This window comes from Arachis ipaensis, chromosome B7 (assembly GCF_059453495.1).
Source record: "Arachis ipaensis isolate K30076 ecotype BB chromosome B7, ASM5945349v1, whole genome shotgun sequence".
In the NCBI taxonomy this organism is placed as follows: Eukaryota; Viridiplantae; Streptophyta; class Magnoliopsida; order Fabales; family Fabaceae; genus Arachis; species Arachis ipaensis.
In genome coordinates, this window is record NC_142442.1 from 82441948 (window position 1) to 82514036 (window position 72089).

General features: G+C 36.8%; 4 protein-coding genes and 2 non-coding genes across 7 annotated transcripts; 2 read left to right on the plus strand and 4 right to left on the minus strand.

The window, feature by feature from the left end:
• Window positions 1-10773: 10773 nt before the first annotated feature.
• LOC148553174 (small nucleolar RNA R71) lies at window positions 10774-10877 on the plus strand. Its single transcript, XR_015893466.1, has one exon. It is a non-coding gene; the product is annotated as a small nucleolar RNA R71 (small nucleolar RNA).
• A 19811-nt stretch (window positions 10878-30688) lies between these two features.
• Window positions 30689-38114, minus strand: LOC148553175 (uncharacterized). Of its 2 annotated transcripts, XM_088493883.1 has the most exons (7): window positions 38049-38114; window positions 33274-34130; window positions 32917-33164; window positions 32120-32837; window positions 31922-32029; window positions 31445-31834; window positions 30689-30939 (listed from the first exon to the last, which is right to left on the minus strand). In XM_088493883.1, the coding sequence occupies exons 2-4, from the start codon at window positions 34025-34027 to the stop codon at window positions 32625-32627; spliced, it is 1215 nt and encodes a 404-aa protein (XP_088350009.1). In that variant the 5' UTR covers window positions 34028-34130; window positions 38049-38114; the 3' UTR covers window positions 30689-30939; window positions 31445-31834; window positions 31922-32029; window positions 32120-32624. The 2 variants fall into 2 exon arrangements, 1 of the variants encoding a protein (XP_088350009.1); XR_015892287.1 differs by lacking the exons at window positions 30689-30939; window positions 31922-32029; window positions 32917-33164; window positions 33274-34130; window positions 38049-38114 and having other exon boundaries at window positions 31701-31834; window positions 32634-32764.
• Window positions 35994-37697, minus strand: LOC110263745 (uncharacterized). The gene has a single exon (XM_021105514.2). It carries the CDS (start codon window positions 37689-37691, stop codon window positions 35994-35996), a length of 1698 nt encoding a protein of 565 aa, XP_020961173.2. The 5' UTR covers window positions 37692-37697.
• A 6427-nt stretch (window positions 38115-44541) lies between the features above and the next one.
• LOC148553176 (uncharacterized) lies at window positions 44542-46013 on the minus strand. Its single transcript, XM_088494779.1, has 5 exons — window positions 45999-46013; window positions 45408-45650; window positions 45050-45142; window positions 44752-44853; window positions 44542-44649 (listed from the first exon to the last, which is right to left on the minus strand). Exons 1-5 carry the CDS (start codon window positions 46011-46013, stop codon window positions 44542-44544), a joined length of 561 nt encoding a protein of 186 aa, XP_088350905.1.
• A 1206-nt stretch (window positions 46014-47219) lies between these two features.
• LOC107622923 (uncharacterized) lies at window positions 47220-50863 on the minus strand. Its single transcript, XM_088493926.1, has 4 exons — window positions 48580-50863; window positions 48175-48486; window positions 47984-48089; window positions 47220-47900 (listed from the first exon to the last, which is right to left on the minus strand). Exons 1-4 carry the CDS (start codon window positions 50019-50021, stop codon window positions 47220-47222), a joined length of 2541 nt encoding a protein of 846 aa, XP_088350052.1. The 5' UTR covers window positions 50022-50863.
• Window positions 50864-66294: 15431 nt separating this feature from the next.
• On the plus strand, window positions 66295-66398 carry LOC148553177 (small nucleolar RNA R71). The gene has a single exon (XR_015892755.1). It is a non-coding gene; the product is annotated as a small nucleolar RNA R71 (small nucleolar RNA).
• The last annotated feature ends 5691 nt before the right edge of the window (window positions 66399-72089 follow it).

Consider the following 72089-nt stretch of genomic DNA (forward strand, 5'->3'; position numbering starts at 1 on the left):
GTTAGATGAACTCCAACCATCCTCTAGCTACAGGCTTGAGGTCAAGCCTACCTAGTTAGTAGGGCTTGCCTTGTGCATCTCTCCTCCATTGAGCTCCTTCCATACATATGTTCGTAAGCACTTGCTTTAGCCTTTTGTAAGAGTTGACCCTTCGAGTGTAAGAGTGTGGGTTGCTTTGTAATTGAGGCAGCTGCAGTGCCAATCTCACACTTTTCGGGATAAAATCTAGGATTTTCTCTCTAACCATGGTGTGCCAGTTTTTGGGCTCTGGGTTCACACTAGTGTCGTGCTTTTTGGTGACCTAGGCATTGGCAAAGAACTCTTGCACCATTAGCATTCCAACTTCTGAAATAGGATGGGCCAGAAATTCCCAATCTCTTCTCTAGATTTCTTGTAAGATCTCCGGATACTCATCTTCCTTGAGCCTAAAGGGGACCTCGAAATTCACCTTTTTATGCCTCACCACGCTACAGAAGTGGTCTAGATGAGCCTTGGTGAGGAATCTCCATGTTTCCCAAGGTTTGAAAGCAAAATGGGGGCATTTCCTTTTCTCTTCCTTGAGGATTCTCTAGTTTTATGTATGATGTAGAGTAGGAATAGAAAGCAAAAAATAGAGCTTTTCTAACTCCAAACTTAAGGACTTTGCTCATCCTTGAGCAAATAGTAACAAATGAAAAAGAAAATAGTAGAAGAAAGAAGAAAAAGATAGATAGGAGAGGGAAGAGAGGCTTCAGCCAAGTTGGGGAAAGAAGGGAAGAAAAGAAGTGTAGGAAGAGTGATATGGAATAAGGGAAGAGGATTATGAAAGTGTGAGTGTGAATGAAGGGATGAAGGGATATTTATAGGGGTGGAGAGGGGTATGGCTCGGTCACATGGGAGGGAAAATGGGTGGAAAAGATTTGAATTTGAAGTGGGTGGGTTGGTGGGAAAAGGAAATGATAGGATTTATGAATGGGTTTTAATGAGTGTATATTGGGAAGATGGAAAGTTGATTGGGATGTAATGGATGAATGTGGATGGGATATAGGGTGTAAGAGGAGAGAGAAGGAAGGAAGTGAATGATAGGTGGGGTAGGTGGGAATTAGATGGGACCCACTAACTTTTGAAGCTTCAAACTCGGTGAATGATAGGTGGGGTAGGAAGGACAACTCGCATGCCAGGTGAAAAGTCTTCAGTCGGAATCTTCTTGTTACTCCAGCCCTTAGGTACCTTCTTCTTGGTGCCTCCTTCCTCAGTAGCTGCCGATGGATGTCCAACACCAAACTTAGGTTTGATGTCTGGGAGCTCTGTAAGGCTCTACACTGAGAGAGAGGGCTGAAACACTAAGCGTTGTATAGTGGTATCTCCTCTATCTGATGGAGAGTTAGGGTTGGGGATCTTGAACAGGATGTGATCCTCATGCAACCTCAGGACTAGCTCTTCTTTTTTCACATCAATCAAGGCCTTCGCAGTAGCTAGGAAAGGCCTTCCAAGGATGATGGAGTCGTCTCTACCCTCCCTAGTGTCTAATATTATGAAGTCCACCGTGAGGTAAAGGTTCTCAACCTTTACAAGGACGTTTTCTACCATGCCATATGCCCGTTTCAGGGACTTGTCTGCCATCTCTAGTGAGATCTTGGCAGATTGCACCTCTTGAATCCCCAGCTTCTTCATCACAGAGAGAAGCATAAGATTAATGCTTGAGCCAAGGTCGCACAATGCCTTCTCAAATGTGATGGTCCCTATAGTATAGGGAATAAGGAAGCTTCCGGGGTCTGGCAGCTTCTGAGGCAGCTTCTTCTGAACTAAGGCACTTCACTCTTTGGTCAGTACCACAGTCTCATCTCCCCTTAAGGCCTTTTTGTCCGTAATTAAACTTCTTAGACATGCCATAGAAGGGGGATTCTTTTCCAACACCTCTGAAAAAGAGATGTTAATTTGCAGTTTCCTGAGAACTGCTAAGAACTGAGCAAGTTGCTCATCCTCAGGCTCCTATTGCACGTTTGGAGATGGTTGGTCTTCAGGCTCCTCCATCTTCATGGGGTCGTGCATGGTGACTGATAAACCACTATTTTATGGTTTATCTTGTGCTTAATTGAGTGGATTTTATCAACTCTTTACCTACTTATTCATACTATTTGCATGGTTTTACATTTGCCTTCCTAATTATGTGCTTTGATTGAAAACATGCTTCTTTGGCCTTTATATTGCTAATATTAATCCTCTCTTATTACCATTAGAAGCCTTGATATGTGTGTTAAGTGATTTCAGAGATTACAGGGCAGGAATGGCTCAGAGGATGGAAAGGAAGTATGCAAAAGTGGAAGGAATACAAGAAGTTGGAGAAATTGCTAAGCTATCCAGCCTGACCTCTTCGCACTCAAATGGCTATAACTTTAGCTACAGAGGTCCAAACGACGCGGTTCTAGTTGCGTTGGAAAGCTAATGTCCGGAACTTCGATTTGATATTTAATATCCATAGTTTCCCCGACGCAAGGTGATGCGACCGCGTGACCCATGCGGCCGCGTCGCAGTGACGAAAATCAGCGTGTTTGAATTCGCAACCAGCGAATTCTGGGCTATTTCTGATCCAGTTTGTGGCCCAAAAAACACAAATTAGATGCTATAAAGTGGGAGAATGCATCCATTTATAAACGTTCTCTCATATTCACAATTTTAGGAGTAGATGTAGTTTTTAGAGAGAGAGATTCTCTCATCTCTCTTCGGATTAGGATTTAGGATTTCTCTTAGTTTTAGGAGTGGCTCTCAATCCCAGGTTCTTTATTTTTATTTATTTTCCCAATTTAATTTATGAACCCTTCCATGTTACATATAATTTTCTTAATTAATGTTATTTGAAGTATTTCAGATTTAAGATTGCCTTGCTCTGTTTAAGATTGCTTTCAATTTAATTTAGATATTTTTTTCTCCCTTTTGGCTTTGGTCAAATGATTGGTAATACTTGAGTTATCAAACTCAGCAAGTGATTGAAATTGGTAGATTCTGCTTGAGCTAGGATTGCTCTAAGGCTAGTCTCTCCACAGGAGTTGACTAGGACTTGAGAATCAAGCCAATTAGTCCACTCAACCTTCCTTTGCTTAGTAAAGGCTGACCAAGTGGATTAAAACCCAATTCTCTTCACACCTGATAAGGATAACTAGGATAGGACCTCCAATTTTTCATACCTTGCCAAGAGTTTATTTTATAGTTATTTATTTATTTTATTCTTCTTATGCAACATACTACTCCCTAATTTCTAAAACCCCTAATTGACAAACTCATAACCAATAATAAGAACATACTTCCCTGCAGTTCCTTGAGAAGACGACCCGATGTTTGAATACTCGGTTATCAATTTCAAAGGGGTTTGTTACTTGTGACAACCAAAACGTTTGTATGAAAGGACTTTTGATGGTTTAGAAACTATACTTGCAACGAGGATTTATCCGCAAATTTCTAGACCACGCAAAAGTTCTCTCATCAAAATGGCGCCGTTGCCGGGGAATTGCAAACGTGTGCCTTATTATTGGTTATTGTAAATATTTGCTTTTTACTTGTTTATTTGTTTTTATTTTTGTTTTTATTTTTGCTTTTTCATAAATTAAGAGGTTATTGGTTTTTATTTAGTTATAAAAAAATTTTCAAAAATTTTTTTTCTTCGTGTTCATCTTGATCTTCAAGTTGTTCTTCGTGTTCATCTTGACCTTCAAGTTGTTCTTAGTTGTTTACTTTATTTTGATCTAAAAATTTTAAGTTTGGTGTCATTTTATTATTTTTCTCTTCCCTCATTAAATTCAAAAATTCAAAATTTAAAACCCAAATTTCAAATTTCAAATTTTAATTTTCAAAATTCAAATTTAAAAAAAAATTTAAATTCAAATTTCAAATTTCAAAATTTAAATTTAAAAATTTTAAAAATCAAACCTTTTCAAAATTTAAATCTTTTTCAAAACCTTATCTTGTTGAATTTTACAAAAGTTCAAATTTTAAAATTCAAAATTCAAAATTCAAAATTCAAAATTCAAATTTCGAAAATTTAAAATTCAAAATTTAATTTTCAAATTCAAAATTTAAATAACCTTTTAATTTAAATTTAAATTTATTTTTGTTTTTAATTTTTATTTGCTACTATGAACTCTCACCCCTTTAGCTATGAGTCTGGTTACAATTATATTGCAGGAAGAAGAAATTACAATGAGAACAGGCATTAAGGTTGGAACAATCAAAGATGGGAGGAGCCACAAGGATTTGATCAACCCTCTTGGCGACAACCACCTCCAATGGACTATCAACAACCACCACCATATGCCTATGAACCCTTTCCTCAACATGACTTTGGACCACCATATTCACAAGCCCCTTTCTACCATTCACCTCCAATGACCCTAACCCGTATCCACCATACCAACCACCTTATGAACCAAATGAACCATACACAGAACCACCACCTTTCCAACACAACTACTCTCATGAACCACCACCTCAATATTCACCATCCCCATATCATTATCAAGATGAACCACCTTCTTATTATGAACCCTCTCTCCTAACCAATGAATCCTCATATCCACCCCAACCTCCAATGGATGACAGACTTCGTGTTATTCTTCAAAGGCAAAAAAGGATGACTAAGAGTGTGCTAAATTTCACGGCCGCCTTAGGCGAGTTAGTAAATATAATAGCTTCCCAATATTTGAGCACTCAAAGAACTCCCATGGCTACATGTGGAAAATCAAAAGAAGAGCAAAGCATGAAGGAGACACTAGAAACTTCGGTGGACAATGAGGAACATGGCTTTGTATTAGAACAAGTGGAGGAAGCCATAATAGTTGCAGAGGAAGAAGTGGTTGAAGACTTAGGAGATGCTGAACCTCCATGGGAAAGTCAGGTTATAAAACCTCCTTCCAAGGCGATTGAAATTGATGCTGAGGAGGGTGTACAACCTCCAATGCATATCATGACTAAGGACTTGAAAGAGGTCGATCAATAGATGGAGATTAAAGAAGAAGAAGCACAGCCTCCCATGCCCTCGGTAAGCAATAAAGAAGAGATTGAATTGGAGAAAAGCTACCAAGAGGAAGAGGTTGAAATTAAAGAAGTTTGCAAAGAGGTGGAAGTTGTCAAAGAGCACAAGGGAGTGGAGCTTGAAATCACCTTGCCAAAGTTATTGGAGACCCCTCCCCCTAAGTTTCCATCATCCTTCACAACATTCAAGTGGATAAAATTCATATCCCTTAGCTTTCTAATTCCACTTGAATATGGGCTACTGGAGACGGATGGTCAACTTAGAGCTCTTTGTGGCATTAAGAGTAAGAGGAAGATGGTCAGTGGTAAGAATTGTCCTGCAAGGTTCATTATGGTTGGAAGCCTTAAGTTTAAACGCAAAGGTTGGTGTAGAGCTCAATTGAATGGGTCTAGGAAGCTGTTTGGTAGCTGCATTGAGAATTCAAATTACTTATCACCCAGCTGGAAAAATACAAATCCCAATAAAAATAGGTGTAAAAGCAAGATTTGGGATGCTGGAATCTGCTCTGACATTTGTCACCCCGGGAGCCTAAGAATCTGTTTGAAGCTTCTTAAGGGCTTTACATGCCTAGTTTGGGACCCCAGAGGTTACTGGAGATACAAACATTGGTGGAGATTCCTGGATGAATACAAGCATAAGCCACCATAATAGGGAACTCACCAAATGTCCAACTTAAGGACTCTAACTAAAAGTGCTAGGTGGGAGACAACCCACCATGGTATGATCGTTCCTTTTTCATTTTTATTTTAGTTTTATTTGTTTTCAAGTTTTATTTTATTTTATTATATTGAACCTGCAGTTTTGCATAACATTCATATTAACACTACATTCTGCATTTTTTTCAGATTTAAAAAAAAAAAAGCATGCACGCGACGCGGCAGCGTCGCTGACGCGTCCGCGTTACCAGTGCAATGGGAAGAAAAGAAAACGAACAGAAAGGCACGCGAAAGCGTGGCTGGAGGCGCGCCTTTAGCATAATTTGACCCCACGTGAACGCGTCGCTGGTGCGTCCACGTCATGTGGGAAAAGAACCTCCCACGCGATCGCGTCACCCACGCGGCCGCGTGACCTGAAAATCGACGTAAAAGGGGTGCATGGCCGAAAGTTGTGCTGGAGTAGGGCTGAACTTGTGCTAGAAGCCCAATTCCTCCCACGCGAACGCGTGCCCCACGCGTCCACGTCATATCCCAATATTGGTCAACCACGCGATCGCGTCAACCACGCGACGGCGTCACCCCAAATTTTGGCAATAAGCAAACTGAACAGACACTCGCGCCAATCGCACAAATCAGGCCACGCGATCGCGTGACCCACGCGTCCGCGTCACCTGACCTTATCGCGCACCACGCGATCGCGTCACTCACGCGTCCGCGTCACATGTGGCGCACAGATTATCCCAATTAGCCAAAATATCTTATCTTTTCTTCACCAAATCCTTATTTTTGTTTCCCTTATTATTATTTCTTTCTTTTCTCTTCTTTCCCTTCTCATTCTTCTTATCTTTTATTTTATTTTACCTAATTTATTTACATATTTCATTCATTACATTTTAATTCTGTGTATATTTTTATTTTCTTTTCTAAATTAATTATTTTTTCTTTGGTGTTAAAATTTTCTTATTTAACTGTTGCATCTTCTCTTGAATTATTTTAGGTGCTTAGTGACTTGTTTTATTCTGGTTAGATAATATTATTTAAATCAATGCCAATCTTTTATACCTGTATTAATTTTGCATTGACATGAATTTATATTATCTCTCCTTACCCACACTCTCTTCCCCATTGTTGCAGATTTTTGCACTCTTGATTTGTTATGTACTTCTACTGTTTTCTCATTTGCATGTTGTAGCTACAATGTAATTGAGACCTTTATTATTTGGCATTAAAACCCATATTTTATTTATGTTCTTATCTTTATTTTTGGGTTACTATTCTTCTTTTTCTCTTCTTTCAGGCTGGCCACCGAAGACGGAAAAAGGGAAAAACTTCTAAAAAGGGAAACAAACAAGTCCATCTGCAAAATCTTTGAAGAAAAGCATCAGTTGGAACAACCCGTCCACCTGCACATCTCAGCATGCACCGAGGACGGTGCAATCTTTAAGTGTGAGGAGGTCGATACCGATCTCCATGGGTTAGTTATTTCCTAATTCAACACCAATATGTTACTCTATTTGTTAGTTCATTGTCGCATTTGCATGTTTGATTGCATATTTATTTGATTTTGTGCATATTTTACCACTTGGTTGAAGTAATATTTTCTTTTTCAAGAAACCTTTTAGAGCATTTCACTAATTTGAATAAAAATTTAATGTTACACTTGTTTGAAGAAATATTATACTGGAACATGGTTTAGAGCTCGAACACACAAAACCTGTGAGATTTTTGAGCCTATGTGAATTGGTTCTATTTTACCAACCAATATTTTATTTTTTTGGTGTGTGTTTTTCTCTCTAAAATTGTGATCTTTGTCTTGCTTAATTCTATATTTCCATGGTTTGATGTATGCATGCACTTACATGATTGAGGCCTTTGTTTCACTAAGCTTACATACCCATATGGCCTTACCTTTCATTATCCTTTGCAAACCAATTTGAGCCTATTTTACCCCTTTGTTCTTTACTTTAGCACATCATTAACTCTAAGAAAAAAACAATAACATCCTTAATTTGAATCCTTGGTTAGCTTAGACTAGTGAAAGTGCTCATGAATTAAGTGTGGGGAAAAGTGGATTTGGAAACAATTGGTTTAGGAATTAGGTATTATATATCTTTATGAAAATGTGAAAGAAATGTTTAGAACATGATTCATGCATTCAATATCTTAATCATATGCATTGAGAAAAAATAATAATAATAAATATATATATATAAAAAAGAAGAGCAAATAATAAAAAGGGGACAAAATGCCCCAAAGTAAGTGGTGAAAGCAATGCATATGTACTGTACTTGAAATTAGAATGCATGAATATATGAAAAACTTGGTTAATGGATAGCTAGATGTGGTATTATGATTACATGGATTGTCTAAAGTTAGGTGGAAAGTTTAAGTTAATTAAGGATTCAGATTTTAGTCCACTTGACCAAATACAATCCTACCTTGACCCTAACCCCATTACAACCCTTAAAAGACCTCTTGATTTGTGTATTTGTGTATTAAATTTATGTTGATTGTTAGATGAAGAGCAAGCGTTAGAAAGCAAGGTTAGTAGAGAATTGAAAGAATCGAACCTAAAAACACTTGAGTGATTAGAGTGTATACACTACCAGTGAGGGTTCGATGCTCAATTCCTTGTTCCCTGCTTTCATGAGCTATTTTCTTCTTGCAAGTCTATTTGTACTTCATTTTCATGATTTGAATTAGTGAAATCCAGTTCATATTTCCTCTTGAAAGATTTGTTTACTTTTAACCAAGTAGGTAGAAACATTTTGCATGTAGTTGCATTCATACAGATAGGTTGCATTTCATATTAATCTACCATTCCTCTTCACCTTTATAGCTTCTCTTGAGCTTAGCATGAGGACATGCTAATGTTTAAGTGTGGAAAGGTTGATAAACCACTATTTTATGGTTTATCTTGTGCTTAATTGAGTGGATTTTATCAACTCTTTACCTACTTATTCATACTATTTGCCTTCCTAATTATGTGCTTTGATTGAAAACATGCTTCTTTGGCCTTTATATTGCTAATATTAATCCTCTCTTATTACCATTATATGCCTTGATATGTGTGTTAAGTGATTTCAGAGATTACAGGGCAGGAATGGCTCAGAGGATGGAAAGGAAGTATGCAAAAGTGGAAGGAATACAAGAAGTTGGAAAAATTGCTAAGCTGTCCAGCCTGACCTCTTCGCACTCAAACGGCTATAACTTTAGCTACAAAGGTCCAAACGACATGGTTCTAGTTGTGTTGGAAAGCTAACGTCCGGGGCTTCAATTTAATATATAATATGCCATAGTTGCCCTGACGCTAGATGACGCGACCGCGTGACCCATGCGGCCGCGTCGCAGTAACAAAAATCAGCGTGTTTGAATTCGCAACCAGCGAATTCTGGGCTATTTGTGACCCAGTTTGCGGCCCAGAAAACACAGATTAGATGCTATAAAGTGGGAAAATGCATCCATTCATAAACGTGCTCTCATATTCACAATTTTAGGAGTAGATGTAGTTTTTAGAGAGAGAGGTTCTCTCCTCTCTCTTAGGATTAGGATTTAGGATTTCTCTTAGTTTTAAGAGTGGCTCTCAATCCCAGATTCTTTATTTTTATTTATTTTTCCAATTTAATTTATGAACCCTTCCATGTTACATATAATTTTCTTAATTATTGTTATTTGAGGTATTTAAGATTTAAGATTGCTTTGCTCTGTTTAAGATTGCTTTCAATTTAATTTAGATATTTTTTTCTCCCTTTTGGCTTTGGTCAAGTGATTGGTAATACTTGACTTATCAAACTCAGCAAGCGATTGAAATTGGCAGATTCTGCTTGAGCTAGGATTTCTCTAAGGCTAGTCTCTCCACAGGAGTTGACTAGGACTTGAGAATCAAGCCAATCAGTCCACTCAACCTTCCTTTGCTTAGTAAAGGCTGACCAAGTGGGATTAAAACCCAATTCTCTTCACACCTGATAAGGATAACTAGGATAGGACCTCCAATTTTTCATACCTTGCCAAGAGTTTATTTTATAGTTATTTATTTATTTTATTCTTCTTATGCAACATACTGCTCCCTAATTTCTAAAACCCCTAATTTACAAACTCATAACCAATAATAAGAACATACTTCCCTGTAGTTCCTTGAGAAGACGACCCGAGATTTGAATACTCGGTTATCAATTTCAAAGGGGTTTGTTACTTGTGACAACCAAAACGTTTGTATGAAAGGACTTTTGAAGGTTTAGAAACTATACTTGCAATGAGGATTTATCCGCAAATTTCTAGACCACGCAAAAGTTCTCTCATCAGTGACACTCCCAGTCTTCTCATGAGCCTTAATCTCCTTTAGTTCCTCAGTATCAAGCTCCTCCTTGGGTTGGTCCTTAGCTTCCATTGTGAGGGCCTTAATCTCTAGTATCCTCTTACTCGACTGACCTACCTATATCTCCAAATTCCGAATGGAAGACCTAGTTTCTGCCATGAAACTATGCGTGATCTCGGAGAGGTTAGAGACTATAGTAGCCAGGTCAGAAAAGCTCTGCACAGGGGTCTCCATCTGTTGCTGAGAGGGTTGGAATGGTCTGTTGTTGAACCGATTTTGGTTCGTTCCACACTGGTTGCTATTGAAGCCTTGTTGAGGCCTCTGCTGATCTCTCCACCCGAAGTTGGGGTGGTTATTGAAAGTATTTGAATAGGAATTGTTATTGGAGTTCTTAGAGGAGTTTTCCATGTAGTTCACCTCCTCTAAGGTGGTTTATGCAGTGTCACCGTCATCCACTTCATACGCTGCTTCTAGGGTATAAGCAGTTGAGCTCTGTGCCCCCACTCAAGTGTTGAGAGATCTTGTTGATCTACTGGAACATGAGCTTGTTCTAAGCCAATATGGCATCCAGTGTATCCACTTCCATGACTCCTCTCTTCTGAGATGCCCCATTGTTCACTGGGTTCCTCTCAGAAGTGTACATATATTGGTTGTTGGCAACTATATCAACAAGGTCCTACGCTGCCTCAGGTGTCTTTTTCATGTGGAGTGAGCCACCAGCAGAGTGGTCCAGTGCCATCTTGGACATCTCGGAGAGGCCATCATAGAAGATCTCTCACATGGTCCAATATGAGATCATGTTAGGAGGGCATCTTCTGATGAGCTGCTTGTACCTGTCCCAAGCTTCATAGAGGGACTCTCCCTCTTTTTGTCAGAAAATATGGACTTCCACCCTAAGCTTACTCAACTTTTGAGGTGGAAAAAACTTGTCAAAAAATCCATTGACCACCTTCTCCCAAGTGTCCAGGCTTCCCTTAGGCTGAGAATCTAGCCATAGCCTTGCTCTGTCCTTTATAGCAAAGGGGAAGAGTATGAGCTTGTAAACCTCTGGATTTACTCCATTAGTCTTAACAGTGTCACATATCTGCAGGAAATTAGAAATGAATTTGTTGGGGTCCTCCTGCGGGAGTCCATAAAACTGGCAATTCTGTTGCACTAGAGTGACCAGTTGAGGCTTAAGCTCAAAATTATTTGTACCAATGGCAGGTATGGAGATGCTGCGCCCATAGAAGTCAGAATTGGGTGTATTGTAAGATCCAAGGACCTTTCTTGTGTCTCCTCTAGCTTCTGGATTAGCTGCCATTGTTGTATCTTCAACTTCTTGCTCAAGAGCTTTCGTGAGATTATCTCTGGCTCTACTAGCTTGAGCCTGCTGCAAACGCCTTCTTAAGAGTCTCTCAGGTTTAGGGTCAAGATCAAGAAGAGCTTCTCTATCTCTATTCCTGCTCTTAAATAGGAAAAAAGAGACCAAGAAGAGCAAAAGAAGGGAGTCTCTATGTCAGAGTATAGAGAGCTCCTTGTGAGAAACTTAGATAAAGAGAAAAGAAAAATAAAGGTGTCTTTTAATGTTAGAATTTTCGAAAATAAAGAGAGGGAAAGAAGTAAAAGATTTTTGAAAAAAAACGAAGAAAAAGAAAGAAGAATTAAAGAAACACCAAACTTTTAAAATTAAAACAAATAATTAACTAACAAGAATTAAAAATATCAAAGAATTGAAGTTAAAAAATTTTGAAATTTAAAAATGAAAAGTCAAATAAAGAATTTGAAATTCACAATTTTTAGAAAGTCAAGAGAGAGAGAAACAAGATAAGATTTCGAAAGTTTTAAAAATTTTGAAATTAAAATTTGAAAGAAGGTAAAACTAACAAAACACTAAACTTTTAAAATTTGAATTTAAATTCAAGATAAGATAACAAAATTTTGAAAGTCAAAGAAAAAGATAAGATAAAGATTTTAAAGATAAACAAGAAAATAAAAAGATTATTAACAGGACACCAAACTTAAAATTTTTGAAGTCAAGAAAGAAAAAGATTCACAATTTTCGAAAAGATATATATATATATATATATATTATTTTTTATTTTTTGAATTAAAAAGAAAAGAAAAACACTAAATGGACACCAAACTTAAATATTTCAAAATTAAAGAACACATATTTCGAAAAATTAGAGAGAGAAACACTAAAAGACACCAAACTTAAGAATTGACACAAGGCTCAAACAAAAGAAAAGATGACTAAAGATGAAAAGTTTTTTTTCTGAAAAATTTTGAACAAGAAAATAAGAAACACAGTTAAAAGAAAAACTAGTAAAAAGTACTTGATCTAAGTAGCAAGATAACCGGTAGTTTGTCAATCTCGAACAATCCCTAGCAATGGCGCCAAAAACTTGGTGCGCGAAATTGAACTCACACAACTTCACCGGTAAGTACACCGGGTCGTCCAAGTAATACCTCAAGTGAGTGAGGGTCGATCCTACGAGGATTGTTGGATTGAGCAAGCAGTGGTTATCTTGTAGATCTTAGTCAGGCGAATAGAACGATAGTGGTTGTTGTTGTAGGCGCATAAATAGAATAATAAAGAAAGCAATAAAGAATTGATAAAGAAACAGTAATAAGAAATCAGTTAAGGCTTTGTAGATGCTTTATCTTTCTGGATTAATACTTCTTACAGACTACTTTAACAATGAATCATTCATTCTATGGCAAAGCTGTAAGTGATTAACTCAAGTCCTCTCATCAAGTTAATCTCCTCTAATTCATATCAAATGCCATTGTGATGAAGGGAAAATTGATGGTTTAGAATTTCACAATAAATTCTCGTTGCAAGTATAGTTTCTAAACCATCAAATTATCTTCTCATACAAAAAAATGGTTATCACAAGTAACAAACCCCAATAAAAATAATCGAAGTATTCAAATCTCGGGTCGTCTCTCAAATGAATTGCAGGAAAATGTTCTTGTTATTGGTTATGAAATGCATATTTTGGGGTTTTGGATAAAGGACAAGAAAAGTAAATTGCAAGAATTAAACTAATAGCTAAGAAAGCTCTTGGCAAGGAATGGGAACAAGAAGTCCTATCCTCATTATCCTCCTCAATTGTGACAAGAATTGTCCATTGCTCCACTTAGTCAACCTCTAACTATGAAGGAAAGTGAAGTGGAGATAATCAATTTGATTCCTCAAGTCCTAGTCAACTCCTAAGAAAAGACTAGCTTTAGTGGAATTCAAATCAACTAGCAACTTTTAATTATTAATCAACAAAAGAGTTTGATAACTTAAGAGTCTCCAATTACTCAACCAAAGCCAAGAGTAGAAAAATCTACTCTAGCATTGATAAACCCATATTTTGTGATATATTTTGTGCTTAATCTGAGTGATTTATTCAATCCTTCACCCACTTATTCATATTAATTGCATGGTTTTACTTTCCCTTCCTTATTATGTGATGTATGTGAAAAACATGTTTCCTATGCTTAAAAATAATTATTTTGATTACCCTTTATTTCCATTCGATGCCATGATTCGTGTGTTGAGTAGCTTCAGATCTTCTAAGGCAGGAATGATTTAAAGGATGGAAAGAAAACATACAAAATTGGAAGGAAAGCATAAAACGGAGTTTTTGAAGAAACTGGTAGCCACGCGATTGCATGGGCGACGCGGCTGCATGCCAGCGCGAAGAGACATTAACGCGGCCGTATGACTAACGCAACCGCGCGCCTTGAGCGAAACGCATATGACGCGGACAAATGACTGACGCAACCGCGTGACAAGGAAAAACTCCCAATGACGCGACCGCATGATCCACGCGGACGCGTGACAGAGGCCACGCACCAGAAATTGCAGAAAACGCTTATAGCGAATTCTGAAGCCCTTTTTGGCCCAAATCCAAGTCTAGAAGGCACAGACCAGAGGTTATAAAGTGGGGGAATGCATCCATTCAGGGAGAGTCTCCAATTAGTTAGTATTCATGAATTAGATGTAGCTTTGAGGGAGGTTCTCTCCTCTCTCTCCTTAGGATTAGGATTTAGATTTAGGATTTTATTCGCTTTTCGGATTATCTCTTTACCAGGTTCAATATTCCTTTTTATTATGTTCTCAATTTAATTATGAATTCTTCTATGTTACAGATTACTCTTTGAATTAATGTTATTTAAGGTATTTCAGTTTAATATTGCTTTCTTTTATTTATGTTACTTTTATCCCCAATCTGAAGACATTTTTATTCCAGTAGATTTACTTTTCCCCTTTTGGTCTTGGTTAAGAAATCAGTAACTCAGGAGTTATCAAACTCAAACATGATTGATAATCGTTATCTTTGCTAATTGAATTGAACTTCAATAATGTCAATCTTTCCTTGCGGATTAACTAGGATTTGAGGATCTAACTAATTAGTCACTTGACCTTCCCTTGCTCTAGCAAAGGTTAACTAAGTTGAATTAAGATTCAATTTTCATCATCATTGATAAGGATAACTAGGATAGGACTTCTAATTTCTCATACCTTGCCAAAAGTGTGTTTTATAGTTATTTATTTAAATTACAGTCTTTTACTTACTTTAATTGCAATTTAAATTACTTGTTCCTCACCTTCAAAACCCCAATTTACAATCTTCATAACCAATAATAAGAACACACTTCCCTGCAGATCCTTGAGAAGACGACCCGAGGTTTGAATACTTCGGTTATCAATTTATTTAGGGGTTTGTTACTTGTGACAACCAAAACGTTTGTAAGAAAGGTTGATTGCTTGGTTTAGTAACTATACTTGCAACGAGAGTTTACTATAACTTCTAAACCATCAATCTTCCGTCCCTTTTCAAAATGGCGCCGTTGCCGGGGAATTGCAAACGTGTGCCTTATTATTGGTTATTGTAAATATTTTTCTTTACATGTTTATTTGTTTTTTATTTTCTTCTTTCATCTTCATTAGCTACTATGAATTCTCACCCCTCTCGCTTTGAGTTTGGTTCTAATATTGTTGAAAGGAATGAAAGTTATAACAGGAACATGCATCAAGGTCAGAGCAATCAAAGATGGATGGAGCCAAGAGGATCTGATCAATCCTTTAGGCAGCAAGACCCTCCAAGACATCATGGACAAAGACCATTCCACAGTGCATACTAAGGCAATAGACATGGTGGATAACCTCGTAGTTACCAACAAGCCCCACCCTATGCTTATAAGCCATCCTCCCAACACAACTTTGAACCACCACACTCACAAGCCCCTTTTCACCATTCGCCACCATATGATCCTCATTTACCCCGATCCGAATCCAATTACTCCGAAACACCACCACTTCCCAATGTACCACGTCCAAATCCATCACCCCGAGAATCAGAAGTTTGCCTCAAGGAAACAGTAGATCAACTTCAAACAACCCTTCATCAACTGGAGCAAGCAATAAGTCAATTATCTTCTAGACGTTCAAACATTCAAGGACCCTCCACAGCCCCATGTGGACAATCTAACGAAGAGCGTAGCATGAAGGAGATACTAGAAACTCCAGTGGATAAGACAGAGCATGGCTTCATACTAGAACAAGTAGAGGAAGCTGTCATTATACAAGAAGAAGAGTTGGTTAAAGACTTAGGAGACGCTGAACTTCCATGGGAATCCAGAGTTGTGGAGAACTCTGTCAAGGACGTTACAACTGATGCTAAGGAGGATAGTACACAACCCCCAGAGCAAGTCTTTTATGAAGAACTAGATGGAATAATCCAAGAAGCAAGTATCCTTGATGATGATGAACTTGCATCCGCAAGTGAATTCTCTGAGATTGAAGAACCTTCCCCAAGTGAATACGAAGATGATGTGGAGGTAGATTTCTCCCAACCTCCCGCTTATGACTTGAGTGATGAGGAAGACATAGAAGACTTTGATCAGGAAGAAGTTACATTTGAAGAATTCTGCAAAGAAGTGGAGAAATTCACATAAGAGCCCAAGGGAGTAGAGCTCACAGAACCACTGGAAACACCTATCCCAAGGCCATTACCACCCAATACAAGCTTCAAGTGGGTACAATCCTTAACCTTTAGCTTTATTTTTCCACTTGAATATGGTTTGCTTGAAACAGATGGCCAGCTTAGAGCTCTCTGCGGCTTTAAGAGTAAACGGGAAATGGCTCGTACTCAGAGCTGGTGCACAAGGTTCAACAAGGTTCCACGCTTCAACTTGAAGTGCACGGATTGGCATCATAATCAATCGAATGGATCTCGGAAAACGTTTGGTTATTCTGGTGAGAATCTAATTTCTAAACCCCCCAGATGGAAAAATATAGATCAAGACGAAGACGGATTTAAAAGCCAAGTTTGGGATCCTGGAATCTATTCTAACACTCGTCACCCCGGGAGCTTGAGAATCTATTTGAAGCTGCTCAGAAGCTTTACATGCCTAGTTTGGGACCTCGGAGGCTATTGGCATTCCAAGCATTGGTGGAGATTTCTGGACGAGTTTAAGCATAAGCCGCCATAGCAGGAAGCTCATCCAATGTCCAACTTAAGGACTTTAACTAAAAGTGCTAGGTGGGAGACAACCCACCATGGTATGGTCGTTTCTTTTTCAGTTTTATTTATTTTTCTTTCCTTTTCAATTGAACCTGAATATTATTCATTCGCATTGCATACTGCATAATTGCATACCTGCATAAAAAAAAAGGGTGCGCGACGCGACCGCATCACTCATGTGATCGCATCAAGTTGCGAAAACACTCCCCACGCGTCCGCATCATTCACGCGGCCGCATGATCTGGAGATCGGCGTAAACATCCAACGTCCAGAAAGTTAAGCTGGAATCGTGCGGCTACTGTGCGTTTCACACAAAACGACCAACGCGGTCGCGTCCCTAACGCGATCACGTCACTTGCACAAAATCAATCCCACGCGACAGCATGAGCGACGCGATCGCGTCGCATGGATTGCACAACACCCCAAAAGGAGACAGAGAGTTGCGCTGAAACGACGCTGGAATCGTGCGTTTAGCACAATTTCCAGCGACGCGATCGCATGCCTCAGGCGATCGCGTCATTCACTCCTCGATCCATTCTAGGCGACCGCGTGCCCCACGCGATCGCGTCAACCACGCGACCGCGTGCCCCACGCGATCGCGTGGATTCAAATTCCATAATCCCCTAGTCACGCAAACCCTACCATTCGCGCCCTCCCAACCCCTTCTCCTTCCTCTCTTCTTCTCCAACCACCCAACCACCACCCAGCCACCATCACCAACCGCCGCCATCCCGCCGACCACCCAGACCCCGCCGCCACGCCACCCCCTTCCTCCTTCCCCTTTTTTCTTCTTCTTCCTTCTTCCTCCTCCCTCCACCGCCACTGCCCCCTCCGCGATCACCACCCCACCGCGCCGCCGTCACCGCCGCGCCCCCATCCGCCACCCACGCCCCCTTCCCTTCCTTCCCTTTCCCCTACCCCCATTACCCTTCCCGAAGCCCCTGCTTTCGAATAGTACCTGCCGCCACCACCATCCCCCAGCCACCTCTCTACCCCACTTTTCTTTCCTGCACTTTCTAGGTTCCGCTTAACGCCACCCTTCTATCATTCGTAGTTAACTCCATATTTTTCTGATTTTGTTCATCATTAGGCTAGTTAGAGATGCATGTTGTAGTGGATTTTAGGTTGTTAGGTAGCCTAGGATGTGGTTAGTGGATTTAGGCCTGATTAATTGCGCTGTTCGTGTTTCTTGTTTTCTACTTTTCGCAATTCTGCTGTTATTATTAGTATTGTTCATATGCTGTAATTTCTTGTTTCATGCTGCTCTTTACACTGCTTTTCCATGTTCGTATTCCTTATATGTAATTGCAGCTATATTTTTAACTTATATGAACTCTTATGACTGCTGTTTATTTTCCGGGACAATCCAATTTTAGCCGGAATGCTGCCCAATTTTCTGTAAAACTGTTCTGCTTTCATTCATATTTTGGTTTTAGCACTTTTAAATTCTGCTTCACTCTGCTTTTACCAAACTAATTCATGAATGCCAGGGCAAGCTTTCTTATCCTTTTTGATTTCCTGGTTCTTAATCTGCATTTTTGATGTTTAGATTCCAATTTTTGGTATTTCTATATCTATCTGAATCATCATCAACTTAATTTCCTTGTTTGGATATGAGTTACCTATAGCTTCTATTTGTGAATGCCTGTTACTTGGAATATTATCATTATGCCACTTACTTTAAACCACTTTTTACTACCTCACTATTTTAACTTCCTAAACTCTTTTTCAATTCTAACCAACCTAACCTTTCCAAACATCTCTTCTTTTTTTTTCACTTTCTTTTAACCTTCTAACCTAGGCTTGATGATAATTTTTTTTAATTAACATGAATTCAATTATATTTTGGATTGTGCTATTTTTCGTCTCAGTATTCTAAATCTTATACAATCCTTAATGCAAATTTACTTAACTCATTTTCCTAATTCTATTCCTCCTTTGCAACTTTGTGTTTCTTTTGATTATTTACCTATTTGTTTTCCTTTTTTTATTATATCCTGGTTTTCTGTTTTTCAGGATGTCTGCCAACCAAAGAAAAGGAAAAGCAAAGGCAACTACTGGCAAACGTAAAAGAGGAGAATCCTCCATGTCCATCCTGGATATCATGCACGATGACTCCTGGCGGGAGAAAAACTTTACCCCGCAGGAGAAGGCCGACCAGCTACTCCCTGCTACTGACCCAGTAAAGTTTGCAAACCGATACTGTGAGCTGAAGTATCCGGTGTTTGCAACCTCCAGGAACCTGTACCTGGAGAGGACTCTGAAGATCCCAGAAGAACTCCAGCAATACACCTCTAATTAGATCAAACAAAGAGGCTGGTTCTTCTTGGAAAAAAACCTGACTGAGGTCAATGCATCTTGGGTAAGGGAATTTTACTGCAATTACTTCAAGACTTCCCTAGATGCAGTGAACCTAAGAGGGAAGCAGATTATGGTCACTGAAGAGGCCATAGAGGATGTTCTGAAGCTTCTGCCTAAAACCGATCAGCTGGATGGTTATCAAAAGGCTGAGGAGGACATGCACTTCATGAGATTTGACTGGGATGCAGTCAAGGCCAGGATAGCACTTGACCCGACCGTTCCATGGATCATGGGTCAGAACACCACCATGCCTAAGGGAATCAAGCAGATTTACTTAAATGATGAGGCTCGGCTATGGCACCAGATCCTGAGCAATTTTGTCATGCCGAGTACCCATGAGACAGAGATCCCTGCCGCTATGATCACCCTCCTATGGTGTGTGATAGAGGGTAAGGACCTGTACCTGCCACGCTTTATCCGGTACTATATGGCCAGGGTCCACATCCGAGGCACTCTACCCTTTCCTTATCTGATTACACAGCTAGGCCGTCGAGCTGACGTGCCTTGGGAGGATGCTGATGAGAAACCACCTGCTACAGAATGCAAGAAGATTATCCCTCAGAACAGGAACTTTCTGGCTTTGGGCTACAGACCTCCATTCCTCACTGCTACTGCTGAGATAGCCACACCATCTGCCGGCCCCTCTTCCTCCACAGCTATCCCAGCCACCCCTGCTACCACCACTGCACCTCCACCTGCCTCAGAGCTAGTTTATCACCTAGTGCAGCGCCTGTTTCGGTGGCTCGACCAGATGGAGCGTCGCAACAAGCGACGCTATGAGCACCTGAAGCTGATGATCCGATCTGACGGCGACATTCCCTCAGAGCCTGACAAACCATCTGAGGAGGAGGCGGATGATCACGAGACAGAGACCCATCCACAGAGCGAGGCTGTGCAAGCAGGTACAGAGCAGGCTGCATCACATCAGGAGGCTCTGCCTCAGATTCAGGCTGTAGACCCAGAGATCCCTATTCACTCAGCACCTCCTCTGCAGCAGGCAGATCCTCAGACCACCACCACAGAGACTCCAACTACCCACCCTTCCAGTGATGACACCCCTTCACACCCTGCTTGAGTGAGCATCAGGGATGATACTTCATTTTAAGTGTGGGGAGGTCGCCATCTCTGGCGTATTTTTTTGGTGAACCACTACAGACTCTTTCATTTTATTTTGCTATTTTTCTGTATTTTTCTCTTTATTTTTATTTTTATTTCTACATTTTGCATTTTTAGTTCATATTTTAACCATTTAGTTTAGTTGCACTTCTAACTTATTAGTTATAGAAATTGTAGATTAATTAGTATAGTTTACCCTTTTTAGCATAAGATAGCTTAGTTTAAATTGAAAATATAAAAAGGAAGTAAACTAGAAACTTGGACATAATAGAAACAATCCACACACCTTGTATATATAGCATTAAATGTTAGTTAGTTAACAACATTTCATCAAGGAGAAACACTAGAACTTTAAAGCCACCTTGAGTTTTACATTGAGAATAATGGGAACTTTTAATTTTACTTGCATGACATACATAACTGATATATGATTTTTGAGTTAGAAAACACACAGCCTGTGAGTTTTGAGCTTAATTGTATGGTTACATTCAAACCATAATTTTTATTCCTGTGTGTTCCGCCCTTCTTTTTTATTCTGATGTTCTTTACTTTGTTTTAATCTATATGTCCGATTATAGAATAGAAATACATACCAAGAGAGTGATTGAGGCCATTGTTTGATTTTAGCTCACTTATCCCAAATTTGCCTACCTTTTACATCACCCTTGTCAGCCCCCTTGAACCTTTAAACCTCCTCTTATTCTATAAACCACAATACTAGCCTTAAGCAGAAAAACAAAATAAAAATCCCAAGTTGAATCCTTGGTTAGCTTAAGATAGAAAGTGTGTAATTGTTTAAGTGTGGGAAACCTATTGGGAACATGGATGATAAAAATAAAAGGTAGAAAAGTTGAAAAGAATAAAATTATTCAAATAAAAATTTTGGGAAGCATGCTCATGTAAAATCAAATAATTGAATTACTATGTGCAATAAAAAAAATGTTATTTTTCAGTATTTGAATAAAGGGGATACAAAAGAATTCCACAAATGCAAAATAAATGCACATGGGACAAAAGTTAAAGTATAAGCATGTAACATCAAAAGTAGGAAAAAGTGGGAAAATAGGTAAAGAAGTTTTGCTTTACAAAGTATGTATGTTAGGTGAGATCTTAGACTAATCAAGGATTCACTTAATTAGCTCACTTAGCCTTATACATATACCTTTACCTTTACCTTGGCCCCATTACAACCTTAATTAAAGACCTCATGACTTTTGTATGCTTATATTCTATAATTGTTGATTGGTTAGATGAACAACAAAGTTATAGAAAGGAAGGATAAAAAGAAGAATAGAGTGATTAACCCAATAAACACTGAGTGACTAGAGAGTAAACACAAAATCCAGTGAGGGTTCAATAGCTCATTAACATATATCTCTGCTTGAATTATTAATTGTCTTGCAAGTTTATAAAATGTTTTTCTCTCCCATCTCAACTGTAAAAGTGCTTTATCATTATCTAAGGTTTGGCTATATATATATATATATGACTCCTTGAGAATGTGAATTAATTCAACTACATGTAAGCTTTATATACAAGTGAATAACAATTAAGAATTGCATGATGCATGTAGGTAGTTGCATTTAGAGTAGATTGCATTGCATGAGATTCCACCACTTTAACCTTAACTTACTCTTTATCTTGGACTTAGCATGAGGACATGCTATTGTTTAAGTGTGGGGAGGTTGATAAACCCATATTTTATGATATATTTTGTGCTTAATCTGAGTGATTTATTCAATTCTTCACCCACTTATTCATATTAATTGCATGGTTTTAGTTTCCCTTCCTTATTATGTGATGTATGTGAAAAACATGTTTCCTATGCTTAAAAATAATTATTTTGATTACCCTTTATTTCCATTCGATGCCGTGATTCGTGTGTTGAGTAGTTTCAGATCTTCTAAGGCAGGAATGACTTAAAGGATGGAAAGGAAACATACAAAATTGGAAGGAAAGCATAAAATGGAGTTTTTGAAGAAACTGGCAGTCACGCGATCGCATGGGCGATGCGGCCGCATGCCAGCGCGAAGAGACATTAACGCGGATGCATGACTGACGCGATCGCGTGACAAGGAAAAACTCCCAATGACGCGACCGCGTGACCCACGCAGACACGCGACAGAGGCCACGCACCAGAAATTGCAGAAAATGCTCATAGCGAATTCTGAAGCCCTTTTTGGCCTAAATCCAAGTCCAGTAGGCACAGACCAGAGGTTATGAAGTGGGGGAATGTATCCATTCAGGGAGAGTCTCCAATTAGTTAGTATTCATGAATTAGATGTAGCTTTGAGGGAGGTTCTCTCTTCTCTCTCCTTAGGATTAGGATTTAGATTTAGGATTTTATTCGCTTTTCGGATTATCTCTTTACCAGGTTCAATATTCCTTTTTATTATGTTCTCAATTTAATTATGAATTCTTCTGTTACAGATTACTCTTTGAATTAATGTTATTTGAGGTATTTCAGTTTAATATTGCTTTCTTTTATTTATGTTACTTTTATCCCCAATCTGAAGACATTTTTATTCCAGTAGATTTACTTTTCCCCTTTTGGTCTTGGTTAAGAAATCAGTAACTCAGGAGTTATCAAACTCAAACATGATTGATAATCGTTATCTTTGCAAATTGAATTGAACTTCAATAATCCCAATCTTTCCTTAGGGATTAACTAGGATTTGAGAATCTAACTAATTAGTCACTTGACCTTCCCTTGCTCTAGCAAAGGTTAACTAAGTGGAATTAAGATTCAATTTTCATCATTATTGATAAGGATAACTAGGATAAGACTTCTAATTTCTCATACCTTGCCAAAAGTGTGTTTTACAGTTATTTATTTAAATTACAGTCTTTTACTTACTTTAATTGCAATTTAAATTACTTGTTCCTCACCTTCGAAATCCCAATATACAATCTTCATAACCAATAATAAGAACATACTTTCCTGCAGTTCCTTGAGAAGACGACCCGAGGTTTGAATACTTCGGTTATCAATTTATTTAGGGGTTTGTTACTTGTGACAACCAAAACGTTTGTAAGAAAGGTTGATTGCTTGGTTTAGTAACTATACTTGCAAGGAGAGTTTACTATAACTTCTAAACCATCAATCTTCAGTCTCTTTTCAACAATAAAAGAACATCAAACATAAAATTACATTAAAAGGAAAATAGAGGAATTAAGAGTGCATCAACATAAAAGTAGAGAATTACAAGAAGTAGATTACTAATCTAAGAAAGCAAAGGTAGGAGAACAATAAATTAAGAAGGAAAGTAAATCAAAGCATGAATTAAACCTAGATTTATGAAATCCTAATCTAGATCTAACCTAATTCTAGAGAGAAGAGAGAGCTTCTCTCACTAGAAACTAACTAAAGCATCATCCAAACTAAATTATGACTTCCCCCCTTTAACTCCTCTTGATTTCTGCATGTAATAGGCTCAGAAACTGAGTTGGATTTGGGCTTGGGAAGCCCAGAATTTGCCCCTAGCGTTTTCACTTTAATGAAGTCACGCGCGAGTATCGATGCATACACGTGGATCCCGCGTACGCATCGCTTGACAATTTTGCTTTCAACGTGTACGCGTCATGTACGCGTATGCGTCGCCATGCGACTTCAAATTCACGCGTGCACGTCGTTCCACGTATGAGCATCGATGAAAGCATCCCAAATCCTTGATTTTCCATGATTTCTCCACTTTGCATGCTTTTCTCTTCATTCCTTTGATCCATTCCTAGCCTTTTGAACCTGAAATCACTCAACAAACGCATCAAGGCATCTAGTGGAATCAAAGGTGAATCAAAACTAGCATATTAAAGGCCTAAAAAGCATGTTTTTACACTTAAGCACAAATTAGGAGAAAGTCATGAAACCATGCTATTTCATTGAATAAATGTGGGAAAAGTGGATAAAATCCACCTAAATTAAGCACAAAATGTACCACGAAATAGTGGTGCACCAAATCTCCCCACACTTAAACCAAGCATGTCCTCATGCTTAACCAAGAAAGAGACAATGGGGACTATCATTTATTCAATGTAAACTATATAAATGTAATCTATCTAAATGCAACTATCTAAATGAACGCAATGACTTGGTCAAAATAAATAAACTTCCCAAGAAAACCAATATAAGCATAAGGGCTAAGGGTATTAACAACTAAGCCAAACTATAATTAAATTGAGCTATTAAAGATTTTATAAACTCGCAAGAAAAGTGTTAGTTCTAGGTGAACACATGTAATTGAGCATCGAACCCTCACCGGACGTGTATCCGCTCTAATCACTCAAGTGTATAGGGTCGATCCACTGAATTCTCCTCTAATCATGCTTTCTAAGATTTATTTTTCATCTAACAATCAACAATTATTCCATGCATGCATACATATATCATGAGGTCTTTTCATAGGTTGTAATGAGGCTAGGGTCAAGGTAGGATGCATATGGCTAGTGGACTTGAAATTTGAATCTTTGATTAACTTAAACTTTCCACCTAACCTATGTAGCAACCTATACAATTCTAAACACACCTAACTACCCATTTTTCACTTTTTCACATACTCATGCATTCTTTTCTTGATCATAACTCATATGCCTTGATTATTATTGAGCTTCACTTTGGGGCATTTTGTCCCCTTCTTATTTCTTTTCTTTTTCTTTTTCTTTCTTTTTCTATTTTTTTTCTTTTGATGTATATATTTTTCTCTTTCTTTTTTTTATTTTCTCATTTTTTTCTTTTTGCAATAAAGTATATACAAAAGTATCAATGCATATGATTTTACATTTAATTAACACATGAGCATGTACCCAATTCCCAATATTTTCAATAAAAATACAACACACACCTTTTCCCAACCAATGTCCCAAGTTTTCCCACACTTGAATGATACACACTTACTAGCCTAAGCTAATCAAAGATCCAAATAAAGGACATTTATTGTTTTTCGCTTTAAGGCTTGTAATGTGCTAATATTAAGAACAAAGGGGATTAAAATAAGCTCAAAAATTGGCTAACAATGGTTGATGAAAAGTAGGCTATTTGGGTAAGTGAGCTAAATGAAATCATGGCCTCAATCATATAAATGAATTCATACACAAAATAATAGACATAAAGAATCAAATAAATCAAAGATTACAATCATAGAGAGAGAATAATACACACAAGAAAGAAAATAAGTGGTTATAAGATGTAACCACACCATTAGGCTCAAAGCTCACAAGTTTGTGTTCTTAGCTCAAAACATGTTCCACAATATATATAATTCAAGCAAGTTCAATGAAAAATTTTTACTCAAATCAATTGAGGTACCCTATAGATAAAATTCTTGAAAAAATCTCATTATTTTGACTAAGCTTATTATGTATATATATGCAAACTAAGAAAATGCAACTAAGAATCCTAAAAGACCTAAAAAATGAAATGCAAAAGTGTTGGGATTAGAAATTTGTCACCCAAAAATGTCGACTGGTCGGACGACCTCCCCACACTTAAAAGTTTGCACCGTCCTCGGTGCATCCAAAGATGAATAAGGGGGTACGACGACTCTCTGGATTGCCACCTTTAGCTGGTGGATCAACCGATTGCTGTGTGTTCTTTCTCCCGCTTTTATTTTTGCTTAAGATGACTCATCCTGAAATTAGAAGGAAGGATAGTAAGAAAAGTAAGTGCAAAAGCAAGGAAGCATACATTGTTGGAATGAGGTAAATCACTAGAATAGAGTGAGTGGAATTAGTGTGACATTGATGAAAAATAGGTGTGTAAATTCTAAATTAGGTGCCTTTTAGAATACACACACCATCATAGAGAGCTAAGTAACAATTACACAAAGAAGAACATGTACTTCAATCGTTCTAGTGTGCTTGAGATGCTCTTAACTTGGGGGGGTAAAACAACCAAACAAGAAATAAAGAAGCATGAAAGCATTCAAGCCAAAACAATTGGATGCATTTGATCAAGAAACACAATGCATTAAAATAAATGTACAACATCATCCATCAAGAAATTGCCTAATCAAAGAAAAGGGTTCAAATCACATGGTGGCTAAATCATGCAATTCAAAAGATTTAGAAAGCTTGAGGGCAATTCTCATGTACTTGGTATTCACAAAAGTTAAGCATGAAAACTTCAAAATCGAGTAGCGAATTGTAACCTCAACAAGAGAATCCAACAATGAAAATTAACAACAATTATGTTAAACTAACATCTCATCAGTAATCAACAGCAATTAACAGTAAACAAGATTAATAATCCAACACTTATCAAAGAAAAAGAGAAAACAAAATGAGAATTAAACTAACTAAACAACTAATTAACTAAATAACTAAAAGAAATGGTGTTAAATGGTGTTTGGTAGTGTTGGATGATGGGTGAGGGGTGGAAAGAAAAGAGAAGAAGAAAGAAGAAGGAAAGAAATGGAAAAGAGAGAAGAAAAGAGGAGTGTTGAAACACGGTGATCCACGCATAGGCGTCGGGTGACGCGTGCGCGTGGGGTGGTGAAATGGGAGCGACGCGTACGCGTGGGGTGACGCGTACGCGTGGGTTAGCTTGTACTAAAGGCGCAAGTCTAGCACACTGCAGGCGCAACTCTCGGGTTTTTGGCTGGGAGGTAGAATTTTGGGATCCACGCGTACGTGTGGGTAACGCGTGCGCGCGGATGGTTGATGACAAGTCATCTTATGCTAGCTTTTCAAGCATTTTCTACTTGTTTCATTAGGTTTTATGCACTTTCTTGCACTATAAGCAAGTGATTTGGAGTGAATTTTCATGGTTATGTTAAATCAATCAACCAATATTTAATTAACACAAAATCATAAGATTTAAGCTAGAATTAGTTGATTTTATGAAGGATATAGAAACCTTGTGAATTTGGTGATACTGTGATACGTTTATTTGGTTGCTTGTAGGAGAAGAAAAGAAAGAACCATGAAAGCGTGCTCAACCAAAGCGTGGCCATTGCCATAAAAGCGTAGCACTCAAGAAACAAGGCCAAGCAAAGCACTCACTCATTGAGCAGAGCATTCACAAATTGAACGCAAGTGACAAGGGGTCGAAGAGCAAAGCACTCAATTATAGCACTTAATACACCAAACGGAGCGCTCAATTAGCAAGGCAAAGCGCTCAAAGAATGGAGCGCTACGGTAACTCTTTCAACGTTTTCGGGCTTGGCACAAAGAAAAGCAAGGAGCGACACTTCCAAAATGGGGCAGCCAAGGTTCGAAAGGGGAACCATGCACACAAGGAAGCGCTACGTTCAAAGGTTCTCACTGAGCGCTACTACAAGGAAATTGCTACAAAAATGAAATAGCCAAGGCTTGAAGAGGGAGACCAAGGCAAGCAAGGGGCGCTACGTTGCATCACCTAACTGAGCACCATGAGCGCTGAGGAAATTGGCGCAAGGGAAGCATGAGAAGGAGCTAAGTGAGCGCTACGTTTTCTTACTTAACGGAGCGCTCCACTGGAGCTAGGACCCATGGACCATTTTCAATCAAATGCCATCTTGGATCCACATCTTCACCAATTTGAAAAGCCCACTCCAAATTCTAAAAATCAAAAATAGAAAGTGTATAAATAGGAGTTAATTTGATTTGTAGAGGACTTTTACCTGGGGACTCTTAGCTCAGTTTTTAGTTTTTACTTTTGAATTTTCATTTGGGGGAATTGGATTGAGTTTTTTTTTCTGTTTTCATTTTCTTTCTTCTGTAACTTCTACTTTCTGTTTTTGAATAGAGATTGAAGAGCTCCATTGATTCAAATTCTGAGAATTATCTCTTGCTTTTCTTTTCAATTGATCTAAGGATTGAATTTAAATCTTTTCTTCTGTTTTAAATTTCATCTTCTTCTGCAATTTATTTTCTGGTTGATCAAGAGAGTAATTGAGATTTAAATCTGCTTTCTAATCTCATCGTTCTTCTTTGATCTTCAATTTCTCTTTAGGATTTCATAATTGAATCAAGTTTTCTTGCTGTTTTGTTTCTTGAGCAATTTTTCATTTCTATTCTTGCTACTGAGATCCAGATCTGAAGTCTTACATCTCAGATCTTTCTGATTTACTTTAGTTTGCTATTTCTTGTTCAATTCCAAGTCCCAGCACCTAAATCCTTTTTTACTATTCAAGCAATTTACATTCCTCAGCAATTTAGATTCAGTAATTTAGATTTCTTGCACTTTAAGCTTCTGCCATTTACATTTCTTGCAATCTAAGTTTCAGTCATTTACATTACTTGCATTTTAAGTTTCAGCTCTTTTTCTTTCTTACACTTTAAGTTTCATGCAATTTACTCTTCTGCACTTTATTTTTCTGTCAATTTCCCCTCTCCCTTTAATTTCCTGCAATTTAGCTTCTGTAATTCAAACTTCTCCCAAATCATCAATTATTTACTTAACTAAATTCGTCACCTAACTAAAATTGCTCAATCCATCAATCTCTGTGGGATCGACCTTACTCATGTGAGTAATTACTACTTGATGCGACCCGATACACTTGCCAGTGAGTTTTGGTGTGGAATTTGATTTCCACCCATCAATGGTCGAAAAAACTTGGGTCACGTGTACGCGTGGGGCATGCGTACGCGTAGATTGGTGCTTTGTTTTTTCAAAATTTTTCAAGTTCTTGCACCAAACCAAGCATTCCAAACCTCCAAATAGCTACCAAAATACCATAAAACCTTATTTAACACACTATACTACCATCTATACTCAACTAACTAATCAAAACATGAAATTAAACTAATTACCAATATTTACAAAAGAAAAAATGAAAAGATTTTACCATGGTGGGGTGTCTCCCACCTAGCACTTTTATTTATTTTCCTTAAGTTGGACTTATGGGGAGCTCCTCGTCAAGGTGGCTTGTGCTTGAAACCATCCTTGAACATCCACCAATGCTTGGACTTCCAATAAGCTCAATTCTTTAAAATTAATATCTCCAAGATTTGATGGAGTTCTTCACAAGCTAAGGGTTCCCAAAAGTGATCCACATGTACTCCCGGATCCCGTATCTTGTTTCTACACCCGTCTTCAAGTTGATTATCATTAATCCACCCGGGTGGTGAGCAAGATGAATTCTCAATCAAGCAACCAAACATCATCCTAGACCCAAGCAATCTAGTTCTACACCAACCCTTTCTATTAAGCCTTGAACATGTGACCATCATGGACTTTGATTTACAATATCAACCACTAACCAACTCCCTTTTGCACTTAAAGCCACAAAGAGCTCTAAGTTGGCCATCCGTCTCAAGCAAACCATATTCAAGTGGAATCATAAAGCTTAGAGATGAGAGATTTACCCACTTGAATGAAAGAATGGATGGTGATGGCTTGGGGAGAAATACTTCCAACGGCCTTACAAGCTCCACTCCCTTGTGTTCTTCCTTGGTTACTTCCATCTCCTTACAAACTTCTTCAAATTCAATCCTTTGTTCATCAATTTCATCTTTCTCTTCTCCATCACTCAAATCATACTTGGGAGGATGAGAGAAGTCTACCTCTATATTACTTTCTATCTCACCGGGAGAAGGTTCTACAAGTTCAAAGGATTCATCACCAAGACGGTTTGATGCATGATCTTCATCACCAAGGGAACTCAATTCTTGCTTCATTCCTTCCAAGTCTTCATTCAATAATTATTTTGGAGGTTGTGCACTCTCCTCCTTAACATCAAATTCAATCTTCTCGGAGGGGTTTTCTATGACTTTAAATTCGCATGGAGGTTCTGCATCTCCCAAGTCTTCAACCACTTCTTCCCTTTCTTCAACAATCATAGCTTCCTCCAGTTGTTCCAATACAAAATCCCACTCCTTATTCTCCACCGGAGTTTCTAATCTCTCCTTCATACTATGCTCTTCAATTAATTCTCCACATGTGGCTATGGGAGTTCCTTGAGTGCTCAAGCATTGGGAGGCTAATCGATTTACCACCTTGTCCAAGGCAGCCGTGAATCCTAGTACCTCGCTTTGCATTTCTTCTTGCCCTTGACGTAGCAAAGTGAGATAATCATCCATTGGAGATTGGGGTGGATAGGAAGGTTCATCATTTTGGAGGAAAGGTTCATAATAGAAAGGTGGTTCTTCTTGGTGGAAATATGGAGGTGGTGTATATGAAATATATGGTTCTTGGGAGTATTGATGTTGGAATTGTGGTGGCTCTATCACTACAAGAAAAACACCCATTCAAGTACACTTGAAAAGTGTAGCCAAAACAAAAAAAAATGATGCCTTAGGAAAAGGCTACGCTTTTTAGACTTCGGAGACACTTTTGTAGGCGATGCCTATACTAGTGTTGCCCATTCTCAAAGGCTACGCTTTTCTGTAGCAAAGGCTACGCTTCTCGCCTTTGAGAATAGGGTACGTTTTTTAAGTGATGCTGTTCAGGATCTAAGGCTACGCTTTTCAGCACTAATGGTTACCATAATTCTAAAGAATAGGCTACACTTTTCAGAGCTACTGCATCACTTTATAAATGTAGCAAATAGTATACCTATAGCTACTCTATATAAGTGTAGCCTTTTGTCCCTCATTTTTTTTTTAAAATTTCTGTTTATATATATATAAACAGAAATTTCTAACAATTTTTTATCTAAACTCTAATATTTGAGAATATAATTATATATATAATCCTGTATTGTTAATTAAATTAGTTAATTATTATAAAATAAAAATGTATACATATATAATAATACCATACAATAATCTTTAAACAATAAAAATTATACTGAAACAAAATATAAGTATACAATGAACCAAAAATATTGGAATGATCATAATTTTGAGCATTCATACATCTCAAATTAGAATAAGTATACTCATATAATGCACTTAGAGTTTACTACTAATAAACTAGGAAAAATCAAAATATTATATCATATAAATGTATCTTAGCTTCTAATAAAAGACATCATCATCAACCATACATCTTTCAATTTCCACCTTTGTCAATAAACCATCATGATAAGCATCTCAATCTTCATTCACATCTTCAGAATTATCCTGCATAATTATATAGAAAAATAATTATAATTTGAAAAAGTACAAGAAGAAAAAAGTAATTAACAGATTAATAACACATACAATATCCGAGAGGCATAGGATAATTGAAACTACTCTACTTTTCATATCACCAAAGTCTTTTGCTTTAAAATAACAATCACATTCAGGGGGATACTATAAATCACCATAAAGGACAACTAAAAAACGGACTAACACAACTTCATACTAAATGGGAACTAAAATCAGAAAAATCAGAAAACCAAAACCAGAAAAATCAGAAAAATTACAGCTTTCACCCTGATAACAATAATATTAAAATTACATAATGAAAAAACAAAACCAAAAAAACCAAATCACAGCTTCCATCTTCTTCAATTTCAGTTCAAATTAAAAAGATATGGCATCCTCCTAAGTTCTAACAAATAAAAATTTTAAACTCAAAATCCTAATTAACAATTAACAATATATAAACAAATATTAGAGAATAAGAAAAAACTGGTCATACCATATTTATGTTTGGAATATGTGTTGATCCATGAGCGCTATTTGCATCAATTGGAGAGTGTTGGGCATCTTGTAACAAAGCTTCAATTTCTTCCAGCCTCATTCCAGGTTCAGATCGCTGAACTAGTAACTTAATCATGTTTCGCAATCCATGAAGGTCAGCCTCTTGGTGCTGCTGTTTGGCCTTCATGTCTCCAAGTTCAGCCTTCAAAGATGTGACTTCCTCCTGGTGTTGTTGCTTGAGTTCTGAAATTTCTGCATGCTTTTTTAAGTCACGTCGTGTAATAGATCTTCCATAGCACCTAACCCGACCTGGTTGTTCTTTTCCAAATAAAGACTCAAAAGCTTCCTCATCTGTTTCACCAGCAGCTTGCCGGTTTTGGAATTCATCCTAATTAAAAGAAACATTTGACATAGAATTAGTTACCGTATCCTAAATTTGATTTATAATCATTAGTAATTCTATGAATTCTCATACAATTGCATCTTATGTTTCCTGATCAACTTCCTTCCTTTTCCGACTTGTTCGAGTAGCAAGGAACATTTCAAACCTTTTTGGTTCCTCATTTGTTTCCTTTGTCGCACGCTATAAAATAAAGCCTTAAATAAGTAAGTCTATAACAACATAACTAAAATTAACTAAACAAATCCCATCACAAATATGAAATAAGTATACCAGAGCCACTCGTACTCTTCCAAAATTGATTGGCCCCATGCGATGTGGAAACTTTTGCTGTTCTTTATGTTTCTTATTTTTTTCACTTATTGACTATAATTGAATAAAAGGTTAGCATATAGAAACAGAGAACAATATAATTAAATTTTGCTTCGGCAAACAAAATTACAGCAACCAGAATAGTAGCAGGTATAATTGCACAGAATAGAATTGCAGAAAACAAAATTGCACAAAACAGAACTATAGAAAATAGAATTGCAGCAACTTAAAATTACAGCAAATAAAGTAGCCAAAAATAGAATTGTAAATACAGAAATTCAGAAGTTCAGAATGGAACTGGCAGCAATATATCCTAAAAAAATTCAATTCAGTTCAAGAACCTACATCAGAATGGATATGTGTTTGTACAGCATGAAAGAGGACAGATTCCAACATTATCAATTGAAATTTCATTATTTTGCTTATGTCTTAACAAACAATAATATATTTGCAATTAAAGTACCAACTATTTTACCTGGATTGTAGGATGACTCCAATAATAGATCAATTTTATGAATTGACTTTCTGGAACTTGTGTCGGTCGATTTTTCACCATATCTTCGATGGTATCAAAGGGAACAAAGTGCTTCTGCTTAATCTTTCCCTTGAACCGCTTCCAAGCATCCCGAATTGCTTGGATCACCCACTTTTCTCCACTGTCTGGGAGGATAAACTTGGTCTGCATGATATCAACAGTGTTATACGCACCTTCCTATATTTAAAATAATCGACATTTAATAATAATAGAAGAGTCTTACATTAACATAGTTCCACATGAATTTCTTAGCTTTAGGAGTTACAGCATGCCAGCTATTGTACAAAAGACTCACAAATCTTTTATTTCTCCCAATTGTTCCTACGAAACTAGTTAAATTAGACACACTTTGATCGGTTGGTCCTACTGGCTGTCCAATATCAAAAATAACTTCTTCCCGCTGTTCCATAGTTCTTGCATAAATCTCTTTGCAAGTTGTTTTTCCCCGGGTTTTCTTCTTCTTTGGCTCTCCTAGTTTCATGCAGTAGGGGGAAAATTAGGGAGCAATTAGTGATGCCAATTGAAAAATTAAGCATTATGATTTACAAAAAAAATATAAAAAATGATAGAAATAAATTACCTCCATCATCATCAATGTCCTCCATCACATGTGAATAATAATTTTCATCAAGTGGAAAGCTATCTCCCACATCATCACTTAGTTCAGAGCTTAGTCCGTCAATTTCTACATCTATCCCATTTTCTTTTAAAAATTCATCAATAGTTGTAGCCCTTACCCTTGGCTTGCTCTTTTCCTTTCTTGATCCATCTTGCTCCGACATTAAATCTTCAGCTTGTGGGGTAGTGTTTGAACTCAGCAAAGTAGTGTCATGTTGCCTTTTTTGAGTTCTACCATGTGTGACTTGAATAATCTGCTGCTGCCTTTGGTTGATTGTGGGCTGAGTAGAATTTGCACAACTCCGATCTTGGCTTACAGTTGTTGGCATGCTATTATTCATATTACGAATTGCATCGAGCTTCCTTTTAAGTTCATCTGCACCCACCTTTGTAAGCTTAGAATTGTTCAAGCCTTGTGTTAACGGTTCATGTTGTACTTCATGCTTCTTTTTCTCAGCCATAGCCACAGTCAAGTGATTCTTTCTTTTTTTATTTTTTGGTTGTTGCGCAAGAATGCTTGGCTGTACTTCCAGGGTTTCAGGCATGAAATTCATCCTTTTGTTGATTGTGCTGAGTGTGCTTTGTAAATGAGTAAAATCCAGCTTCTTTGACGTACACTTCTTCACTCCTTTGGTTGCACTCAACTCTTTTTGACTTTCGACTACATCCAACATTGGCATAGTTTCCTCCTTGTCGTTACGTGCTGCACCTTGCATCACATATTGCTTGCGTTCATTTACAATCCTTTGTCTCTTGGCTTCAAATTGTCAAAGCAAATTCTTACTTGATGTTGCTTTAAGATCAATAAATTCTTTATTCCTACACAAATAAATTAGTTAACTCGAGTTAATATAAGCAATAAAGTGACATATCCTATAAGAAACACTAACAAAATGAGAAATTAAAACAAAAATATGACTTACAAATAAAAAGGTGAAGAAAACTTAGTTATACATATGTACATATTAAGCAACAAATTGCTTAGGCTGACCCATCAGAATCGGAATCTCCAATGAAATCTGCCTCATATTCTTGGGCAGAAGTCACTTGGGGAACCGTTTCAATAACTGTAGGTCGTAGATCATTCCTCTCCAGAATAAGTTCACCATCATCAGCTGGTATGGCAGGACTTGTTATATGCTCGTGTTGTTCACTATAGAAGGTTTGACTGGCCTCAGACTCAGATTTGTCATTTGTTTTAAATAAGTCTCTTGGGATAGTTTCCATAACATAATGTTTGTTATGTTCATATGGATCTTGCACATAAAAACACTGATGTGCTTGAGATGCTAGTATGAAAGGTTCATTCTGGTAGCATTTCTTATTGAAGTGAACAAATGTAAGACCATACTTGTCTCTCCCAGCATCATACCACTCACACCGAAACAATACAACCTTAAAACGCCCAAAATAATCTAACTCTACTATCTCAAATAACCTGCCATAATAAGCTACAGTGTCTTGAATTGGACTTTTATCTTTAGCACTTGCAAAGCTTGAAGTTAAAGCAGTTAATGTGACACCACTATTTTGTGTTTTTCTCCTTGCCTCACGCTCCACAGTGTGAAACCTATATCCATTAATTATATAACCAGAAAATCTTCTTGCAACAGAGCTTGGACCTCGAGATAATTCTTTTAGCCAAACAAGCACATATGGATCCCTCGCTCGAGTTTCAAACCACTGCGAGAAGGTTCTACTGTGAACTTTTGCTTTTCTCCATTTTGTTCCCCGTTGATTGTTAACCTCATCCTCATGCTCTCTGTAGTTAATAATAGTTATGTTTGATCGGAAAAAATCTAAATGCACTTGATTTAGTGAATAAACATAAGTTATATTAAGTTACCTAACATAATCTGCGACTTCTTCACAATTGTATAATACATATACATGGGCTTGAGCACTTGATATGTCATCGAGATTAATTGGTTCTCCATTTCCCATGCCTAACGAACGACCTTTGTTAGAAAACAACTTTGAAGGCAAAACTTCGTCGTCATTAGGATCATCATCATTCTGAGGTCGCTTATTAAGTCTTGTTCGCACACCTCCATGCAAGTATCTTGAGCAGAAAGTTAAGCACTCTTCAGCCAGATATGCCTCTGCAATAGAACCTTCGGGGCGACTTTTGTTGCGTACATACGACTTTAATGTACACATGTTCCTTTCTAGAGGATACATCCAACGAAACTGCACCGGACCACCCAATCTCACCTCGTTTGCTAAATGAATAGGAAGATGAACCATTATGTCAAAAAAACTAGGGGGAAAGATCCTCTCAAGGTGGCATAATGTTTCCACAATCTCTAACTCCAGTCGATCTATCTCTTCCAGTGTGATTAACTTTTTGCATATGCGACGAAAAAAGGAACTTAGTCGAATCAATGGAATGGCCACGTGATCAGGAAGAATACTTTTAATCGGTATTGGTAGTAAGTAGTGTAGCAAAAAATGAGCATCGTGGGTCTTATACCCAGAAATTTTTTTTTCTGCTAGATGTACACACCGTGATATATTCGAAGCACTACCATCAGGTAGCTTTGTTGTCTTCAAAACACCACAAAAAATTGACTTCTCTGCAGCAGTCATAGAAAAGCATGCCTTTGCCAACTTTGTTCTCTTGCCATTATTCACCTCCTTTGGTTGAAGATTTTTCCAGATCCCCAAATCTTTTAAGTCATATCAAGCATTCAGATGATCCTTTGTCTTGCCTGGGATATCCAAAAGAGTTCCAATAATACTGTCAAGTATGTTCTTCTCTATGTGCATGACATCTAAGTTGTGACGCAGCAGGTTCTTGTGCCAGTAAGGCAATTCAAAGAAAATTGATCTTTTTTTCCAATTCCATGGGAAACTATTTGATGTACTTTGCTTCTTCCCGAAAACATTCTCAACATTTTGTAGCATCTCAAAAATATCCGTTCCTTCTATAACAGGTGGAGGGGGTCTTAATTCTTGCTTCCCATTAAAAGACCTTGTATTGGTTCTCCATGGATGATCCATGGGTAAAAAGACACGATGGTCCATATAAACTGTCTTCCGACTATGTTTTAGTTGTAGAGAAGAGGTATTTTTGTTGCAACAAGGGCAAGCCAATTTTCCCTTTGTACTCCACCCAGACAACATAGCATACGCAGGAAAATCATTAATTGTCCACAAAAGAGCTGCCCGCATTTGAAAGGTCTCATTCTTTGATGCATCATAAGTTTCCACCCCTATTTCCCACAACAACTTCAAGTCTTCCATCAATGGTTGTAGATACACGTCAATATCTTTGCCAGGTGATTGTGGCCCAGGAATAAGCAAAGAAAGCATACAATATTCAGGTTTCATGCACATCCACGGAGGCAAGTTGTATACCATCAACATTACGGGCCACGTGCTCCATGAAATATTCATGCTACGAAATGGGTTGAACCCATCACTTGACAAGCCTAGTCTAATATTGCATGATTCTTTTGCAAAATCTTCATTTATTTCATCAAAGTTCTTCCATGCCAGTCCATCAGTAGGATGCTTTAACGTCCCATCTTTAACGCGCTCCTCATCATGCCACCTCAGACTAGCTGCCGTTTTTGAGCACATAAATAATCGCTGAAGTCTTGGAATTATAGGAAAGTATCTCAGAGTCTTTGCAGGAATAGGACGACCTTTCTTGTGAGGTTGGTTCTCGCTATTATCACTAGAATTTTCAGTATATCGAGATGTTCCACATACACGACATTGTGTTTCATCCTTTAGTTCTTTCCTATACAGGAGGCAATCATTAGGACAAGCATCAATTTTTTTATAATCCAGACCTAAATCTCTTATCATAGCCTTCGTCTTATGGAAAGATGGAGTTATGTTAATTTCAGGCATTGCCTCTTTCAATAGCTCAAGAAGGGAAGTGAAGGAGGCATTGCTCCAACCGTGCAAACACTTTAACAAGTACAGGCGGATGGTAAAAGATAATGTAGAAAATTTCTTGCAGCCCGGGTATAACTCTTGACTTGCCCCATCTATTAAATTATAAAACTTTTTAGCCTCTTCATTTGGACCTACAGTAACACCCTCAGCATGATCTCCAAATGCATCATTAAGCATTCCTTCGATGTCATCGCGTGCACCTTCATCATCCGTGTTATCATCAACCACCATCGGGATTGTCCATTCCCCGTGATTAATCAATGTTCTATATCCCTTAACAAATCCGTCGGCTACTAAATGGTCAAATACCACATCTCTTCTATACCACTCAATGTTACAACACCTCTTACAAGGACATTGAATTTGTTGTCCGTCCGGTTCTCCCTCAGAGTATGCAGACTCTAAGAAACTAATAACACCATTGATATACTCTTCGCTATACCTCGATAGATCTATCCAATCCTTCGGCATATCACAAAACCTAATCGATAATTATTAAATTTTTTTGGAGAAAAATTTATAAGGGGTCGCAAAGTGAAGATAACAAGAGTAGAGGAGGAAGGGTGTTATGAAATATAAGGGGCATGGGCTATGAAACGGACTTCATAGCCTTGTAGTTAGGTTAGGAAATAGTTCCTAATCTTTAGAAGTAATTCTCTAAACATTTTACTAGAAACTCGCTGAAGCAAAACAAATTAAGGAAAACAAAGAATTTATAGTACATAAATAATAAGTTAAATTGCAACTTCATAACTAATAAAGCAATCAAAGTGGAGCTACACATGAATTAATAGCATAATAATAAAGTAAAAAAAATATGCATTGTACCTTGCCATGACACGATCAATGTTTTGACAAAATCCACTTGGGAGCTTTAACCAAAAACTTCAATCTGTTTGTTACCAAGTAAAATACTAAGAGATTAGACTATGATATTATTTACTCTTGATTTATTTTCATAAATTCTAAACAGATATAATTAAAATGTAAGGGAAAAAAAATAAAAAAACTCAATTCAGGTCGGTAACTTATTTGGAAAATAAAAGCAATCTGATAACAGCCCAAAATTCAAATCCAAAGCATGAGTAACTGAGTAACTAAAAATAAAAGGAAGTAATCTTGCTTCTCAGAACTCAATTCAGGTCAGTAGAAGTGAGACGATTTAATGGTAAGTCATGAGCTAATCAAAATATTATCCTGGTAACTGGTAAGCCATGAACTTGGCAGCCATTCATGCAAACCACATGGGTCATCCATGCAGCAGCAGACAATGAAATACATTTAGAAAATAGTGAAAAGAATCTGGAAAAGAATAGTGAAAAGAATCTGAAAAAGAATCTGGTAATTCAGGTCCTTAATTTTTTTATACCTTTCCAATTATCCCTTTTCAAGCAGCAAAATAATAATGAAAATGTATTTCACTATTGTCTTAAGGCCCTTTTTATTTTAAAAACAATGTATTTTTGGCCAGTCCTACATATAATGGAGTATTACTATTTTATATGTGGAGTATGCAGAATTGAACAACGTAAATCTTTTCACATGGACCAGTTTGACTATTAAACGACTTATAATTAAGAATAAAAATATTATCATAAATCTCAATAAGTCACGGATTTGAAGTTGTTGTGGAGCAGAGCCTGTGATATAATATAACCTTGGAAGTTCTAACTTTAAAAAATAAAAGTAATGTTATGAAAATAGATGGAGGTGGGCAGAGTGAGACAGTGAGTGATATGAATTATTATCAAAATCTATTATATATAAAATCTATTTCCGAATTTTGACACTGCTCTACACACAGGATTTTAATTATTCAAGTTTTAAAAAGTGCAAATTGATTTGAATTGGAGAAATCAGAGGGAAAAATAAAAAGGAAGTGCTGGAATGTAATTGAGCTTGTGTATTCCTAATAGAACAAGTAATTGTGGATGGAAAGGGAAGCTTCTTCATCAATCATCATATACAACAAAGCTTTTCACTCAAAATCCATTCATAATAGACAATAATAACTGAACCAAAAGGTTTAGGTTCCCGTCCTTTCCACGAAGACCGGGGCCAACAGCGATAACTTTTCCAGAGTTCACCTAAAGCAAGTCACCAAGTCATCAAATGCACTTCAATCAAGCAAGAGTTCCACACAAATTGGACGTATTTAATAATAAGAAAACCCGTGTTAAGAACATAACACTAATACTGATTACACAAAAAAAATTTGAACCAGGGAAGCAATTTTTCCCTCAATGACAATCGCCAAGTCATGAAATGTACTTCGATCAAGAAGCAATCAACACAAAATATACTAAGAAATTGTGTGTTAAAAATACGAAACACTAACACTGATTGCACAGGAAACTTTTGAACTAGGAAAACATTTTTGTTTCATCAATGTGGAGCAGAATTCTATAAGAGTAGAGAACGATAAGCAACAAGCGAAAGACAATTATGAGAATCAAACCCAGAATTAAGACATATAATCAACTTTCACAAGTGTATTTCACAGTTTGGGAACTCTTTCATGGATTACTACTAATTTATAGCATTTGACCACAAATTGATCCTACAATCATTCGTTCTTCATCAAATTGGGGTGCAAAAATGTTTGGTATTTTTCTTTAGCCTATCATATCAATCTAACATTAACTTTTCTCCCTCTAACAATTAAGTTGTGATAAGAGAAACATAAATACAAGTGCAATAAAAAAATAAAATAAAATAATAGGAGGAATACATTTCCAATGGCAAATTACGGGAAAAAAAGCAAAAGTTTCAACACATTTGTGTAGATAACCATGGATCGAATAATAATAATTAATAACAATGCTCTGAAAAAGTTCGGTACCCGAGGGGCATCAACTAAACAAAAAACATAGTGGGATTGTTGAGAATAATTACACATAACGGAAAGTGGAAACAAAAAGAAATTGCATTAAGAAATTTTGAGACAAAAAATAAAAGACATAATTGAGATAAAGAAGTAAAGGAGAAATGGGTATGAATTAAGACCTTGGTGGTCTTCTCTGGTAAGAGAATGCCAGTGTTGGTCTTCGATGGAGGGATGATTTTCTCAACTAATAGTAGTGTGACTACTTAAGGGGAAAAAAATTAAAAGTATGCAAGAAGAGAACAAAAAAAAATTCCCCAACCCAAACTCATAGTTACTACAACATCATCCAAAATTCAGAACCAGCTCACCAATCAAAAACCATTTACCAAAAGTAAAATTTTTCTAACGGATATAATCAAAATGGCAAAATCCACTGGTAGATTCGTTTCATGTTCAACAGGGTATGACACAACAAATAATATAAATATTTTGTTTACATTTATTAGTAAATATTATATACTTAAAAAAAATTGGGATCCAATTGAAATTCTGACTTATAAGAATTATTATAATGTAGATTCAGTTAGGAACTTAGGAACTAAAATCGTAAAAACAATGTGAAGTTGTTCCTCTGTTATACTGAAAGATAATGTATATGAACAAGGAATTGAAATGAAAGTTGGCTTATGAACTATACAGTACCTGCGTAAACGGAATGAAACCCCAATCCCAAATTCACGAGTTCGATCTCCTGCGCCGCAACAATCCCAAATTCACGAGTTCTACTGCGCCGCAGCAATAACGGAATGAAACCAGTAAATTCTGAGTTCTCCTGCGCCGCAAGATTAGCATGCATGTTCATCAATTCACGAATTCAAAGAATTTTGTACCAAACCCCCAAATTGCAACTCGAAAATCAGAACCCTACCCTCTCAGATTTAGAAACCAAATGAAGGTGATACATACCTTTCTTCACGACGGTGAGCGAATAAAGAAAAGCTTTTAGTCGAGCGCACAGTCGATCTTCCTGATGTCAGCGCGTAGCGACGAGAACCGGTGATGAAGACGAGTGGCGGCGTGGTGAGACGTGAGTGATGAAGATGAGTGAGTGGTGGAGATGGTGACGCCGTGAGCGGTGACGCCGTGAGGGTTGACGCCGTCAGTGGTCTTCTCTGATTTGGGGGTGATGAAGGGAGTGTGATTAGCTAGCTAGGGATCGTGAGTTCAGTGGCCATGTTATTTTGTTTTTACTTGCCTAAGTGTCTATGGCCATGTTATTTTTGTTTTTATTTGCCTAAGTGTCTATGGCCATGTTATTTTGTTTCTATTATTTGCCTAAGTGTCTACTGTACGCGTGCTTGTATATTTGGTGAAATGTGAACAAAATTTACTAAGTGTTGACATATTTGACTTGAAATACATTAAGCAACACTTTTAAAATGCACCTGAAATATGATAAATAGGCTAAACTTTAAAAGTGTTTTCTTTGGTGTAAAAAGTGAACCCATAACTCTTAAGTTAAGGCTACGCTTTATAAGTGATCTTTATAATATCTAAGGCATCGCTTTTCAGGTGATGCCACAAATGTGATTCCAATTCTCCTGCAAAAAGGAAACATGGAGAAAAGCGTAGCCTATTCCTAGAATAGGCTACACTTTTCAAATGTAGCTTAAAAAAAGTGTGACTGAATGGGTATTTTTCTTGCAGTGATATGGATTTTCTTACATAATGGTCACAAGGATGGGGTATGGGTGATTAGTCATATGGTGGATGAGGGTCATAGGAAGGTGGTTGGTAAAGAGGGGCTTGTGAGTATGGTTGAGGGTTATGTTTAGGATCATAAGCATATGGTGGGGCTTGTTGGTAACCACAAGGGGGTCCATCATAGCTATTGGATTGATATGCATTAGGAGTGGAATTATACCTATAAGAGATCGGAGGAGGTTGTTGCCAAGAGGGTTGTCCATAAACTTGAGGCTCCTCCCAAACTTGATTGTTCCATCCTTGATGCATATCCTCATTGAAGCTTCTATTCCCTACAACATAATTGTAACCACACTCGTAGGCAAAGTGATGAGAATGAATTCATAGTAGCAAGAGCAAATGCAAACAAAATCAAATAAGAAACAAAGAAAACTAAATCCTAAAACTAGCAAAAACTAATAAAGAGACAAAAGGCAAACATATTCACAATATTCACATATATACAATAACCAATAACAAGCGCAAATTTGCAATGCCCTGGCAACGGCGCCATTTTGATGAAGGAAAAATTGATGGTTTAGAATTTCACAATAAATTCTTGTTGCAAGTATAGTTTCTAAACCAACAAATTATCCTCTCATACAAAAAATTGGTTGTCACAAGTAACAAACCCCAATAAAAATAACCGAAGTATTTAAATCTCGGGTCGTCTCTCAAAGGAATTGCAGGGAAGTGTTCTTGTTATTGGTTATGAAATGCATATTTTGGGGTTTTGGATAAAGGACAAGAAAAGTAAATCGCAAGAATTAAACTAATAGCTAAGAAAGCTCTTGGCAAGGAATGGGAACTAGAAGTCCTATCCTCATTATCCTCCTGAATTGTGACAAGAATTGTCCATTCACTACAAAAAAAAAAGGTTAAAATGGCGGTTTTTTATGGGAATTACGGCGGTTATAACTGCCATTATGACCGAAAACGGCGCTTCCAAGAAACGCCGGTATTTTGGGCGCCATTCTGGTTATTATGGCGGTTTTCAGAAAACCGCCGTAATAACCAGTGGATAATACGGCGGTTTTTTGACGGTAATAAGGGCGGTTTTAACCGCCATTTTAACCAGATAAAATGGCGGTTTTGTTTTTGTTTAAAACGGCGGTTACGAACCGCCGTTTTTACCAAGATTTAATGGCATCCTTCTCGTTTAAAATGGCGTTTCTAACCGCCGTTTTTACCTGGGTTTAATGGCATCATTCTCGTTTAAAATGACATTTCTAACCGCCGTTTTTACCTGGGTTTAATGGCATCCTTCTCGTTAAAAATGGCATTTTTAAACCGCCATTTTTACCTGTATTTGATGGCATCCTTTTCGTTTAAAATGGCATTTCTAAACGCCGTTTTTACCATGGTTTAATGGCATCCTTTTTGTTTAAAATAGCATTTAAAATGAGATTGAAACTACGTATTTAAAGTGACATTTTTAGAATCTCATAATAACCAAAAAGCATAACCTTAAATCAAACATCATAACAAGATTTTTAATTCATACATAGTCTTCGAAAATAAAAAATCATAATCCAAAAACAAAGTATTAAAGATAACATTTTTCAATAATTTGTCTTAACATATATCTATAATACTTAATACATAAAATCTTTATCATACAAGATCATGCTTCTTTGTTGCTCGCTCCAGAAGACCTACTTCCTAACTCTCTTGGTGATGGAATCCCACTCTCTTGATCCAATCCCTACAACAAAAATATAATTATGAGCACAATAAAAAAAGATATAAAACTAAATCTGAAACTATTAATATGAAATTATTCAATCAAAAAAGAAAACTCACATACACTAACACAGTTTTTTATTTCTTTCCACCCAACAATAATCTTAACAAATATGGGGCTAACTGAAAGAATATTACACATGGAATAAGGTATTAAGAAGCAATATAGCAGTATTAGTCTTTTGTTGGTAGGCTTTTAATTAAGAAGCAATATAGCAGTTTAATTAAAAAGTTAATTTGATATTGACATGTAAGACATTATATTATATCAAGCAGTAAGGTGCATGGGATCAAGATATAAATTGCTATATCCGGTGAGGTCCAAATTAAAGAGGACCTACTTGCTAAATTTAGTTGTCGTCCAAAGGAGAAAGACTGCACAAGATACTGACTTTTCATGCCATCATTCAACGTTGAAGATGGAAAAAAGAGAAGAAGCTAAGGGTAGCAATTTTAGACTTTTATGAGAGAACAAGGAATAACAGGAGTTAACATTATATTTTTCTTCTCAAAAGTAAAAAATGATTTGTTGACTTCTTTATTCCTAGGCTCATGGCATCTAAAAAAACTAACAGAAATATTTAAGCCTCAACAAAATTTATTAAGAGAATAATACTGCCCATCTTTCCACTTTGTTGGTAGGCTTTTAATTAACAAAGTTAAAGCTAGCTTTCAAAGTCAAATTTTAAAATTGACCCAGATTCCCTTAAGAGTCCAAATATTACACATGGAATAAGGTATTAAGAAGATAAATTGTATTTGTACCTGTGAAATTTGTTGAGTAGGAAACATTCCAGCCAATTCCACTGGAATTTTACCTCCTTCCTTAGAAGCAATATAAGATACTAGCGCTTGCAATTGCGCTTTAACGGTATCCAACTCTTCTTACACATTTGGACCACAAGTAGATGATGTGCCAGCATCATTTGAAGAACCTAAATTCATCTGACTAATTCTTGTAGTGTTGTTCTTGAAAGCAATTGTTGGAACAGCTCCCATGCCTAAACCTCAAACACGACCAGGGTGCTCTTTCCCAAGAACTACTCCAAGAGCATCAAGAGGAGAATTAACGGTTGATTCCACTGCTTGTTGACTGCTATATGCTTCAATCTTCTCCTACATATATAAAAAGAAAGAGAAAGAATCAAACATAATATTATCTTATAAAAAAGAAAGAAAAAGAAATACAAAAAGTTACTTATTGCACTTTAGTCTTACCGCTATTTCTTTAGCCTTTTCATTAACATAACTTCCATCTATTTTCTTGTGAGTGATGTCCCACATTTGAACCCTACTAACTTCTTTTCCCGTCTCTTCCGTCTAAAATTCAAGAAAAGTAGAAAGACTCAATCAAGAAATATATCATTCAATAAAAAGTATACATAAAATTAAGTAACTAACAGCAACAATTCTCAGCCAAACTAAACATAAAATTAAGAAATAATGGCAGCAAACTAAACATAAGCTGAAGATAGCAGTTCTCATCCAATTCAAACAAAACCATATAAATGATTACCAATTCAGCCCTTCTTCTTGCAATTGATTTAGCACCTGAAGTATGAGGAATTATTTGTTTTTGCCGAATTTCTTGATTCCTCTTACAAAGATTCTGCAAAATAAATTTGGACACAATTAAATAGAGTCAAACATGCATTCAACATATAACATGCATTCAACATATCACTGGTTCATTACCAACTCTATATAAAATAAAAGACGAGCAGGTAGCAAACTATAACTAAAGGCTTTTTATTACCAACTCTATATAAAGGCCTTTCACAACATTCCATATGAATTTAATATCCTATTTACAGCAGCAAACTATATAAGGCTTTTTAGTGGGACAACATTTAACTAGGAAAGTAAGTACTTACCTGAGTTTCAGGCTTCAAACGATATTCTACGAATAAAGCCCATTGATCAAGAGCAATATCTTCTGGTGTATTATTTATGATCTCGGTTTTACTCAACCTCGGATCATAAAACTCACTCCAAAGCTTTATCCTATGTTCCCTCCATTTTTTGCCAAGCGATTGGAGCAGAAATCGTTTGGCCAAGCTATCACACACTTTGAAGCAAAATCGAGCCTTTAATATGGAACAAAGAATATATATTAACTAAAAAATAAAACTAAATAATGACAAAGAAATAAGCTTTAGAGTTTAAGTAATCTTCTTACTTGGAAAAAAATATTCCATTGATTTTCAAAAAAGCTCTCTGGAATGTCTGACCACTTATCAAAACTGATTGGAAATGCTACACAATCAGTGGCCAATTGCCCACAAACTCCTGCAAGGAGTCCGGCTGCTTCTCCTACTGCTGCATGCTGTCTATCAAAATTGACAACTATGCGCAAACTTTCTAGCAAATTATGCACATCTTTCACTAATAAATGAAGGCGTGTAGTATCTTCATATTCATCTAAAATAGATAAATAAATATAAATAAATGAGTAATTGAGCGACTAAAGAATAAAACATATGATGATAGATATATATTATAAAAGATTGATTCTTGTGGAGGGTATAATGTAACAGCTACATATATAATACTATATATTATACATCAGAATTCAAAATCAAGGTGAAAATAGGCTAATATTAGTAATATCCACTGCAGGATAAATATCATTATTAAAACAAGAAAATACTATAATATAAACAAGTTGGATCAAATGTATTTGCCATCCGTATAAGCCTCAGCCACCAATATACAAATTGAAACCCAATAGGCCAATATCCAATATTTTCTTCGGTTGTGTTGGGGGCTTCTTGTTATATTAGGTTGGGCCTTTAAAAAAAGAGAAAATAAGACAAGACCATATAACCCAATTAGGAGCTGTCTAATTTATTTAAAAAAGAGAAAATATTACATACCTATGGCATCAACAGTCCAATAATGCTTAGATTCACGCCCACGTTTACGTTTAGGTTCGGATGGATGCTCAGATATAGTTGGAGCAACTGATGATGGCTCAGAAGAATTTGAAGCTGCCGACTTGTCTCGGGAGGAACTTGCAACTGTTGTCGACTTATCTCGGGAGGAATTTGTAGCTGTCAACTTGTCTCGAGAGGAATTTGAAGCTGCCAACTTGTCCCGGGAGGAATTTGAAGTTGCTGACTTGTCCTGGGAGGAATTTGCAGCTGCTGCCGACTTGTCTCGAGAGAAATTTGCAGCTGCTACCGACTTGTCTCGAGAGAAATTTGCAGCTGCTGCCAACTTGTTTCGGGAGAAATTTGCAGATGCTGCGGACTTGACTTGTGATGCATTTGAAGCTGCCGACTTATCTCGGGATGAATTTGTAGCTGCTATTGACTTGTCTTGTGAAGAATTTGCAGCTGCTATTGACTTGTCTTGTGAAGAATGTGCAGCTGCTGCTGCTTTAAGCAGATTCTTGTACCTCTTTTGCTTTGGCATATCTGCATAATAGATGAAATAAATAATTAATAAATATTTATGTAAAATTTACAAACAAAAGTTAAATTGAAAAAGAAGAAATGTAGACAAAAATTATTAATAAACCACTTTGAAGACCTGGTTTGAAAACCTAGTTTGAAAAATAAATAATTAATAAACCACTTATTAATAAAACTCACCTACTTTACCATCTTTGGCTTAGCTCAATTTGAAGACCTGGTTTCATACACGGTGATTCTGAAAGAAACTGAATTAATTTAATATACTAACTATTCTGACATGTGTTCGTCTTCTCCAATGTCATTATCTAGTAGTTCATCATCTACCTCATCTCTTAACAATGATAGATTATCACCATTTTCAAATAAAAAATCTAAGTTTTGCTCTAACCATGGCTCATTCTCGCATGCTTCATCATCTTCATTTCCCCCCATATCATATGAATCTCTTGGCTTCAAATGCACGACAACACTCCAATCTTTATTCACTTCATCATTGACAAAATATACCATTCGAGCTTGTGAGGCTTCAATATACGGATCATCCTCCTCTCGGTCACCACTGTGTATTACTTGTGAAAAATTAACAGAAGTAAAACCCCAATTATCCTTTCTACAGCCCCGTTCTCTAGTGGTGTCAGCCCATTTACATTTGAATAAAGTAACCCGAAATTGGCCATTGTAGTTTAGTTCTATAATATCTTCTAGTTTGCCATAATATGACAAATCAGCATTCCTAACATCAGCATCACTAGCGCTAGCAACACAAGGAGTTGAAGACATTAAAAAAACTCCACTATTCTGGGTCTTTAATCCATTGTCTCGATTGGTAGTTCGAAAGGAGAACCCATTAATACTAAATGTAGAAAACCTCTTGGCATATCGTGATGGACCCCTTGCTAAGTATCTCAAATCCTCATGCACAGTATTCATAATATCTGGGTTCATAAGCTATTATGATAGAACAATATATTAGTTATTATATCCACAAATACTAGCTCAATATTAGCAAAAAATATCACTTCTCTATTTACCTGCGCAGGAAACCAAGTAACAAAATCTTTATTGACTCTTTTTTCTATCTCTACATTTGAAGGCCTTCTACCCTTAGATCGTCTTCGTACAAAATCTTTGAAGTCACTGTCAGATATGAAAGTTTAACTCTTAACTAAACGACTATTTTCAAGTAAATAAAAAATATGTACGAAAATCCTTAAGCACTTACTCAATGAACGGTTTGACATATGGACAATTTAAAACCACATATCGATGTGCTTGTTTTTTTTCCATAGGTGACAACTCAAATACTGTGAAAGCTCCCTTTGAGTTCCCCATTTGTGGAAAAAGGGAATCCACATGTGTACTATAATTATCATCCGGACGATCATCAACACGTGGTGGCCTATTAAATCTTGTCTCAATCCCTTCTAAGTATAGAGAGCAAAATGTAAGAGCTTCTTCAGCCACGTATTCCTCAGCTATAGAACCTTCTGATTTAGCTTTGTTTCGTACATAGGACTTCAAATGACCTAAATACCTAGTTTGTATAATTAAGTGACAGGTTAAATACCTAAGCAAGATATAACTAAATGATAGGTTAAATGAATAATGATTGAAAAGAGATATTTACCTCTCAATAGGATACATCCACCTATAGTGTACTGGTCCTCCGAGTTTTGCTTCATCAACTAGATGACAGGTTAAATGAACCATGATTGTAAAGAAGGAAGGAGGGAACAACATTTCTAAATGACAAAGGGTAAGGATTATTCGAGGTTGGAGCTTCTCAAGTTCTGTAAGACTTAAGCTTTTAGAGCACAACTGTTGAAAGAATGAAGACAACTCTATTAGCACTGCAGTAACTTTATCTGGCAGCACATTACGTATGGCAATGGGTAATAGTTGCTGCATAAGAACGTGGCAATCATGGCTCTTCAATCCAGAGAGCTTTCTTTGCTTCAGGTCAACACACCGTGAAATATTACTCGAGAGACCATCTGGTACTCTAATATTCTTTATAGTACGCAAGAATATATCTTTCATGGAATTTGACATTGTGAACAAAGATGGATGATATCTCCCATTTTCATCTGGCCATAAATCTTTTCTTATACCCATTTCTTTAAGATCCTTACGAGCTTTGAGATTATCCTTTGACCTTCCAGTCTCATTGAGCAAAGTGTATAACACATTGTCGCAAACATTCTTTTCAATATGCATAACATCTAGATTGTGGCGCAATAAGTTAGACTCCCAATAAGGAAGATCAAAAAATATGCTTTTCTTCCTCCACATCCCCGATTCATCTTCTTCTTCAACAACTTTTCGTCGAGTCCTCTTACCTTTACTTGCCTGTAGTTCCTTCCCGAATGAAACATTGATGCCTTCAAGTTGTTCCAATATTTCTGACCCTGTTAGTGCTGCTGGAGAATCCCTCAACTCAACTTTTTCATTAAATTTTGCACGACTTAGCCTAAACTTATGACCCCTTTCTAAGAAACGGCGATGTCCCAAAAAACACCATTTTCCACCATGCTTTAATCTATATGAATCAGTGTTGAAGTTACATGTGGGACAAGCATATTTACTATGTACGTTCCACCCAGATAAGTTACCAAGGCCTGGAAAATCACTAATTGTCCACATTAATGCTGCTCGCAATGTAAACATTTCATTTTTGAACCTATCTAATGTTTGAACACCATCATGCCACAACTCTTTTAACTCTTTAATAAGAGGTTGTAAGTATACATCTATGTTGTTCCCCGGCATTTTCTCTCCAGGAATAATCATTGACAAGATAAGTGATGTTGGCTTCATGCACTCCCATGGAGGCCGATTGTATGGAATAAGCACCACTGGCCAAACGCTATAGTTTGTACGCATAGCTCCAAAGGGGTTGAATCCATCGGCTGCAAGACCAAGACGTACATTTCGAGGATCTTCGGCAAACCCATCATGAAGTAAATCAAATATTTTCCAAGCTTCAGAATCTCGCGGATGCCTCATCTTTGAATCTTTCTTTTCTGCCGAAGCATGCCATTGCATTGATTGAGCAGTCTTAGAACACATGAATAATCGTTGAAGTCTCGGTTTTAGTGAAAAGTATCGTAAGATCTTTGCTGGTTTCTTCTTTTTAGCATCGCTCCATTTAGATGTCTTGCATCTTTTGCATTCTTGCAAATCTTCATCCTCCCCCAATATAACATGCAGTCATTAGGGCAAGCAGGTATCTTGGTATAATTAAGCCCTAGTTTATTTATGGTTTTCTTGGCCTCATAGAATGTATTTGAAATCTTTGCATTTCCAAAAGCATCTTTTAATAACTTGAGGATTTCGGTCATGGCTTTGTCGCTTATTCTATATAAGCACTTTATGTGATACAGACTAATTAAGAAAGACAGTTTTGAATACTTTGTGCACCCTTCATACAATTGTTCATTGCCATCTTCTAACAACTTGTAAAATTCTACATTTTCTCCATTGTGCTCTTCATTTTCTGCATTGTCTCCATCTCCATCTTCTATGTTGTCTTCATCTCCATCGCCATCTTCATTCAAGTCAGGTCCAGCAACTCCAAATGCGTCATTGAGCATTGTTACCATTGGATGCTGAGATGTCGAATCATCTTGTACAATATGACTAGTTTGATGAACTTGTGACCCAACTCCAACTACTTCTTCACCATGCCAATACCAAACTTTGTAGTTTTTTGGAAATGGCTTGACTATTAAATGTTCAAAAACTTTCTCTCTTATTTGCCACTTGCCAAAACCACACACCGGACAAGGGCATTTAATTTGACGACCCGCGAGAGATCGATGCTCAAAAGCAAAATCCAAAAACTTGTTTAAACCATCTTTATACTCATGCGTGGTTCGTGGTTTTTCAATCCATGACTTATCGATTGACATGACTAAGAGGGACTACAAATAGGGATTTTAAAAAATCTATTCATTAAAAATCTATATATATTCTAAAGGCAAGAAATTTATTCTTTTATATGCAAATTAGATATTAAAAACTTACTTAAATAGTATTTAAAAGAAAATATAAGGAAATTATAATTACCTCTTTCAAATAATAATTTCCCTTCTTTTTTCTTTCCCAACAAATATTAAAACTTGAAGCTTTCAAAGTAAAGTAGCTAACAGCAAGAGTTGAAGAAGATCTAAAACCTGTTTCACATGAAAAATTATCACCAACAGATTTATTAAAATTATCAAGATTAAACATTCAAAATTTCAAATAATCAGCATGCCTGAGGTCAACTAGAATGATATATATATATATATATATATATATATATACACCAAAATTTTCAACTCAAAATAATAACATAACTAAATTAAGGTACCATATATCATGTACAATCAATATCTATACATCATGTGTGTATGTATAATCAACTAAGAATATATGAATGTTGTATTTTTAATAATTTAGGATTAATATCAAATTATATTATTAAAGGATTTGAACAATAAGAATTAATTAATACAACATTTATAAAAATATAATTCATTATATATAGAGTCCTAACTTTTTATTTAGTATAATAAATAAATATACCTAATAAATTAAATTAAATCTAAGCAGAGCAAAGCACAATCATCCATTCTCCTAAACCGCACAGCTAGGAGAGAGTCTCAAAACACAGAGAATCTATGCCTTGTGGACAGTGGCCACAAGATAAAGTAATACAAACCACTATAAGCAACTCAAGAATATATATATATTAAAGCGCGTTAAAGAAAGAAAGCTGCAAAAGGAAGAAGTAAAGCAATGGAAACCACCAAGAATTTGCAACTAGAAAAGGAAGCTGAGCTTCTTGGTATTTTCCCTTAGCTTTTTTTTTTCTCTTGCTCTCAGGTCTTAACACATGGCAGTAGTAATAGCATAACAACCAAACTCACTAACCTGAACTAGAACTTGCAGTTTGAATTGACAACAATGAAAAGCATGTAAGCTTTTTAATCTAACCTTGTTCCTCTATTTTGCTTTCTGACTTTCAATTAAACTTGGTATGGAAAGCTCACACCCCACTTGAAGAAAAGTCTTGTTTGTTTATACTCATGAGAAACAGCATGTGTCCAAATGCTAGTAGTCTTGGGTTGGCGATTTTACATGACCTTTAAAGGACCAAGTACAAAAGTTAAATCACTAAAAATGCCAAACACAGTCTAATGTAAGTATGTAACCAAGAAATTAAATAAATAAATACAAAATCAAGTGCTTCCCTTTAGAGAGGTGCCATAAAGTGGTGTATATACAACCAGGAAAAAAAAAAGAACATGAGAAGGAAAAATATCACACGGCCAACTTCACCTTGTGAATATGATGGAATGGTTATTCTTATTCACTCTTTTCTTAAAAGATAATGATGCTTACCTCCTTAGACTAGAAACACAGATCTTGTTCTAATTTAGTGATTTTTCTGTCCCTTCTTTTCCTCTGTTTTCCTTTTTTTGTGTAATTTTTTAAGGGGTGGAGGAAGCTAGGTACTGTAAGTCTGTAACATTGTTAATTAAATTATGTTTCTCCAGGACTTATCAATAAGAATTTAACTTTATCTTCTTTTCTTTTTATTTACAAAATTGGATGCCCATTTTTACTGATTAAAAAAAGAGACAAGGATACAATATTTTCTGTTCAATGAAAGAAAAACTATTTTGTTATTTTGAATAATTAAAAACATAAATGAACAAAGTAATTCATGCATATATACATAAAAACCAAAGTGGCGTTAACTCAATATAAACTAACTATCACAGCAGTAACAGGATACATAAAACAAAAAGAAAATGGATTCTCTCAATTTTGTCAAGTATAATATTTTATTATTTAATATCTATTTATATTTTTTCTTAATCTTACTTAAAAAATGTATAATGAAAAATCATACACAATTGAAAAAAAAATTAAAAGGATTCATTTCCAAAGAGTAGAGAACTGAACTATAAATTACTTTGGGCTTTTTCGTTTCTTTACCCTCACTCATAACATGTTCTGCTAAAAAATAAAATAATGAAGTATAGCATGAAAATATGAACTTTTATTATTACTCAACAATATTTGTTTCTGTTTACAAGCCATATATAATCAAATCGGTTGGTTATGGAATAATTAAGGGGATAGATATAATGCTTCTTTGTGCTATACTAAATACATCTATTTTACTTGCTAGTTCATCAAAAATATATTTTTATATTAGAATTGGCCTCGTTTATTGTATAGGCAATGCTATTTATTTTAATTTTTCTCATTTCTTTTATATGGATACCAAATAGCAAGACTACAACACGAGTAGGCCCCCTTTAAATCACAAGAACACAAATCCAATTAAGGCAGCTAGGCCCTGCTCAATAACAAATCCAGTCAGCTAGAACAAGGGAGAACAGAACCAATAACTGCATTAGTACTAAATCATAGTACCAGCAATATGTACTATATCTGTAATTAAAATAATAACCATACCTTGTGGATTTAGGAGGAACTTTTGATATTGTGAGTTTATCATTACTACCAATTCTTTTCAGGAGTACCACCACAGTCACTGCAACAAAAATCTTTATGCTGCAAATATAAGAAAAAATAAACAAGATTGAGAATAAGCATGGCACAGTAGAATAATTTGAATAACAAAGTTAATTTAAAAATAAAAGTAGCTGCTTCTACTAATTTTTATGATGTGCAAAAAAAGATACACTCCTTCTGCATATTGATAATTCATTTTCGGTGCAATTGCAACAAGAAGAAGTATCTATTGGAAGTTGGAAACAACATCCAATATGTGCAAGATTAACATAGTAAAATAAAATTAATCAGGAATATAATTATAAAGCTATAGATGCAGGATAATGTAACAGTTTCCAAATCATACCTCTGATTAACCACCAGTGTAAACACTAGAATGCTGATGTTACATTGTCATAAGGGTAAACCAAATTTATAACGGTTCAACAACATAGAGACCAGTAATTATTATTATCAACTCAAGTTAATTAGTTCTATAAAGATTTAAGCTATAATTTAAGCTATAATTTACAAAACAAAGCTGAAAAAAGAAGAAATAGCACTCACATCTATGAAGCTATTCCCCTGCGCTAGGTTTCCATCATCAGACACTGTCCTTATCGAAATTCACATCACATTTTAACAGTTACAACAAATTTTTGAGTGAGAAGTGAATCCAAAAAGAAAAAGAGATATAGAGAGAGAGAGAGAGAGAGAGAGAGAGAGAGAAAGAAGTACCATCAATGGAAGGAAAGGGAGAACGAAAGAGAGGCACTAAGGATTTTGGCAGAGAAGGACAGCAAAAAGCTAGAGGAGACCTCACCGGAGGAGATCGTCGGAGGAGGAGGAGATCCCGCCGGAGGAGATCGTCAAGGAACGCATAGGATCGGAGATCGCCACACAATGGAAGCAGTAGCGTACGCAGGCATCTTCAGCAATGACCCAGTGTTTCTGAAATTAGGGTTGGAATTGGGCTTTTATATATATGGGAGATACGGCGGGTTGGAACCGCTGTAATGACCCAAAATGCCACCAAGAACAAATCACTTAACGGCAGCAACAAAAAACACCACAATATCCAAATATTATGGCAGGTTTTTAAAACCGCCATATTATAAATGTCATTTTAAACTCTTTTTTTTGTAGTGATTGCTCTACTTAGTCAACCTCTAACTATAAAGGAAAGTCAAGTGGAGATAATCAATTTGATTCCTCAAGTCCTAGTCAACTCCTAAGGAAAGACTAGCTTTAGTGGAATTCAAATCAACTAGCAACTTTCAATTATTAATCAACAAAAGAGTTTGATAACTCAAGAGTCTCCAATTACTCAAACAAAGCCAAGAGGAGAAAAATCTACTCTAGCATCCTTCCAAGCATTTAATCAAACACTTGAAAGGCATAAAAGGAAAGCAAGATAAGATTGCAAGAAAAGTAGATCTACAACCACTAATTGCAAGGAATTAACAATAGCAATCCAAATCAACAATAAAAGAACATCAAACATAAAATTGTATTAAAAGGAAAATAGAGGAATTAAGAGTGCATCAACATAAAAGTAGAGAATTACAAGAAGTTGATTACTAATCTAAGAAAGCAAAGGTAAGAGAACAAGAAATTAAGAAGGAAAAGTAAATCAAAACATGAATTAAACCTAGATCTAAGAAATCCTAATCTAGATCTAACCTAATTCTAGAGAGAAGAGAGAGCTTCTCTCTCTAAAAACTAACTAAAGCATCATCCAAACTAAACTATGACTTCCCCCCTTTGACTCCTCTTGATTTCTGCATGTAATAGGCTCAGAAACTGAGTTGGATTTAGGCTTGGGAAGCCAAGAATTTGCCCCCAGCATTTTTACTTTAATAGAGTCACGTGCGAGTATCGATGCGTACATGTGGGTCACGTGTACGCGTCGCCATGCAACTTCAAATTCACGCGTGTGCGTCGTTCCACGCTTGCGCGTCGATAAAAGCATCCCAAATCCTTGATTTTCCATGATTTCTCCACTTTGCATGCTTTTCTCTCCATTCCTTTAATCCATTCCTAGCCTTTTGAACCTGAAATCACTCAACAAATGCATCAAGTCATCTAGTGGAATCAAAGGTGAATCAAAACTAGCAAATTAAAGGACTAAAAAGCATGTTTTTACACTTAAGCACAAATTATGAGAAAGTCATGAAACTATGCTATTTCATTGAATAAATGTGGGAAAAGTGGATAAAATTCACCTAAATTAAGCACAAAATGTACCATGAAATAGTGGTGCATCAAATCGTCAATGGTCATTCAATATAAACGAGGGTGAAGCTCACACAATTCATTCTCTTTTGTGATCCTACTCAAAATGCCACAGACAAGGTCTGATCTTCCGAATCGAAGAATGAAGCTCAATATTCTAGCCTTAGTGCCACAGAAACCTCATCACCCATACCTAACCGAATTATATGTCATTTATCCTCGATTAGCCCAGATGAATTATTGGTTCAGATGATGTATTCTCAAGCTTTAGCTCAATACTATCTGGGTCAGGACTCGCAAAGAACTCATGTAGAAAAAGGGATATACCCAGTCTCATTTTGATGAAGAACGACAATACATCATAGAATAGAATCAAACATATATTAAAATAGAAACAGTAGTATTATTAATCCATACGAATCAACAGAGCTCTTAACCTTAACCTAGGAGGTTTAGTTGCTTATAATTTACAGAGAGAACAAAGGTCTAAAAGTATGATATAAGTTGATGCCTAAACCTAAGTGATCTCCTCTTTAAATAGGAGATGCTAACCCTAAAAGATGTTAATTTAAAGTTAAAAAGTACAAGGATAAACGAAACTAAGCTAAATAGTGTTGAAATCCACTTTGGGCCCACTTTAGTCTTGTGCTCGACCAAGCCTGGTGTTCAACTTAGAGTCTGGGAGTTGAACGCCAGTTAGGGGGTGAGTGCGTACTCCCTTGGTCCCTTGGTGGTGTTGAACGCCAGTCTTGGGCATTCAACGCTGGGCTTTGGTCCTTCTTGGGCATTGAATGCTAGATGTGGGCGTTCAACGCCAGTTATGGGCAGCGATCTGGAAGAGAAGTATAGACTATTATATATTGGAAGTTAGCTTTCCAACGACATTGAGAACGCATCAATTGGACCTCTGTAGCTCAATATATGCTCGTTGGAATGCACGGAGGTCAGGATCTAATAGCATCCGCTATCTTTTCTTCGTCCTTGATCAAAATCTTGCCAAGTTCGTCCAAAAATTACCTAAAATCATAAAAAAAATACAAAAACTCAAATTAGCATCCAAAAGGTGAATTTTTCACTAAAACACACTAAAACATAATAAAATTAATAAAATCTAACTGAAAATGCTGTGAAAATGCTATGAAAATGCGTATAAGATATCCACTTATCATTCATCAATTTACAAATTATTTTTAAATAAATACTCTAATCCAAGAATTAGAGATAATATAACTAATTTTCTTTATTCATAAAAATTAAAGTATTAAATTCCAAAATCTCAATTATTTAAAGTAAATCATATAAAACTTTTATTATTTTACAATTATTAACCTTTATAATTTAAATATGAAAATTATTAAATATCTGTAAAATTAGATAAAAATTCTAATTTAATTATCAAAACTTGATTTAATTAGCTTTAATAAAATAATTTCTGAAATTAAAGTCTTTAATGAATAAGTAAATTAAAATTGACTCATAATAAGATTTTTCAAAGGTTCTGGATTTTACAAGGAATGGTCTTCCCAAGATAATAGAGGCATTAGTATCTTCCTCCATGTCAAGGATTACAAAATCAGCAAAGAGTATGAATTTATCCACTTTCACCAACAAGTTCTCAACTACTCTATGTGGAAATTTAATGGAGCGATCTGCAAGTTGAAGAGAGATCCTTGTGGGCTTCACTTCATCAATTTGCATCTTTTGCTTGTCATTGCTTGTGACTTCTTTACCTACCACTTTTCTACTCCTCAAATTTATAGCCTTGCTTTCTTCTCTTGAATTTGGAATTGTGTCACTAGAAAAAGCATTAGTGGGGTTTCTCAGCAATTTGTTTGGCCAATTGGCCCATTTGAACTTCCAAGTTTCAAGCATGAAATTTGTGGTGGATTGGACAAAAATGGTGGTGTGCTGAAAGAGTTTTTCTAGAGAAATTTCAAGAGGGGAAGGTTTTTGAAGAATTTGGGATGGTTGTGATGATTGTGGTGGCTAGGATGGTTGGTAGAGAGTGTTAAAATTATTTTGATGAGGGTTGTTATTGAAGTTGTTTTACCTCTACCCTTGATTTCCACATCCAAAGTTGGGGTAATTTCTCTATCCATGGTTGTAGGTTTTAGAGAATAGATTATTGTGAGGTGGCTTACAAGAGTTCTCCATGTAATTCACTTGTTCAACAGAGGATTGGCCAAACTTACAACCTTTACCTTGAGGGATTCTACCACCCATATCATAGGTGTTACCTTTTGTACTCACTGTTGAGACTTGTATATTCCCTAGTTGCTGAGTAATTGCATTGATTTGCTAAGATATAGCCTTGTTTTGTGCTAAAATAGTATCCAATGTATCTAACTCCATCATTCCTTTCCTCTTTGATCTTTCAGAGGAATATAAGTATTGATTGTTGGCCATCATCTCAATTAACTCCAAAGCTTCATCATTGGTCTTCTTCATGTGCAGGGATTCTCTAGCGGAGTTGTCCAGTGAGTTCTTTGAAGCAAGGATAATCCCATCATAGAAAATCTAGAGTTGCACCTAATCAGAGAACATATCAGTTGGACACTTTCTCAGCATTTCCTTGTACCTCTCCCAAGCTTCATGAAGAGATTTTCCATCTTTTTGTCTGAATGTCTAAATGTTCATTCTCAACTTTGTCAACCTTTAAGGTGGAAAGAATTTGGTTAAGAACTTGCTGACCAAATTATCTCATGTTGCTATGCTCTCTTTTGGTTGAGTTTCAAGCCACTGCTTGGCCTGGTCCCCTTACAGAGAATGGGAACAACAACAACTGGTAGGCTTCAACAGGGACTCCATCAGTTTTAACTGTGTCACATATTTGGAAGAAGTTGGAGATGTGCTGGTTAGGATCTTCTTGAGGACTCTCACCAAATTGGTAATTTTGTTGTACCAAGATGATGATTTGGGGCTTCAATTCAAAGTTGTTGGTATTCACATTAGGTGTTATAATGCTACTTCTACAATTTTCAGGATTAGGAAAAGGGAAAGACCCAAAAGTCCTCCTACCTTGCTGGACATTAATGGCATTGTGGGGAATAGCATTATTGTTATTCTCTGCCATGTTGATTTTCAGTTCTTCTTCAATGACTTCTTTAATTCTCTGGTATCTAGCTTGCTTTCTTTGTCACCAGAGGGTCCTTTCAATTTTAGGATCCTATTGAAGATACTATTTATCCTTATTGTTGTGTATAAACACTTAGAAAACAAGGAACATTGAAATTCCCTACGCAAAGTGAAGGGAATTCCCAGTGAGGTAAATAACAAAAAATAAATAAAAAGAAAAAATTCTAATCTAGGTAATCAATTAATTGGTTTGTTGTTAATCTCAATTAATCCCCGGCAACAGCGCCAAAAACTTGATGCAGTTTTTCACAAACTACTATTGGCAAGTGCACCGAGTCGTATCAAGTAATACCACGGGAGTGGGTTATCATTATCACAAGAATTAATGGACTAAGAAAGCAATGATCAATTGATTAATCTAGTCAGACAATCAAAATTTAGGGTTTAAGAATTCCTTAGCATAAAAACAGTAAATAAAATCAGGCAAATAGTAAATAGTTGAGAGGGTAATATGATTAAAAGAGTTAAGGTTGTAGAGATATTAAACTTCAGAAGGAATGCTTTTCACTCTCTACTTTAATCATGCAAGATGTATCTATGGCAAATCATTAGTAATAAAATCCTAATCCCTTAGTAATTCAATTTCTCTTAACTTAATAAACCCCCAATTCCTTGATTAATTGATTATGAAAAGAGGTGAAGTATGTTCACTGATTTAAAAACCACACAATTCACAAGAGTTAACCTTAGTTGATTCGATATCACTTATCAAGTCTACTTTCAAAACTTAAAGAATTGTGAGAAGGACTTTTCAAGCTTAATTCCAGAAACAAGTTTTCAATATGATAATCAGAATTCAGTTAAGATTAGAAATATTTCTCAATAGATTCAAACCCTTGTGATGAAGAATAAAAAAATCTATCTTGAGAAAACATCAACGCATTAACTAAAAGTAGAAAAGTTATAACATTAGTCCGTTAGAATCAATAGAGCTCCTACCCTTAGCCAAGGGGATAAGTGACTCATGTTAAGCTTCAAAACCAAAAACAATATCTGAAAAATGGCCAAAAGGTCCTGCGTCAAAGTTTTGAAGAACCTTTTATACTAAACATAAAACAAAACCTAAAATTCAAATTCAAACTTCATTAAAATAAAATCAAATCAAATCTTCCGCAACTAATGTTCAACTCTCATTGTGATTCAGGTCCAAAGCTTAGTGATTCAATCCTTTAGCATGCAATGTGGGCTTAGAGTGATACTTGATTGGACTTATGGGCTTTGGGTGTATGGCATGCCCCATCATTGGCGTGTTGCATGCTATCAATTCTTCAAGCCACTGGAGCAAGCTTTTAGGTGTGTGGCATGTCCACTCCCTGGCGTGTTGAACACAAATTTTATAACACCCTTGGGAGCATCCATCTTGGGCATATGTGATGCGCATAAACTAGTTATGCTACGAATTAGGAAATTGCACGATCGGCAAAATTCCTTCCGGCAAGTGCACCGGTTATCGTCAAGTAAAAACTCACAATAGAGTGAGGTCGAATCCCACAAGGATTGGTTGAATGAGCAATTCAGAATAGAAGTGTGTTCTAGTTGAGCGGAATCAAGATTTAGATGAGAATTGCGGAATGTAAAATTGGCGGGAAAAGTAAATGACAAGAAATTGAAATGGCGGAATCTTAAATTGCATGAATTAAAGAGCAGAAACTAAATTGCTGAAATTAAAAGGGAATGGGGGTGATTGCATGAATGTACTTGCCGAATGTAAAGAGAAAGTGGAAATCAGAAATGGGGAATTCATTGGGTTATAGGAGATATTGAGATCTCCGAATCAAAACATGTTTGTCTCTTCCTCAACCAATGCGTTCATTAAATTTTGCTTGGCAATCTTATATGATTGGATCCCAATTCCTTGGCTCACCAATTCTCTCTAAAAACAAACAAATTCCCAATCCCTTGGTTTAAATGTTCATAAGAAGAGATGATGCTCGATCACTGATTATACCACACAGTTTCATGAACCACAATTTGGTAGGATTACATGTCACAATATCCATCCAAACCCCAATCCAATTCACTGTGAGAAAGCTTCTCTAGCATGAATCCTCCATTCCTTTCCCAAGGTTCCGAAGGATTCCAATTATGGGTAGTTTCTTTCCCAAGACAACTACCCAATGGAATTAGATCGAGAAGCTTTCTAACAAAATTCAAGAGAAAAGATTGAAGAAGAAGATAAACTATTATTAATTCATTGAATTACAATAGAGCTCCCTAACCCAATGAAAGGGGGTTTAGTGAGTCATAGCTCTGAATTCAATTACAAAGATATGAAAACTAGCTAAAAAGTGAAGGTCCAAGTCCTTTCTAACTTCAATTCCATCCTATTTATACACTTTCTATATTGAGCTTCTGTTGTGTTTCTTGGGCTTTGAGGCCTCTCCCTGCTTTCCTTTTGCCTTTGGTTTATGATCCATAATCTTGATGGGGCTGTTGATCCAAATTCTGTAACATTCATTGAGCCAACTTAGTGATAATCAAATAATGACACATGACTCAATAAATTGAGATTTCAAACTCATCAATCCTTCAGGCCCAATCCCATAAACCATGATATTCAATTGGGTTTCATACCAGAATAAGTTTAAGTTAATGTTTGTGCTCAAATACTAACTTAAACCACAATATTTTTGGTCCAGAAATCTTTTCCAAGAGTGGCGTTTAAGTTGCAGTTTAAGCTTAAACTGCAGCTTAAACGCCAGGCACTTCCAGTGAGGCCTTTTGTAGAAGCACGTTTAAGCTTCAGTTTAAGGTTAAACTGAAGCTTAAACGTGGAAATGGAAGAAAGCAGCCCTGGAGAGTCATGTAGTCGAACACGTTTAAGCTTCAGTTTAAGGTTAAACTGAAGCTTAAACGTGGATATAAGAAGGGCAGCCCTGGAGGTCGAACACGTTTAACCTCCAGTTTAAGGTTAAACTGGAGGTTAAACGTGGAAGCTTAGAAGGGTAGCCCTGGAGGTGTCGAACACGTTTAAGCTCCAGTTTGAGGTCAAACTGGAGCTTAAACGTGGAAATGGAGAGAGCAACCCTGGAGGAGAAAACTTGGTCGAACACGTTTAAGCTCCAGTTTGAGGTCAAACTGGAGCTTAAACGTGGAAAATGGCTCCCTGGTGCTTTTCCCATTCTGGCGTTTAACCTCCAGTTTAAGGTTAAACTGGAGGTTAAACGTGGAACTCCTTCCTGAGTGGCATTATCATTCTGGCGTTTAACCTCCAGTTTGAGGTCAAACTGGAGGTTAAACGTGGAATGCTTCTTTGGTGAGACTTTTCATTCTGGCGTTTAACCTCCAGTTTAAGGTTAAACTGGAGGTTAAACTTCAATTCCAGCATTTCTTAGCCTTCATGATTCTGGCGTTTAAGCTCCAGTTTAGGCTTAAACTGGAACTTAAACTCCACATGTGATATTCAAGCTTCCTTTATTGATTTTGTTGCTTCCTTTCTTAGCCTCTTCTTCCCTGAAATCATCCAAACAAATGCATCAAAGTCTTGCAAAATTTCATGAGAAATCTTCCATTCATAGCATTCAAGTAATATAACTAAAACTCATGGAATTTGCATCAAAATCATATTGTTTGGATGGTTCATTGCTTTGTTATTCTTTTAACCATTCTTGGTTACTTTAAGCTCAAGAAAATGCATAAAACCACTAAAACTAACAGAAAAATGCTAGTGAAACTAGCCTAAGATGCCTTGGCATCACAATACCAAACTTAATACTTGCTTGTCCCTAAGCAAGTCCTGAGTTATTTAAGAAGAAAGTATGAAACAGAAAGCAATTACATTGGCTATATTAGCAAGCATTTGAAGTTCCTCAGAAGGGTTTTATGAAGAAAGTTGCAGCATCACTTTTTCATTCTTATCAGGTAAGATTATCACTTTTTCATTGCATCCATCAAACACTGCTATGGCCTCTTGTTATTCTTATGTCCTTGGCACTTTTCTCTTCTTTGTTTTTCTTTTCTTTTTCTTAGAGCTTCTTTTGCTCCTTGTTTGCTTAGTGTCATGTGTTGCACAAGCCTTTGGTATTTTCTTTTTCTTATCAGTGCACTACACATATCCACTTTAGGCATTTTAGTTCACATTTCTTCTTGAGACATTGGTGCCCAGCACCTCTTTGTGTGACTAAATGTTTTGTATTTAGGTTGCTCTTGATAATGGACTTTTGGTTGATAATCCCGGGTTAGTTAACCCAAGTTACCAAATGTTGAAACACTCCTCAGAACCTATTCATCCAAGCATATCCTTAATACATAAACACCACAGGCATTTGTCTCAGAAGTTCAAACCATTGGTACCTAGCTTATTTTCTCAATTTTTTTTTTGCTTTTTGGTTGCCCTTTTTCAGTGGCTTTTTCTTCTTCTTTTTCTTTCTTTTTCATGGCCAAAGACATTTATTCATCAAGATCCATAGACAGTTTTCAATTTCTACACAAAGAATGATAATTCTACACTCTAATTCCAGTGATCTGACTAAACAATCAAGCATGCATACCACCACTTAATTCTACTTGATTTGTCACTAATTTAGCCAAGTTACTTTTGTTCAAACTTTTCTTTTATTTTTGGAAACAGAACAAGTATGGCAAGCACTCGTTTAAGAAGGTGAAGTTATATCCAAACATCTAGGCATTCACTTTATTCAAAGCAATAAACAGACAAATATACTAACAACTTCCCATTCCAGAAAGATTCAACATTTACAGTCTAAACCAGAACAAGCATGCTTTTGTTTGCCCTTTTTAAAGAATTATCAAGGAACAATACCACCTTGTGAAATTTCTTGATTTCTCTTTGTTGCCGGGAAACAATTTGATTTCTCCTTCTTCTCCTAATTGTTGCTTCATGCTTTAAGATCCTTGTTTCCTTTCCTGCAAAGAGTGATGAAGTTGCTTGCTTCTCAAGCACTTGAGTGGTTAGCTCAACTATGTGTGGGTAAGTATCCGAGTTTTGGTGTGCGAACACCAAACTTAGACTCCCACTTACTTCTCTATTCTTTGAGTCCTTGAGTTCTCTTTGGAATGAAGTTGCTGCTAAGGGTTCTAGGCATTTCTGTGACTGCTTAGAATGGTTGTTCCTTTCATATAATTCAAAGGTTGTTGTGTTCAGTTGATCTTTATGGTGGAACACCAAACTTAGAGTCACACATTCCCCTTTGAATTATTGATCTACGAATTCATTGTTTGGTGTGAAACACCAAACTTATTTCTTTGCAATGCACAGAAACTACTTCACCCTTCTTATTGAAACAAATAAAAGAAACAGCAAAAGGGTATTACCTCAGGTTGGGTTGCCTCCCAACAAGCGCTTCTTTAACGTCATTAGCTTGACGGTCAGCTTCCTCGTTAGGGTGGATTGTAGTGCTTGACGTCTTCTCCTCTCACTATGCAAACGTCTCCACTTGATTCCTTCATGACCTCTAAATGTTCCAGAGAAAGAACTTTCCTGATTGTGAACACTTGAGGGAGCTGGGAAGGAATGGTTTTGAGGTCAGGTGGGATTTGCAGATAATGACTTGATATCACTTTATCTCCCGGAGAAAAACCTTCAGTGGGAATTTTCTTGTTTCTCCACCCTCTTGGCAATCTCCCTATCACTCTTCCCTTTCTCTTGAGGATTTCTTCATTGACCCTTATCTCAGGAGGATCCTTCTGATCTGTTTCCACTGATTCTTGTGGCTTTAACTCTTGCAACTCTTGTTTGCCTTCCAAGAACTGTTTTAGAGTTTCAGCTGCTGGATTACTTTCCTCCAAACACAGATGGCTACCATCATCCTTAGGCTTTTCAGGTTCTGGTTCAGGCTCAGATGCAGGTTTGAAAACTTTGAAAATGAGCTGTTCATCATGTATTCTCAGAATTAGCTCTCCTTGTTCTACATCTATGAGCGCTCTAGTAGTGGCTAGAAATGGTCTGCCCAGAATTATAGGGTGTAAGTAGCTTTCCTCCATGTCCACAATGACAAAGTCTGTGGGGAGGTAATAATCCCCCACTTTCACCAGCACATTTTCAACTACCCCTTCAGCTTGCTTCTGAGTTTTGTCAGCCAGTTGTATGATTACATCAGTGGATCTCACCTCATTCAGTTGTAGCCTCTTCATAAGAGTTAGAGGCATCACATTTATGCTAGCTCCTAGATCACAGAATCCTCTGTCAATTTTTGTTTCCCCTATGATGCAAGGGATATGAAAACTTCCTGGGTCCGTTTTCTTAGAGAGTGTGTCCTTCTTGATGAGAGCACTGCATTCTTTGTTCATTGTTAACGTTTGTCCTCCCTTCAAAACTCTTTTCTTGCTTAACAATTCTTTTAAATACTTGATGTGTGTAGGCATTTGATGGAGAATCTCAAGAAAGGGAATATTGACATGAAGAGAGTTAAATGTCTCTAAAAACCTTGAATAGGTTTTCTCTTTTTCACCTCCTCCTAACCTCTGAGGAAATGGTGCTTTTGGTTGGTATATTTCCATCATGCCTTTTTGCAGTTCCTTGGCTTGCTCAATTCCACTTTCCTGCTTAACTTCTTCCACACCTTCCTTCAAGATTTCTGGCTCCTGCTCTGAGGGCCTGATTCCTTCTTCTTCTGAAACTTCCTTCAATATGGTAATGGCCTTGCATTCTTCCCATCTCACTCTCTTTTGTTCCCCTTTAGGATTCTTTTCTGTGTCACTAGGGAACACTGCAGTTGATTTGACGGCCTGTTGAGATAGCTCTCCTACTTGAGACTCCATCCTCTTGAGTTTTTCACCATGGTTTCTTAAGGTAGCTCTCACATCATCCCTGAAGCTTTTCAATTCAGTTATGTCTTGACTCATGGTTGCCATCATTCCTTCTATCCAGTTTAATTGATCTTGAAATTGTTGGTTCGGATTAAGTTGGGTAGGTTGATTATTTTGGCCATGATATGATGGTTGGGGGTAAGTGTTTTGTGTGGCTTGGTATGATCTTTGGTTGGAGTTTTGGTATGTGGAATTGTTATGTTGGTTGTAGTTGTAAGGTTTGTGGTTTTGTGGTTGGGTTTGTTGGTTCCCCCACCCAAAGTTTGGGTGATTTTTCCATCCTGGGTTGTAAGTGTTGGAGTGTGGATCATATGATTGCCTCTGTTGGTTTCCCACATAGTTGGCCTCTTCCCAATCACCTCCTTCAATGCTTACTTCCTCTTGATCTTGTGTGTGTATTGCAGCCACTTGCTTTGTTTCTAATTGCCTGGTAAGCTCTGCTAGTTGCTTGGCAAACACCTTGTTTTGTGCTAGAATTGTATCAACATGGTTCAGCTCCATGACTCCCTTAGTGTTGTGCCTTTCTGATGCATAGTAGTACTCATTCTCAGCCACTGTTTCAATCACTTCAATGGCCTCTTCCACAGTCTTTTTCCTGTTCAATGAACCTCCTGATGAATGGTCTACAGCCTTCCTTGATTCATAAGAGAGTCCATCATAGAAAATATGCAATTGCACCCAATCATGGAACATGTCTGGTGGGCATTTCCTTGTCAAGTCCTTGAATCTCTCCCATGCCTCGTAGAGAGTCTCACCATCTTGTTGTCTAAAAGTCTGAACCTCAGATCGAAGCCTATTGACCTTTTGTGGGGGGTAGAAACGTGCCAGAAACTTGCTTTCCACCTCATCCCATGTTGTTAGACTCCCCCTTGGGAATGATTCCAGCCACTTAGCTGCCTTGTCCCTAAGTGAAAATGGGAACAAAAGCAGTTTATATGCATCTTCCTGGACTCCATTGGACTTCACAGTGTCACAAATTCTCAGGAATTTTGTGAGATGTTGGTTTGGGTCTTCATTAGCACTTCCACCAAATGAACAATGATTCTCCACAAGTGATATTAGCTGTGGTTTCAGTTCAAAATTGTTGGCCTGAATGGGTGATTTCTGGATGCTGCTACCACAATTCCCAGAGGTTGGGTTTATGTATGAACTAAGAACCCTCCTCTCAGGAATGGCATTGTTTCCATCAGCTCTCTCATGGTTGTGAACTTCTCTATCCATGTTGAGATCTAAAGCTTCCTCAAAATTGTCCTCAGATTCTCCTTCAGATTCCTCTTCTCCCACTACTCTCTTCCCTCTTGCTTCCCTTCTCAGTCTATGAAGGGTCCTCTCTGGTTCGGTATATGGAGGAGTTGATGTCTCTCCTCTCCTACCTGTCATACAAGAACACAGCACAGGCACAAACAAGTGAAATACTCTTGGTTAATGGAAGAGTATGGTTAGAGCAATTGAGGAATTAATTCAAACAGTTAGTGAGTCAGTGAGTTAGTTGCTTGAATTTAAAGGCATAAAGAAAGAAAGCATGTAACCGAGTGCAGAAATTAAAATTCAACAAGTAACTTGAACAGAATTAACAAAGCAAGAAAAATTGCTCAATCTAGTTAACTTCCAATTTGAGAATTGTCAATCGAAAACCAATCCCCGGCAACGGCGCCATAAACTTGATGCGCATAAACTAGTTATGCTACGAATTAGGAAATTGCACGATCGGCAAAATTCCTTCCGGCAAGTGCACCGGTTATCGTCAAGTAAAAACTCACAATAGAGTGAGGTCGAATCCCACAAGGATTGGTTGAATGAGCAATTCAGATTAGAAGTGCGTTCTAGTTGAGTGGAATCAAGATTTAGATGAGAATTGCGGAATGTAAAATTGGCGGGAAAAGTAAATGACAAGAAATTGAAATGGCGGAATCTTAAATTGCATGAATTAAAGAGCAGAAACTAAATTGCTGAAATTAAAAGGGAATGGGGGTGATTGTATGAATGTACTTGCCGAATGTAAAGAGAAAGTGGAAATCAGAAATGGGGAATTCATTGGGTTATAGGAGATATTGAGATCTCCGAATCAAAACATGTTTGTCTCTTCCTCAACCAATGCGTTCATTAAATTTTGCTTGGCAATCTTATATGATTGGATCCCAATTCCTTGGCTCACCAATTCTCTCTAAAAACAAACAAATTCCCAATCCCTTGGTTTAAATGTTCATAAGAAGAGATGATGCTCGATCACTGATTATACCACACAGTTTCATGAACCACAATTTGGTAGGATTACATGTCACAATATCCATCCAAACCCCAATCCAATTCACTGTGAGAAAGCTTCTCTAGCATGAATCCTCCATTCCTTTCCCAAGGTTCCGAAGGATTCCAATTATGGGTAGTTTCTTTCCCAAGACAACTACCCAATGGAATTAGATCGAGAAGCTTTCTAACAAAATTCAAGAGAAAAGATTGAAGAAAAAGATAAACTATTATTGATTCATTGAATTACAATAGAGCTCCCTAACCCAATGAAAGGGGGTTTAGTGAGTCATAGCTCTGAATTCAATTACAAAGATATGAAAACTAGCTAAAAAGTGAAGGTCCAAGTCCTTTCTAACTTCAATTCCATCCTATTTATACACTTTCTATATTGAGCTTCTGTTGTGTTTCTTGGGCTTTGAGGCCTCTCCCTGCTTTCCTTTTGCCTTTGGTTTATGATCCATAATCTTGATGGGGCTGTTGATCCAAATTCTGTAACATTCATTGAGCCAACTTAGTGATAATCAAATAATGACACATGACTCAATAAATTGAGATTTCAAACTCATCAATCCTTCAGGCCCAATCCCATAAACCATGATATTCAATTGGGTTTCATACCAGAATAAGTTTAAGTTAATGTTTGTGCTCAAATACTAACTTAAACCACAATATTTTTGGTCCAGAAACCTTTTCCAAGAGTGGCGTTTAAGTTGCAGTTTAAGCTTAAACTGCAGCTTAAACGCCAGACACTTCCAGTGAGGCCTTTTGTAGAAGCACGTTTAAGCTTCAGTTTAAGGTTAAACTGAAGCTTAAACGTGGAAATGGAAGAAAGCAGCCCTGGAGAGTCATGTAGTCGAACACGTTTAAGCTTCAGTTTAAGGTTAAACTGAAGCTTAAACGTGGATATAAGAAGGGCAGCCCTGGAGGTCGAACACGTTTAACCTCCAGTTTAAGGTTAAACTGGAGGTTAAACGTGGAAGCTTAGAAGGGTAGCCCTGGAGGTGTCGAACACGTTTAAGCTCCAGTTTGAGGTCAAACTGGAGCTTAAACGTGGAAATGGAGAGAGCAACCCTGGAGGAGAAAACTTGGTCGAACACGTTTAAGCTCCAGTTTGAGGTCAAACTGGAGCTTAAACGTGGAAAATGGCTCCCTGGTGCTTTTCCCATTCTGGCGTTTAACCTCCAGTTTAAGGTTAAACTGGAGGTTAAACGTGGAACTCCTTCCTGAGTGGCATTATCATTCTGGCGTTTAACCTCCAGTTTGAGGTCAAACTGGAGGTTAAACGTGGAATGCTTCTTTGGTGAGACTTTTCATTCTGGCGTTTAACCTCCAGTTTAAGGTTAAACTGGAGGTTAAACTTCAATTCCAGCATTTCTTAGCCTTCATGATTCTGGCGTTTAAGCTCCAGTTTAGGCTTAAACTGGAACTTAAACTCCACATGTGATATTCAAGCTTCCTTTATTGATTTTGTTGCTTCCTTTCTTAGCCTCTTCTTCCCTAAAATCATCCAAACAAATGCATCAAAGTCTTGCAAAATTTCATGAGAAATCTTCCATTCATAGCATTCAAGTAATATAACTAAAACTCATGGAATTTGCGTCAAAATCATATTGTTTGGATGGTTCATTGCTTTGTTATTCTTTTAACCATTCTTGGTTACTTTAAGCTCAAGAAAATGCATAAAACCACTAAAACTAACAGAAAAATGCTAGTGAAACTAGCCTAAGATGCCTTGGCATCAATATGGCACGCCTACTCCATGGTGTGTTGCATGCCAACTTTTACCATTGGACAAGGCTTTGAAGGCGTATAAAAATGGCATGCCCTTGTTGATTGGCATGTGGTATGCCACAAAAATGGTTGATCCTGGAGGTGTCCTTGGGTGTGTGGCATGCCCTGCCTTGGCATGTTGCACACGTACTTTCTTGCTTGGCATGGGAGTCCTTCCTTGGGCATGTGGCTTGCCCAACTTTGGCATGTTGTACACCCATTTTATGCCTTGAAGTGCCTTAAATTTGAGCAAAATTTAGCCCAACATGCCCTGCCCTTGCATTGGCGTGTGGCACACCACTTTCTTGCTTGGCCTGGGGTTGCTTGTTCTTTGGCGTGTGGCATGCCCTCTTGTTAGCGTGTGGCATCCCACCTTCAACATTTGCCTTGGGTTGCTCTTCGGAGGTGTGTGGCACGCCCTTGCATTGGCGTGTTGCATGCCACCTTCAACACCAATCCTGGGAGCTTATCTTGGACGTGTGCTCTTGCTGGCATGTTGCACACCACCTCCAATTTCAATCCTGAGAGCTCTCCTTGGGCGTGTGGCACATCCTTGTCCTAGCATTTTGCACGCCAGATTTGGCTGCTTGATTGCTTGATCCTTGAGGTGTGTCAAAGGCGTGTGGCACACCTTGAATTGGTGAGTTTGGAACCTCTGGAGGGTTGGCTGATGGAGGATAAGTGTCGGTATAGAATTTACTAAGAGAATTCCGTTTTAAGCATAGTCTAAACCAACAATCTATCTTCAATCAAACTTAGAAAGTGTGTCCCAACAATAAAATTAGTAACCGGGAGTGAAATCCCGGGTCATTTTCCCTAGGAGTTGACATAAGATGCACATCATTGGTTAGGGGTTCCTTGGGGATGTTTGGAGTTGAATGCAAGAGAAGTAAACAAATAAAAATCAAAGCAATTAACAATTAACAATAAAACAATGTAAAAACCTTGGCTAGGAGTGAGAATTGGAATTCCTATCTTCATTATCATCATCAATTATGACAAGAATTGTCCATTTCTCCCACTTAATTAACCTCTAACAATGAAGGAAAGTCAAGTGGTATAATTGACTCTAATCCACACATCCTAGTCAAATCCTAGTGAAAGACTAGCTTTAGTGGAATTCAAGTCAACTAGCAACTTTCAATTATCAATCAACAAAAGACTTTAACAATTCAAGAGTTTCCCATTGCTCAACCCCCAAGCCAAGAGTGGAAATCTACTCCATAGCCATAAGTGACATTTTCTCAAACACTTGGTGAGCAAGAATAAAAGACATTATAAAATTGAGAAAGAAATTCAAATTAAAGCTATCCACTACAAACAACTAACAATAACAAGGCAATTAACAACAATGAACATGAAATTCCTCAATGCATTAATAGAAATCAATCTCAACAAGATCCAATTTCAAGATCCAAAATAACTAGAATAACAATAACACTAAATGAAATTAGAGGATGGAAACTACAAATTAAAGCAATCTAAAATTGGAATTAACACATAGCTAACCAAAAGATCCAAGAGAAATTGAATTGAGAACACTAAAACCTAGAGAGAAGTGAGAGTTTCTCTCTCTAGAATTTAAACTAAAACTAAAACTAAAGTGTGTGGTGATTGATACCATTCTCTTTAACTCCCAGCCTCTTATCCTTAAATTAGGCTCGAAACTAGGCCAAAAAATCAACTCAGAAATTGCCCCCAGTATTTTCTCTTTAATGAGGCACGTGGCGCTTGTCGTGCGTACGCTTCAGCCACGCGTACGCGTTTCTTGGATAATGCTCTGACCACGCGTACGCGTCAGTCACGTGTACGCGTCGAATGGACGTTGTACTTAGTCACGTGCACGCATTAGCCATGCATACGCATTGTCACCAGCTTCTCAAATCTTTAATTCACTATAAGAAAAAGCAATATTTGTAACAAAAAAATTGTTACAAAAAATCAAAATTTTGAAACAAAAGGATTTTATAACAAAAAAAGAGGCCGTTGCAGTATGTCCTGTTACAAAAAGTTTTTGTAACAAAAAATGGAACTATTACAATTCAAAGTAATATTTTGTAACAAATTTTTCTGATAACAAAAACCAAAAGTCGTTACAAAAGTGATAACAAATTTTGATCTTCAAAATATTTTTGGTGACAATATATTTTTTCCTATCATAAAATTTTGTTACAAAATGTAACTTGATTTTGTAACACTTTTTTCTTTAGTTACAAAACACTATTTATTTTGTAATAATTTTTTTAAATACAAATTACACACATAATTTGCCAAATTATATTAGTTTTTTAATTAATTAATATATTAACTAATTTACTCAGCAAGTCAACATTTATATAATATATAATAACATAGATAGTTCAAATATTTTTCATTTAACTAAGATTATTTTATAAATCTTCAACATATAAACTTTAAAGTACAAACTAACAAGACACATTGAAGAACCCTAATAAACTAGATAGATAC

Coding starts and splice junctions, on each gene's coding strand:
- LOC148553175 (XM_088493883.1), bottom strand. CDS start 34,027: ATGCAAGGTGCAGCACGTAACGACAAGGAGGAAACTATGCCAATGTTG. Junction 33,165..33,273: donor GGACATTGATGATGATGGAG/GTAATTTATTTC, acceptor GCATGAAACTAG/GAGAGCCAAAGAAGAAGAAA. Junction 32,838..32,916: donor TCATGTGGAACTATGTTAAT/GTAAGACTCTTC, acceptor GATATCATGCAG/ACCAAGTTTATCCTCCCAGA.
- LOC110263745 (XM_021105514.2), bottom strand. CDS start 37,691: ATGCCGAAGGATTGGATAGATCTATCGAGGTATAGCGAAGAGTATATC.
- LOC148553176 (XM_088494779.1), bottom strand. Junction 45,143..45,407: donor GTTTGAAGCCTGAAACTCAG/GTAAGTACTTAC, acceptor TTTATTTTGCAG/AATCTTTGTAAGAGGAATCA. Junction 44,854..45,049: donor CAAGAAGAAGGGCTGAATTG/GTAATCATTTAT, acceptor CTTGAATTTTAG/ACGGAAGAGACGGGAAAAGA.
- LOC107622923 (XM_088493926.1), bottom strand. CDS start 50,021: ATGTGTTCTAAGACTGCTCAATCAATGCAATGGCATGCTTCGGCAGAA. Junction 48,487..48,579: donor TGGATGTATCCTATTGAGAG/GTAAATATCTCT, acceptor TATACAAACTAG/GTATTTAGGTCATTTGAAGT. Junction 47,901..47,983: donor TTACTTGGTTTCCTGCGCAG/GTAAATAGAGAA, acceptor CTATCATAATAG/CTTATGAACCCAGATATTAT.